A 72,089-nucleotide genomic window follows, 5' to 3' on the forward strand; every position below is an offset into this window, starting at 1 on the left:
CCGAATCAATATGCCTTGTCTTTCCGTGCTGGTGATGTTATCAAACATTATCGTATTCGTAAATTAGATTCTGGTGGCTATTATATCAGTCTGCAATCGCAATTTAAGACACTGATTGAATTAGTGGAGCACTATCGACAAGCTAAGAATGGTTTATACTGTCGATTAGGAAATCCTTGTCTGCGAGCAGTTGGCCCAACACCAGGAATAGCCTCGGATGTGTGGGAAGTACCGCGAAATTCTATCAAGTTAACTAAAAAATTAGGGGCTGGCAACTTCGGTGAAGTTTGGTCTGGTAAATGGAATGGTACTACGGATGTTGCAGTCAAACAAATGAAAGTGGGTGCAATGAAAAGGACTGCTTTTTTAGGTGAGGCAGCAGTGATGAAAAAGCTACGCCATGATCATCTTATCCAATTATTGGCCGTCTGCTCTGATGGCGAGCCTATACTAATCATTACAGAGTTAATGGAAAATGGTAACTTATTAAGCTTCCTTAACACAAAAGATGGACATGCATTGACCGAAGAGTCCTTAATTAACATGGCAGCACAAGTAGCTTCTGGTATGGAGTACTTAGAGAAAAAGAATTATATCCATCGTGATTTGGCTGCTCGTAATATTTTAGTCAATAAACATAATGTATGTAAAGTAGCAGATTTTGGTTTGGCACGTTTAGTGGATGAAGATATCTATAGTACTAAAGAAGAAACCAAAATTCCAATTCGATGGACTGCATTAGAAGCTATCCTTTATAACCGTTGTTCAATTAAATCGGATGTTTGGTCGTTTGGAGTACTGTTATTTGAAGTAATAACGAAAGGTAAAACACCATATGCTAACTTTAGCCATAAACAAGTGATTGATTATATACAACGAGGCGAAAGAATGGATAGACCTAATTGTTGTCCAGAAGCATTATATACATTAATGCTTGCTTGTTGGAAATACGAGCCAGAAGATCGACCAACATTTGAATTTTTACATAATGCGCTTGAAAATTTTAGTTCGATGGCAGAATCAAGTTATAATGAGACTGAATTACCTTAGCCTAAGTTATTGGATTATTTAGGATATAAATTCATATTGATAGAGAAAACGCTAGAACATGGGATACAATTTTCGTGCTATTACAAGAGTTAGTCTACTCCATTATTATACAGTAATTTACTATAACAGATTAATTTTTTGGACAATGATTAATCATACACATACAATGTAGCGCATAATAATACAATTGCAGCTAATATTCAGCAATTATTATTAGCTCAATACTGACTTTGAATTACATCAAACTACGTTATCTCATCTCCTAATAGGTCACTAACCAATTAATGCTCTAAATTTAGATAAATGCATAATGTGCCGGATTAAACAACATGAGAATACATGTTGTAGTTGTTGCCAGCTATATTCAATTTTATTCTATTCAATGAATGCTTCAATAATGAAGAGACATCATATATTACCATGATATTGCCTTGAGTTTTTAGTTTGGCTACTGTGTATATAAAAACCAACTTTGTGAGCACAGCTAAGCAATAATGAAATAATTGTAGCAAGGTAGATAACTTCAATAACAACTAAGATTATTGGATAATCAGTTTAATCAGATATTAAAATGGATAAAATAGAAGATAACTTTTCTCGATTAGATCAATAATTGAAAAATGAATTGAAATTTCGGTACCAAGTTTGAATCAAATTGCATTGTCTGTCATTGCTTGCGATTGAAATTAGAATAATCTTAATATTGTTGAAAAATTCGCTATTAATGAAATAGGCTTCGGATCAAAATTTACAGCGAAATGCTTGGTGTCAATAAGAAATAAATCTTTAATAGGTTAATACGTAATGTCATGTTTTGTCTCTGTGAAGAAGAATACGCTCGCAATGGAATCAACTTTGCGGCTGGATAGTATTAACGAAATGCTTAAGAAGAACACATAAATATTCAAAATATGGTCATGATATCATACGTTATTTCGAAAGAAGAATATACATTCAACAGATATTATTTTCTTTCGTAACTAAGCTTATGACTGAACTAACCTTACACATGTAAAAATTTTCTTTGAATCATAATCTACTAAATTCTGTAGGAAATCGATTATTTCGTCTTAAAGATGGCTGTAATCTGAAATGTTACTTTGTCAATTTGATACCGGATCGAAATTTTCTTACTTATCAATTCTTTATTTAAATTTAACGACGGTATTTTCTTCTTAGCTTCGGTTATAGCTATCCCACACTAGAGTATCTTTAGATTTGATCAAAGCTTTATCAAGTATTTAGGAAGCTTAAAGCTAACGATTCAATTCAATTTAACGACGGTATTTTCTTCTTAGCTTCGGTCATAGCTATCCCGCACTAGAACATCTTTAGGTTTGATCGAAGCTTTGTGAAATATTTCGGAAGCTAAAAGCTAAAGATCGAATTCAGTTGAACGACGGTATTTTCGTCTTAGCTTCGGATATTATCTTTAAATTTGATCCTTGGTTTTTATGAAATACGGTACTTAGGAACTTAAAAGCTAAAGATTGAATTCTATTTAACGACTGTATTTTCTCTTAGCTTCGGTCATATCTATCCCATACTACATTGTCTGTAGATTTGATCGAAGTTTTCCATGAAATATTCAGGAAGCTTAAAGCTAAACATCGAGTTCCATATGACGAACATTGAATTTTACGATTTACATTCTGTATTTTGGATATTTCCCATATCAGTTGATCAGTTGTTAAGATGACAAAATTGATTTTGCCTAATAGGCCGTATCAATATGGCGGATAACACTTTTTTAATGCCTTCAAAGCGATAGTATATTCATAATTTAGCTTCCCTTAATTCTAAATAAGCGTATCACAGGTTTAGGGTTATCCTATATAGCACAACCTTGCTTGTGTAGTAATCAGGAGTAATTCCAATAATCGTACGCACAGTTATGCCAAAAGGATTTTAAAAGTATATCCCTCTTCCAACAACGTTTACTCGTAAAGCAATCTTTGAAAACTATGATTATGCCTGACTCATGCAGCTATATCATCATAATTTTAAAGCATGTCTCTTCTATCAAAGCTTAATGAGATAACCACTATGATATCAGGTTCATGTATAGTTATAATATAAAAAAATTTAAAAAGCATGTCTCTTCCATCAAAGCTTAGTGCGATCGTCAATAACCATCATGATATCAGACCCATATACACTTTACAATCTATTGTACAGTTACATCATAAAGAATCTGAAAGCCCTTCTCTCTTCCATAAAAGCTTCAAAACAATCGTCGACAAACGTAATAATTAATCATATCAGATTCATGTACAGTTATATCATTGAAACTTGAAAGCATATCTCTCGTTTATTAAATCTTAAAACAACCGTAGACATACTTGTAATGACACAATTTCATCCAAATTTTTTCGACTGCCATAGGCATGAATTATACCTGCCCAAATAAGCATTCTAAGTTTTCATCGTGCTGACTTCTAATTTACTCCGCATTCCTAAATAGTAAGTCAATCGAAAGCGAATTTATCAGGCGAGTTCTACCTTCTCCAATAATGAACAAAAGTACTGTACTCTTCTATCTGGCTTAAACACTACAGTTAAATATTCCAGTAGATAGTCTGTAGTACTGAATAATAATTTTGACGTAATTGCAAACATATCGGCATACTTAAATATCATAGCAAGTTTTTTTACCGTGGCCGTAATTCTCATGTGGCTCATTCACTTCTCCTTTACGAGATAATATTGGCATATTGACAAGCACTTGGTAGTCTAGATCTCCGATAAAAGACTGTAAATAATACCGTAGAAGTAAAAGAAAAGAAAAAGCAACTTGGCAAATTTTTCGTTAAATTGGAGCATCTTGTGGCCTAATTGTCAGCTTAACTGCTAATACATGGGTGCATGTTCGTGCAAGAAAAAAAATTCTCCGATTTCGCTAAAGAGGTTGCGCTCGGCATCAGTTGAGGATGCAAAAGTAGCAGCGTCTATGCAGCGAACTATGCTATCCTCATTATCATCGGATATTTATAACGTCTTTGTTGGTTTGTATGATTATAAAGCATTATCCCCGCAAGATTTAAGCTTTCAAAAAGGCGAGCCACTTGAGATTTTAGAAAGCGATGGCCAATGGTGGAAAGCTCGATCGTTACATACTAAACATGAAGGATATATACCATTTAACTACGTTCAATCTTCTCGAAACGATCTAGCAAATCTGTAAGTTAACTGTGCTATTTTTAGATATATAGTAAACTATCCACTCACTTTTCCATCGGATAATTTATTCTACCTCAGTTTTGCATCTTTAACCACTTCTAATAATATCACTTTGCCATTTTAATGTGTTCATTCGAGTCAATAAGATGAAGATATCAACTGTAGTATCGGTATTAAATTCGATGATAAAGTAGAAGATGTTTTATAATTCTCACGTCAGGAGTATTTAGCATAGGGTGGGCGCAATGAATGTAATGACTTTTATCCATGAATGAAGTATACGAAGGTTATCATGCAATTATCTTTCTAAATGATTCGTAGCAAAATAGTTTTGCAGGGGATGAATTTCTACTTCTTAGTGATTGTTACGGTTAGATTAAAACTATCAGCGTCTGGAAACTATAACAGTAAGCAAATTGTGCATACGTATCTACTGTACATTGTTGTTGGGTAAATCCTGAATTATCTCTTGATCCTGTAGCTACACATACTATAGAAATAAAAATCGTCCAAAAACTAGCTATACTATCCACTCTTTGAATAAATGATTTATCCCTTAAGTTAATTAGATAGCTATTAATTTTATGGCTTAAGCTATTCACTGACCAATACTTAAATTAGTATTCTTGCCGAATACATTATACTTCGAAAGTTTAGCAAGGTAGAAAATGATGATATTGAAATAACATTAGAAATCGTCGATCCTTTTTAGAACATGCAATATAACCTAAAGACATAATATGCATATATGGAATCACTCAGTAGAGAAATTCTCTAAACAAAAGACAACTATTTCGCAGTAACATCCTGTACTTTTGCTATAGCTCAAAGGAAAATCTAGGATATTTTCATCTCTCATGAAGAAAATTTCGCTACTGATTTTTGGATAGACTGATAACTTCACTGTTACAGCAGAAATGATACAATTCGAGGAAAAGCATTTGCTTGACTAAAATGATTTCGTCATGTTCAATAGGATATGAACAACTGTCTTTATTTATATCATAAGTATGAATTCTTTTATATAGACTTTCCATTCAATCTTGTGGTAGAGCTAGTTTCGTTCTAATGGACTATGAACTGGCTATCCCTCTCTTATTTACTTTTATTAAGAATCATACATCCTTATACCAACATACGCACACGCCTATGGGCTCAGTTATTTTTACCCTAAATCTCTTTGCGATAGTATCCAATAATTCTAATTGATAGATCAACTGTCTATCCTCACGTATCACTAATTTGCATTGCAAAACATTAATTTTTCTATTGCTCTTAATCGATATTTCGTAAATACCATACCTTTCGTTCATCTTATTGACTAGACTATTTTTTATCTCTTCCTCTTAATCATCAATATAATCATGCAGCAAATGATTACGAATCTTGCATTACTGACGATGAAAGTATAACTTGCAATTTATTAATTTCAGTTGGTTCTTTCCTGAAATGAAACGCAATACTGCCGAAATTCGTTTAATGCAATGCGATGTTAAACGTGGAGGCTTCTTAATTCGCCCTTGTGAAAACCAACCAAATCAATACGCCTTATCTATCCGCGCTGGTAATGTTATCAAACATTATCGTATTCGTAAATTCGATTTTGGTGGTTATTATATCAGTTTGCAATTGCAGTTTAAGACGCTGATTGAATTAGTTGAATTCTATCAACGAGGTGCGAATGGATTATACTGTCGATTAGGAAATCCTTGTCTGCGAGCGGTTAATTCAACGCTGGAGCAAGCCTCGGATCATATCATAGAGTTAGATGCTACTCCCCAGACGTCTGAGCCGGATATTTGGGAAGTACCGCGAAATTCTATCAAGTTAACTAAAAAATTAGGGGCTGGCAACTTCGGTGAAGTTTGGTCTGGTAAATGGAATGGTACTACGGATGTTGCAGTCAAACAAATGAAAGTGGGTGCAATGAAAAGGACTGCTTTTTTACGTGAGGCAGCAGTGATGAAAAAGCTACGCCATGATCATCTTATCCAATTATTGGCCGTCTGCTCTGATGGCGAGCCTATACTAATCATTACAGAGTTAATGGAAAATGGTAACTTATTAAGCTTCCTTAACACAAAAGATGGACATGCATTGACCGAAGAGTCCTTAATTAACATGGCAGCACAAGTAGCTTCTGGTATGGAGTACTTAGAGAAAAAGAATTATATCCATCGTGATTTGGCTGCTCGTAATATTTTAGTCAATAAACATAATGTATGTAAAGTAGCAGATTTTGGTTTGGCACGTTTAGTGGATGAAGATATCTACAGTACTAAAGAAGAAACTAAAATTCCAATTCGATGGACTGCATTAGAAGCTATCCTTTATAACCGTTGTTCAATTAAATCGGATGTTTGGTCGTTTGGAGTACTGTTATTTGAAGTAATAACGAAAGGTAAAACACCATATGCTAACTTTAGCCATAAACAAGTGATTGATTATATACAACGAGGCGAAAGAATGGATAGACCTAATTGTTGTCCAGAAGCATTGTATACATTAATGCTTACTTGTTGGAAATACGAGCCCGAAGATCGACCAACATTTGAATTTTTACATAATGCGCTTGAAAATTTTAGTTCGATGGCAGAATCTAATTACGATGAGACTAATTTGCCTTAGTCCACTGCTATTATTTATGCAGGACGCGATTTACTATGACGGATTAATTTCTTTTACAAGAATTAATCATATAATTTACTGATAGACCTTTATACATTTGATACTCTAAACCTAGACACTTGTATAATATGTCCGATTAGCTATTCTTAAACAACACGAGTATGCATACATGTTGTAGCTATTGCCAACTATATTCCATTTATTCTATTCAATGGATGTTTCAACTTCAGCAAAGGTCACAGTATATTATTACATAGTCTGTTAAATCAATAGGCTAATAAAAGTGATAAAATACTCTGTTCAAGACAAAACTTCTCCGTTACTTTAAGGATTGAAAATTGACTTAAAATTTAAGTGCCAAGTTTAAATCAAATCGTATTGCCTATCACTGCTTATGATTGAAACTAGAGTAATCTTAGTTTAATTGAAAAATTCGTTATAAGTAAATGTTCTTACCATCTAATTTACATCCAAGTAATAAGGAAATGCTTGACATCGATAAGAATTCAAATGAATTGCTTAAAATATAAATAACGTAATGTTTTATTCTATAAATAGAAGTATATATTTAACGGATAATGATTCTTTTCCTAATAGTATCCACGACTGCAATAATATTATACCCATAGAGGTAAAGGCTTTTTCTTTTTACCGCTATGGTTGTACTGCTAAAAATTTCCTTGAAATCATTTCCGTACAAAAATACTTATGACATTGGATTGCTATTTTATTCTTAGTAGTAGCTATACATTTAGGACGTACCTTGTCATTTTCGTAACCGATTAAAGCTCTTTCTAAAAATATCATTCAGCAATATTGCTTAAGTCAAGCTTTTTTGACACAATGAAGGAATAAAACATTAGAGTATGCGGGTATTAATGATAACCGCAATGCTACTACACCTTTTGGCATATAGAATTCGTTTCATGATATCACCTACGATTATTCACTGGTAGTTTATCTAACAACTTACCCCATCGCAATTAAGATATTCACTATACAGAGATCGAACAGCAATAAGTCAAATTCTTTAAAGGTTCATTTTATTTTGGAATGATGTTGATTAACTTATAGTAAATTTAAATATGCTCTTTTTGCACGATATAAAATCTCCGTACAATTATCTTTATTACTTACAACTATCATCATAAACAATGATAGAATTAGGTTTTAGAGATAAGATATTATGATTTAAAGTTCAATGGAGTTGAAAGCACATATTGTAATTAATTTTCAACAAGTTCGTTTAACGAGAATAATATTACTATACATATTCTTGCATAAGGGTAACTTAATGCCAAGTTATAATTCTTAGAATAATATTAGCATCTTTCCCAATTGTATTTTATACCTATCTATACCATATAGTCATATGGTTCAGACAAAAATCGAATGATTGGTAATAAGATTAGAATTGATACAATATGTTAACCTTTGCTATCAGATAGCGTTAATAAGATGCCATGGGCAGTGGTACAATATAGGAACTTAGAGTGAAAAATCTTGATCGTAACAATTTAGTACGTACTATAAGGATCAACACCACCTGCAGACATCATGAGTAATTGCTTAGATGGCGATTGAGAACTGAACAAGTTCTTCATCTCCTTCTTCTGAAACCCATTACTACGATACGTTTCTCTATTAATTAATGCTTTACCAGGATTTAAATCCGGTACCTGATAAGAATTCATAGCCGATACCTTTGAAATCATATCAGCTTGCCTAAATGCTGCAGCCCTGGCTAATTTGATGTTAGTTACTGGAACAGGTACTGCACTATTTAAATATTCTGATGATATTAAGGCAAAATTTTGCTGGTGCGGTTGAGTTGGCTTTTTCTTTTTAGAAGTTTTATTGCTGTTGCTGCGGTTTTTTTTTAGTTGCATTTTGGTTAAGAATTCACGCGCAGTCTGATTTACTTCTTTACCATCAATGATTCCTAAAGAAATAAATTAGAATTATGATTTAATACTTGTAGCTACATTTTTGCTTCTTTAAGAATGATAATGGAAACTTATGCACAAATATACTACTAAATTACTTAAATATAACATTGAGTGGTAGAATAATTACTGAGATAATCACTTACCAACACTACTTGGACAAATAACTAGCATTTGATCTCTATATCTTGACTTTTCACAGATAGGATTACCGGTTAGGTCGATTGTTGTTGTCGAAAACCAGGAACTAAATGTTCTTTTTAAAGTCTCAAAATTACTGATGGTATTATTTTTAGCAGTGAAATAGATTAAATTTTCAAAGCCATAAAAATCTGCTAAATTGTCTAAACCATTTCCTGATATATCCAAGACTTGCACTGATCTCTATGTAAATTTAAACAAGTGAATGTGGTTATTTTGTTGTAAACGTACGCGTATTGCATTCACTTGGATTTAATATTGGCTGACTGATATAGGAAATATTGAAGGTCAAGTCCACCGAGTAGTTTATATTGAATGCTTACACGTATTGTTGCTAGGGATCTTGGATCAAATAAGAGTTTTTCGCCTGGTGGTAGGCGTTGATTTTCAATACGCAATTCAATTACGTTTGGAAGTTTCTCTAAGCCTTCTAGTACCGCAATTTCATTTCCACCAAGATAGCTGCAAGAAATTAAAATGATTAACATCACTTTCATGATAATCAAGAATTTTATCTACATGAAATACTGGTATTATAATACAGTACTTCAATAGAGGTTTTGATAATGACTTATATCGATTTGTTACATGCTATGCCTATAATGATCTGCTTTAAAACGCAAATAACTAACTGTGATTGAATAGATGATATTGTTATTCAATCTTTATATCATACAGTACTTATTTATTCGCTCATCTAATATAAGTCCATTATATAGTTTCGCTAAATGTTATTTTCGTATATTTTAAGATAAAGTACAATAAACTTACATTTTCGTTAGCTTCTTTAAAGAATGTAAGCTGGGCAATTTCGTAATGTTATTATTTTGCAAGTATAGATGAGTTAAGTTGAAGAGATTAATCAGCTTATTACAGTTCTTGATATGATTATCGTAAAGGTATAAGACTGATAAATTTCTACAGGCAGCAATATTTTCCTATAATCAAAATGAGATTGATTGAAGCACAAATGTTAATAAGAAATAATGTGATCTTCATCTTATATTCACAAGGACTGCAAAATATTATATTTAATAGCGTCTTATAGGGATCTGGGACTTGAAAGAGAGTTACGCAATCGATGAATTAAATGATATTAGAAATAAAGTCAAGCTAATTAGAAGTATTCTACATACGAGTGCTTTTAAAGTAGCATACGCCTAATTTACTGCATTTAACCGTAAATAACTGTATCGTAGGTATATGTAGTGATATCTCAGGTTAATACTATAACAATATCCTAATCATAAATGGCGATGGCGTATCCGCATAGACAGTTAAATTATACAGATTTATGGTGTGCTTTTGATCCTGTTTTAACATAATTATGACCAACCATTGGACATTTGTCATAATCCAAAACTTATAATTTGATCGGTTTCCTTCATACGAGTACTTTTGAAGAAGTATACACCTAATTTATTTTATTTAATCCTAAATAACTGTATCGTAGGTATACGTAGAATGCTACCGTCTGTTAATACTATAGATGTATCACCATCGTAAATGACGATCCTATATTCGTACGGACAGCTAAATCATACGGATTTGCAGTGTTTCTGATCTAGGTTCAACATAATTATGACCAACCATTTGACATTTTTTATAACCTAAAACTTACAATTTCGTCTATGTTTTTCTCATTGCAATAGGCATGTGTTATACGTCGCGTAAAATGTTGCAAGCTTTCATCACGTTGACGTCTAATTTGTCCCGTATTCTTTAAAATTAAATCAGTGGTTAATTTCACCATACTGGCTGACTTTTAGTACATCGAATTATTATGGTACTTTCTTTGAAAATTTAGGCAGACACTCTTAGCTTCGATATGAAATACTATCTGAGGAATCTATAGAAGTAATTTTATATAGGCAACTATGTCATACTGTATATCCTAGATATCACAACAAGTATACTGTTACCATGATGATGTGGATTCATCACCATAGCAACCGCTAACTTAGAGTAATCAGTATGGGCAGTGATTCAGCATACTAACGAGCGTGCGCTCTTACCAGCTATCGTCTACCAATCGCTAGTATTATTCCAATGACGTAGGTCTAAACTATTCGTTAGGATACCTGCTATATATATCCAGGCCGAGCAGCTAGTACTTTCCCTGAAGTAACATACAGTGGTATTCGCGCTAAAGTGCCTTTAACAGTAATATGGATCAGATTGAGAATTGTGATGAAGTTACAGTAAGTTACAGTAAGTTGCTAGATTTATTAGAATATTTACATATATTGCAGTTCATAGTTTACGTAGAAGTATATGACCCAGCTAAAACCTGATCCCGGCTATTATCCGAACTAAAGAGCAAAAATATTAGAACTTCGGGCTTTAGCCGGCTATGCCGGCGCTTTAAGTATAACGATAATCATATTAATAGAATTTATTGCTTTACTAAAGTCTTAAGTAAGATGCCGAAGGACTAAAGATAGTTTATTTTCTTTCTGTTTACTAAATAGTCGCTCTTTAACCATAGCACTATGTTTGCCCTAATTCGGACTAAAGCCGATTATTATGGATAATAGCCGGAATTTGGGTATACTGCAAGCCGTAAAATATAGATTGGCTAGAAGTAGAAATAAGTCAAGCTAAAAGTTCAGTATATAGATAGGAATTATTACAAATTACCTATTAATCATTGCGAACTTTTTAGAGAGTGCAGTTAGTCGATTAGAAACATACATATGTAGAGACGAGTGAGGCCTATATCTAACGAGCTTCTACGGTTCTAGTAGCAATAACATTCCCATATAAAAACTCATTATAACTAATGCTAATTGTATTTAGATTCTTGACGGTATGATAGTAATCTACATTCTCTACTAGAATGATTATACGATCTTCAATTAAATAGCAGCCCAGAAATACGTAGGTTTACTAGAGGTAAAATAAAGTAATTGTGCAATTAGCTGTAACAAAAATCTAGCCAAATAGTAAATAAAATTTTAAACAATAACGTGATTTTGATTCAATTATACAGCATATACTATAAGTAAAATAAAGCAATTATGCACTTAGCAGTAACAGAACTTTAGCTAAATAGTAAATAAATAAATTTAACAATAACTTAATTATAATTCACCTATATAGCCCCTACGAGTACGTCTATAGATAACGTATTGATTTAATATGCTATAATTAAGACATATTAATTGTTACCAATTATTTACACCAAATTGGGAAAAATAAATTATTAACAATTGTACGGTATTTGAAGGACAGTATTTGGTTATTGGCAAGTATATTAGACCGAAATGCTTACGTAGTTGCAAACTTAGCTAATATTAGCAATAGTATTCTCGAAATTTTCACCAAATGTCTCTTATTTCAGTAATCTTGACTGAATTCAGACTCATAATCATAATTGATATTTTGATTTGAATGTTTACACGCATTACGGTTTAATAGTAATCTATAATACAAGCAATTACTGTTCAATAGCAGGTTACATTACGTAGATATCCCAAGAGCAAATATAAGTCAATTATGCAAATGGTGGTAATGAAAATGATGTTTCAGCTAAATTATAAATAAGTTATTCAATAATAACTTCATTGTACTATGTAATTCGAGTAAATAGCATATAGTTATATCTATTCATTGCCTGATCTGTAACCATATACTGCTGCATGTGAACTATATAATAATTTAATAACTGCTGCAGGTTATACTTATCAAATCAAAAGAATTTGTTTATTAGCAATTGCATCATTTTTAAAAGATGTCATTTGTTTATCAACAGTACAATATCAGCTGAGAAGATCGGGATGTTTATGAATATAATGAACACAATTAATTCCGCTATTAACATAGCAATCGCCTAAAAGTCTTATGTAATACTTTTTAGTTACATTAAGATTCATAGATGTTATCATAATTTTAGTTCATTTAACGCCGTTCATGCTCATTCAGTTCGATATTACTCTAGAATCAATGAGTTTACTAAAAATGAAGTAGATTTGATAAGCAATTAGCAATAACGGAAATAGTTTAGTAAATGACAAACACACAAATAAAAATATTACCCTTATTTTACATTTGTAATTCAAATGCATATGATCATATACCTTAATTGCATTATCAAATGAATGTTGTGCGCATTAGTTGGCACAAGTAATCATAGGTAATACTTAAATGATTAATTTATTAATTTATTACATAATAATTATGCTAGTTATGATGGATGCCACTCGTTCACTACAAATATAAATAGAGCAAACTGAAATGTTGAATTGTAATGGACGCAATTAATGCTAGCAGTAATACAAGTAATTCTTACGTAAAAGTTCTTTATTGCAATAATGGTGTTGATTTTTCTTGAATAGACAATTTGAATGCATTCAAACTTTGATATTCGTATACTGGTTAAACATTCTGAGAGGAAAGAGAAATAATATTGATTAGCATCAGGCTACTGAAATGCCTCAAATCGATTCCAAATATCTATAATATAGTCGTAAAGTTGCTGGTGCTATTATTTTATTTGTTTTAAAATGTCCATGTTATACATGATAATTGTAATAAGTTGGCCAAACTATAGACACATCAATCGTCTATGCTATATTTATTAGGAACTCCACACTAAGATTTATCAACAATGTCCAAAATTTACGAATTCTGCAGAGCTGTAAATATATTTGAAAATGATCAGAATATACAATTTTATTGTAATAAGTTGGCCAAACTATAGGCTCATCAATGGTTTATATCATATTTATTAGCAATACTGCCCTAAGATTTTCACAGTATAACGCATTTGCTTGTTTCTATATATCCATACTCATAATAATGAAGCTACAAGATTAGATATCCTTGATCCTTAAATTATAAAAGGCATAAAAAATGATAATGTTATAGAAATGATACTTTTTCAAGTTATTAATGAATATTGAAGCGATAACAGTAGTAATCAGCCAAATTTAACGCTTAAAATTTGAACGCTACGAACATACAGATCATATCTATGGGTAATGTAAAGCAAATTGAACGAGTATTGTTGTAATGCTGCAAGTCTATTATGTTATAAATACTGTAACAAATGTTAACAGTAAATCACTTTAAGTAAAGCCAGTATAACTCGTTGATTTTTTTTCGTCTAACTACTAATCAATAACGAGGCGATGTAATAATACAATTAGCAAATAAAATGTAAGAATTTGTAAGTAATTGTAATTTGCCGGTATATTGATCGTTTACATGCTACGAAATGTTTTTGTCTGATAGTAAAAGAAAGAGCCCTTGTAGTATTCTCGGACAACATCAAGCCATTGATGATTTCTATACATCATGAATGAATCATAAACAATATATAAAGAATGACTAATTTGCCAGTTATCTTCCATTTAGCTCACATAAAAAATTGGAAAAGGAGCAGGGTAATAAATAATAATTTTTGGCTTACTGGCAATAACAAAGTAACTCTCGAATAATCTACGGCTTAGGAAAATATTATCTATGGAATAATGGGTAACAAATTTTCGTGGACACAGTTTATTTAAGATCCGATCTAGAGGTTTAATTATATCTAGCCCCTAGGATTATCAACGGTATCATACCGCTACCGTACCGTATATAACGGAACCATTTTCTAGATTGATACTTATATAGGATGTTTACCGCGATGATTACTGATGCGATAATTAAATTAGTCTAGAAAACAAATGATATCATCTACGCCTAAGTTTCGAAATGCTCATATTCCATATCAAAATGGATTAGTACGCAAACTAAGAGTTTAATTCATTTCTAAATTCTACTTACTGATCTTATACAAGATATAGTAAAATATTTTTTTTAATTGAAATTAAAATAACTGATCAAGTATACGGCTTAGGGATTTAAATTATTCAAAAATTCTTGATTATCAGATATTGTCACAGGTAATGGAAAATTTCCTTCGATTGAAATGAATATTAAGATAATCCGACCATTTTAAAAATGTAAGATACTTCTTTTCTTCTATAGTTATTAAAACGTAATACGACTATTTTTTTAGGCTGATATTCCAGCTAGTAGATCTGTTATGATTATTTTATAGTGACTGGCACCGTACTTAATTTAGATTTATGAGGTTAGCAATAGATTGCTTACGTTAGATTAAAATAATATATAATACAATGCACAAGAAGCGAGATTACTCTAGCATATGATCTCAATAGCAGTATTAATCTGGTTTATACTATCCCAAGATCACATTATTGAGTAATTCACCTTATAACATTTGAAATACTATTTATTTCTATTTTGTCATTATCGATATAAACTATAAACAGCGTATCTCAAACCTTTCTTATCGCTTGCAAGAGTAAATCAATTATTAATACTTGATTACAATTTATAATAGAACCTTGCTAAAAAGATTATCGCTAACTCATTATAGATAGTAATAGAACTAATTAATCGTTCTGCCGATTAGAATAAGGCTACAATAAGTACATTAAAAACAGAATGTTGGTAGCTAGCTATGTTCAATATGAATAAAATACTGGTACAATTATTTAACACTTGTTGTGATTTCTATGAAAGGGAACGTCAAAACAACAATATCGGCGCACCCTATTCCAATCGAAAGAGTTATATAATAATAATACGGCTGAGTAGAAAGGGCTCAACAATTGCCGAAGGAGAGAGTGCAATCGTAATAATATTTTCCATTCTATAGTATAATTAGTCATAAGATGAAGAAATATTGTCTGAATAATAATAGCTAACGTTCCTTTAATTATGATAAGATTTCTAAACATGTTTATAATTCATTCCAAGGAGTATAATGTAGAGGCAAGATATAAACTTTGTATCTTGATTTATAGACTAATTTCCTAGAAAGGCAGTGGGCAACTAAACTAGAAATCAAATACCGTCAAATAGGAAAGATGTTTTGCTTATAACTATCTTTAATAGTATACTGCTGCTAATTTTAGTTGTTATTTATTGGAATGATTCAAATTATACAAAAGCAAGGAAACAACTTTGCTATTTTATGTCCTGGTCGTGTTGTACTACTAATTTGGCCATTGTAATTTTAGATTGGTTATAATCCCTGAAGACAATATTAGTCATTTCCTGTTGATTAAATTTAATCTTCAAATTGGAATGGAATAATAAATCGTATTTACTAGAAGAATTTACATTTTTATCTAATATAATTTCGTAGTTTATGCTTTGATAGCGAGGGCTGATGGTCAAGATGGCAACAACCCGGTCAATCTTGAATTTATATAAGACATCATGGACGACAGAAATAAAATATAATACTATTTTACCCCGATTGGGATCGGAATGTTTGCATAATGTGACGTCAAAAAATTGTTAATTAAAATAAGAGTAACAGGGCTTTGTCGATAAAGAAAAGGGTAAAAGAATCGACTAGTTAACGGCAATAAAAGAGTTCTTTCGTAAATAATTCAACGATAATTATAAAGTACATGTAGTGTCTTTCTATTCATTGTACACCATCTTCTATAGCCAATCTCAGCGACGTGAAAATCATGTTTAGGAACAATAAAATAAATACTAATATAAAGCAATCTAATTATATGTCTGACTGTCTTACATTAGAGATTATAAGTTGGTAAACATCGGCTTAATATTTGAATTCATCGCTATCAATGGCGAGTATATTTTTATTCGTATCATATAAATAATATAGATAACAATGATTTAAGTACAAATTTAGATTTTTACTAGTAATTCAACCATGATAAATTCTTATTTGGTTAGATCTAAATCTACAACACCTTACATTAGTTAAATTAATAAGTTGAAATATCATAATTTAAAATTGAAATTATTAAAATTATTAGTTTATGTGCTTTCTCTATGGCAACCTATAATATTAACGTGATTTGTTTATGATTTACGTGATAGTAGTTAGGTGTTAGATCAAATTGGGATAGTAAAAATAGCCCACTCGCTCGCTTATAGATGATGACATAAATCATGACCGAGGTTGTGACAGGAAAAAAACATTGAGAATCTTCTAGCAGATGGATATGGTTATGATAGAATGGCGATGAAAGCGTGTCAAAAATACTCCATAAAATGACTAAAATCCATTTCTTACTGCTTCTTATATCAACGGAAATAAGAACCACTGAACTTAACAAACCCTACGTTCCTATCTCATGAAGTGATATAGTAGGATAGTCATTCATGGATAAATTGGAAGATGGCCGATCGACGACTAGATTGATATTGTGAATTTAGTGTAAAATAACAGCATATATTGTTTGTGATATTATCCATAATATAATTGGAAACAACTTTGAATTTATTGAAAGTCAACAAATATACTGTTTGTTGATAATATAATTTCAATAGCTTGATGGATGCATTGTGCAGATATTGTTCCAAGCTTGCTTCGCTACAGGCATATTTTGCATAGGAAGTAATAATGTGTATTCAAATGAAAGTCGCCCTAGGCGGTACAATATATAAGTCATGTAGTTTCGTTGATTATCAATCAATTTAATAATTATTGGCCAGCGAATTGTGACATTTAGCATTACTATCACGTTCAAAACGCATTGATTGAGAAGGAAATTTAATTTTATTAAGCCCATTATCCACTCTTTTTGGCATTCATTAGCAATGGATTCGTTATGTAGCGAATATGGAGTTGCAACAGCAGCCACTGGTATCGCAAATCGTAGAAATAAGAATGAAAATCAGATATTAGTTAGAAAGTTGCAACGTTTAGAGAAGGAAGTCTGCTTAGCATCCAAGAAAATGTTACGTGATCGCCAGGAGGTTCGTTTTCAGATGCTTAAATTAAAAGCTACAAATTCACCGGTTATGCAACGCCAGTCACCTCTACCTACAATTGATCCTTCTATGCCTCTTTTGCGACCAACAGTTCATAAAAATGATTATCGAGATGATCAAATCAATTCAGTACCTAAAATAGTCACTGAAAATTCATTATCATACACGTATAAGAAATCACCTGGTAGGAATCGATCAGAATCTGATGGTATCTTAGTCCAAAAGCAATCACATTGCATAGCTACCAATAATCAAAGTTCTGTACCAAGAAGGCGCCTAGAATCAGATACTAGATTAATACAGAAACCATCGAATAAGCTATCTTACAAAGGCAGCCCGCTAGCCAGAAGACGTTTATTATTATCACAACACCACAACTCTGAAAGTGATCTTCTTCAACGACTTTGTCAAAAGCCAGATAATATCCATCATTCATTCAATGATAATAGCAGCATAAACGATCAAAAACCAGATCATATCCATCATCCATTTAATGATAATAATAACACCTTAAATCATGAGAAAGTTCCTCAAGCAGAGGTTAAAACAAAAGTAGCCTTTACTGGGGATAACCTTATTTTTTCTTCCAAGAATGAGTTTCATTCAGAGCGGCTACGCCGACATAGACAACTATCAAAATTGGTCTTGCCTCATATTAATAGAAATCAAGGACATTTGTACCATGATGAAGAGGAAGATGAATACAGTGCAATGGCTAATCAACTTGGGCCCCTAACTAAAGCCTATTTAAGCTCACCATCACCAGTATCCTCAGCACGAAGGTGTAGTAGTGATACATTTAAAACCGATCAGTCTGACTGGCTTGATGAAACAAGCTCAGATGAAGAATCTAGCTAAAATTAAAACCTATTCTATTGGTATCTGTGGAGGTTAATGAAACGGATTTGGACAAGAAGAGGATTTTATTAATAGTCAAGCTAAAGCCTAATTATGATATAGATCACTTAATGAAATGAACTTGAAAGAGCAAATGATCCTAAAATAATCCTAATTGATATATGTCTATTTAATTATTAGATTTCGAATAATTCTACGGTCAAATCATTTTTATTTTAATAGAATATGATCTAATAGAAAAGTTTTTCTTTTCTATACAAGAATAACACTGAATCTTAATATTGCAAATGTGCCCAATGATATGTTTACTATTTTAATGGACAACTCAAGAAAATAGCAGTAACCATTGCAATTTTCATCCAGACTATTTGTTTATTTAATCTGTGCAGATATAAATAACTCGTACACTGCCTCTTAAGTATGACGTAAAATATAGTAGCCCAAATCTCATTATAATAACAATCGAAAGGATGGCATTCCATTGAATTGAACGAGATCTTATTTCTCTTCTCTCTCACATTAGTTAGATTTGAGGCTAGGTAACTTGAAATTATTTATGCAATTCAGCTAAATTAGAAATGGATAAATTCGTCTCTATCTTTAAAATCACACAAAAATTATCTAGAAATAAGAATATATTTTTTCTACTGCTACCTGTAAATGATTAGACAACATTGCAAGTGGCTACCTCTTTGCTGCTAAAATCAACTATTTTGCTGCGGATGTAAAGTGTAATACTCTTAATTAGAAGCTATGTACTGCCATCGGCTATACCAAGCAATATTATGATAATAATTTCTATTAATTGACTGCTTTATTGATGTTGCACTGTGATTAATATATATTATAAATCAACATATTGTACTATCAATACAATTGCTTATTATGCCAACGTTAATAATATTGATATTACTAGTAAACTAATTGAACTGATATGATCTACTCTTTGTAAATAATACGGTATAAAATTGCTGAATTGAATATATTAATCCTCCAACAAGCTGTGGTGTAATTTACTTTCGAAGATTTTTTAGCCTAATTCAACATGCTATTAATCCTTTTGTAATTTATATTCAACTTCGTTGCAGCCTTCTAATCTATGGATATTATTTCCACTTGGATCTTATGAGTGACTAAATTGTGAAGGAATATGGCTGGATTATATCTAAATACGTCTTGTATATGAGTACACCTATTATTATAATGGATTGCCGTAATTAACTTCAATAAATATCTTTCAATTTGTGCTAATTATTTCGACTACTGTGTTTTACTTTCTTGCATTATTAATATTTTCCATCATGGCAATTTACCGAGAATGTAGGCCGAAACGGAAATCTATTAGATAGTACTATAAAAACACTCTATAAGAGTTGGGCGGCTGATATATTATGCAGATGTTGAGTTAAAAAATAGTTAATTACCGACTTTCGGAGATAGAACTCGGTATAGCGTTTTCTGATGCATTATCACTCAAAGTGTAGTTATTCATTTGATTTCATGGTGTGGCATTTTTTAAGTTATAAATTAGCACCAGATCTACATGAACATATCTGATAAAATAACTCTTACTGAAGTTAATGGTGATACGGTATAGAGCAATGGGTGGAAATTTTAGAAACTACTGCAACTGCTTTACTTTGTTATAATCATTATTCATAATTATATTATTAAAGCTTACTGAAGAAAGTATCTTAGTGTTTATTTTCGTACTATACTATTACTATTTAGGATCTTGGGCGTAACATTCTTTTAGCGCTTCTATTTATTTTGCTATGTAATCCCAGAATAGAAGGAATATCAGTAACAATTGTTTGAAAAAGTTATAGGCAGCAGCAATCATTGATGATACTCTGCTACTCGTAATCCTTTCCTTGATTTATCAAATCAATATTTTGAAGGGGTGGCAGGATATAACATTTTACGGTATGCGATTAGAATGATTCTAACTTTAGAAAAGAAATCCATTCGGCTAGTTGATCTGTGTGGGGTATAAAAGCTACCCATCTGTTTGCCAGGTTAAGCCAGAAATTTCCTTTGAAATTGTAGACGTCCAGGATTATTTCTAATCTTGACCTAGTGACCGCTTCAACAAAGTAGGCGGAGCACTAATATGGTAAAGGTCAGCTAACTATATTAATCCCGGGCTCTGATGAAATATTACTACCCTTAAATTGTTGCTACTTACGTTACGAATTCTCTGCACTTAAAAGCGTAACTATTCTGATAGGAAATTTGGTTATGTTCGTTTGCTATTTGTGGAATACCAATATAATCTTATTGACAAAGTCGATTAAAAACTAGATTACCCATCTATAGAATCGCTATAATATATGCCAAAATAGAGAGACTTTTAAAGAGGATAACAGCAAGTTGCAGGATATTCATCTCTCACACTTTGGTAGCCTAGCTTATCTGATAGAAAATTCAGTTTTGGTATATCTTTATACTTGCATCAGCTGCTGTTTCTCACGTAATATCAACATAGACATCTTATGGTCAAGGTAGACTATAACTCGATAGAGGTAAACGAAAAGTTTTTACCTATATGGGCTATTCTTTGCAAAGCCAACATGCCACATGCCTTAATATAGATGCTCTTTAATTAAGAGAATAACAATAAATTAAGTCTCGTTTATGCTGTAGATTTCTCATACTTTTACTGACATTCGTCGCCTTTAAGATAGAAATTTGGGGATTATAGGGTGGGTAGATGGATAATCCCTTCTGCATTAGCACATCCTATTTGATTCAATGTACTTAAAGAGCCTACTTATAGAAGAACAGTAAATTAAGGCCTATTCTTGCTGTAGATATCGGAAAAATTGATACCTGTTATGTCGGAATCAGAATAATAATATGTGTATGTGCTAGCTTACAGTAGTAGTATACCAAAAATGTGTATTAGTCTACCTAAGCAATAAATTGTATTGTCTAGGTGGACTAACGAAGAGATTATAGGAACAACAAATTAATGCTTATTAATATTATAGATTTCCTACACTCGGTTGCGTGCCATGGACACCGCATTTTCCGCTTTTTTTAATGCTAGTTACTGCTCTCTTTTATGATATACTGCATGTGAAATTCACAAGTCTTATTGACAAGATCTACTAATAGATTGGATCACTTTTAGTGCACAATCACTAATATGTATGACTGAATGTGCTTATTTTGTAGAAGCCCTCTCAAAATATAAGGGCAATTTAAGGCTTATTGATGTTGTAAATTTCCTACACTTGGTAGCTTTCACGATAATATACAAATCTTCCTAACTATTTCCACTAATGGATACGTTTATACGTCAGGTAAAATCACTACATTATATTACTGAAGAAACTTGTGGAAATCTATAAGTGAACGACAGAAATGCTCACAGTTGGATATTTATTACTCGTACTCCAAATCTATCCGGATTCATATCTATCAACCGATGGAAAATCAATTATAGCTACCAATTAAGTCTGCTTAATTACTCTAGATCAGCATAAAAGTGATGGCATCAAGATAATAAACTCTTTATTACTGACAATAAAGTACTAGTGCTATATTGTAAATTGCATACCACATTGACAATTAACAAAATATTATTATTTTAGTAGTGTAGAAAGTGTGCCTAGTATAACTTTTAATATCGTCTTAAGAGAGCATAGCTGGATTTAACAATATGTTTAAACATACATCAAAACAATAACGGTTTGTTATTCTCTGCTTATATCTAAACCTATTGACAATAACAAAGATGCATTATCTTCTATACAGGAATATCTTGTTGTACAGCTGAATATATTGGTAAGAAAAAGTTCGAAATTTGTACCAAATATGATAAAATTTCCTAGTTTATATTGGAAATCTCTCATATACAGCATCCAACAGAGAAATTAATTGCGGTCTGCTTACAAATACGACGTGATGAATGGGAATTAATTGTGAGCTTAAAATGTTGTGCTTTCTATTCGTGTTCCATAGTGCTTTACTGCAGACAGGATAACAGTTTCTCTAGTATACGATGATCGAGCTAATATTTACAGTAGTTACGCGTGATAGATTCTTGCCAAAAAACTAGGCTGGAACGTTTCCTAATATTACCATTCTCTAGAATTTACCTTAGGCTTTTCATTTAAAATCTCCCAGGAAGCTCAAAAATGATTAGACCAAGCGTCCAGATCGGAAACTTATGAAACACTACGGCGTCTTTAATTTCGTTTAGATACTTTAACTGGGAAAAAATATAAGTAAAATTAACGTACGTATACAGTAGTTTCTACCAATTTTTACCAAAATATCTGATACGAAAATACTATACTTTTGCTTCTGTACCTTGTCTATCGGAGCCGACTTTACTGATGTCATGGATTACTCCTTATTGTGGAATCTGTTCGTTTAGAACAAGAGTTACAGCCCTGTGTTTTACTATTCAAATGCTATTATTTATTGTATTTATGGACAGTAAAATTACAGGACTTATAGCCTATACCTCTAGCTTTGTATCGCATGATGTTTATTCCACTATTTATTCTATTTCTATCACATGACATGATGTAGCAAAATGTTAAAATGGATACAGCTATAAAAGTGTGTTATCAACTGTCTTCCCTATAGCGTATCTACTTTTAATGACTCTCTATATGATTATTAATAGCCGAAAATATTTCACTTGGAGTGTTACAGTAATATGATACCCAGATCGCATGTTTTTATATGCTGATGTTGATCTATAGTACAATGCTACGATTAGATGGTATACCATTCCACCAGAGCCGCGTGCTTGCATAAGATAGCTGCAATTACTGGCACCTATACGGACGCAGTGGTTAGACAATCTTGTCTGCTGTCTAAAAAAATAAAGAGGGCGTCATAATGTTTACTTAATCCAGCCTAATACAGTATATAAATCGCTTACCAACGAATAGATGCCAAGGTCTATTAGAGTGTGAAGTAGAAGTTGTTCTAGTGGTTGGCTTCTCTTTTTCCTTTCTGCCATTGACTACGACGGAAAAAGGTAAACCTTGTAGCATTTGTTCTAGTTTCAGCTTGAAAGCTGTAATTTATTTTCCTTGCGATGTGGGTGGTAGAAATGTAAACAGTTGTATCTTGGAGGCGTCAAAGCGGCTTAAAAAGCTTTCAACTAAAATCATATGTCTCTTAAGCGAAGGCGTATTCTGATAAAATTGGAAAAAGGTCTTATTGGCAGTGCAAGCAAACCATCTAGTTAAAATATTGAATTGACAAAAACAGTCAGCTTATCTAATCTGTTTCAGTGAAGATAATATTCACACCAAGATAAATTTGAAATGCGCTTATTGAATATGCAAGTATGGAAGAAATTAAGATGTTGAAATCGCAAAAAATAATCGAATTCGTTTAGCCTGTTGAAAAAATAGTGTTAAGATTCAGATGAGTTTAAAAGCTCCAATGGATACCTACTTTGTAAGCAACAATGTTGTCAACATATTAAATTAGTTGGATGATAGCACTAAGGTATAGATGGAATTGAAGTCTCAGTCGTCACACTACAAACAATTCTACTGTAAAACACTGAAAGGTTTAAACTAACCAAGTAAATTATCTATAAAAACGATCGCATTAATTTAACAAGCTTTGAACTAAAATTGAACGATAAGGTAGTTTGGGCTAAGAGGTAACTAACGTAGTATTCGGTACAGTAACAAAGGATGGCATTTATAATGCAATGTGCATTTATTTGAATTTTAACCGTATTGATCATATCAGCTGGATAGTGAGGCAATTAAAGCCTATTAAATCATTCCTTGTGTGGGCAGTTACCGTGATCTAAGATTATTGACTTCCGATTGTTGTGTTACTTTATTGCGGTATATTAGAGCGGATTTCTGTTTTTTCCATACAGCAAGTAGACCAAAGTTAAAATTATATGCTTTGTTAAACGTATACATCCGCTCGTGATGTAGTATTATTTATTGTGGATTTACTTTCCTGCTACTCTAGTCAATTTTGTTTTTACGTACTTCTCCCAGTATAGCATTATTTATCTTATGCTTACTTAATCATATGCCAGCAAATTAGTCCGCTACCCAAGTCAATCTTACTTTTTTTATTTATCTCACATTTACTTACACATTTGCAAACGAATTAGTTCTTATTTTTCGGCTACTCTGGTTTATCTTATGTTGTGTATCTCCTCCATTTATCACGAAATTATCTTACACTTACTCATCAGTAAGTAATTAATTCTTAGGTAGTCGCCGTGATCTAATATTTTTGACTGCAGATTGTAGTGTTACTTTATGCTATTGCAGTATATTAGAGCAGATTTCTGCTTATTCATGCGGCAAGTACCTTAAGCAAAACCAGAGTTAAATTAATTGCTTTGTTTTATAATTCAATATATGATAAGTAACACTATAGCAAGAGCAGATGTACATAAAACAAAGCAAGCAATTTAACTCTGGTCTTACCATAGTGCTACTTATCATATATTTACGTTCTCGTATTATTCTTTACTTCCCAGCTGCCCTAGTTAATCTTATTTTTACGTATTTCTCCCAGCATAGCTTATTTATCTTACACTTACTTAATCATATGCTGGTAAATCAATCTTATTTTTTTTATTCATATCGCATTTACTTATTTACACATATGCAAACGAATTAATTTTTACTTTCCATCTACTCTAGTTTATCTTATTTCGTGTATTCTCCATGTCCCACCATAACTATCTTGCGCTTATTCATAGATAAGCGACTAAATTCTTTTCCATATCTCCATGCTATCTAGCCAGATGATAATAATATAAGGTAATTTTTTAAAGACATGCCACAATCCTTATTTTATTACAATAGGGACTGATATAGGAAGGTTTTCTATCAATTTACCTTACTGTCCTTTAGCTACTTTATAAACTATTTTCTTGTCAAGTGAGTTATAACTAGTTGGCCACTTTCTACGAAAATTTCGCCAGAGATTATAGGTTCAAAGTAGATACTATTATGTCGGTTTATGCAAATGTTTACCTACTTACAGTGTATGTGCATACATCGAGGCATGCTTAATGGATTAAATTCATTGGATTCTATCGCAAATTATCAAATGACAAGCTCTATCTACATTCATTCCTAAAATAAGAACAACCTATATCTAGTAATTAATCTCTCCGATTTATCCGCGATCACGAGCATAGGTTAAAGTAGAAACTTTATTAAACACAATTAACCGTCGTGCAACAGGTTGCTGCTATGGAGCCTTGGCTATATAGCCATTATTAATTAGTAGATCAAGTTGATACTATTAACATTAAATACAATTAGCAATCATGCAATAGGTTGCTACTATGTAGCATTGGCTATATTGGCATCATTAGTTGGTGGATTAAGTAAACGCTATTAGTAGACAATGTATTACTTAAGTAGGAGTATAATGATTGTAGTTACACCTCGCATTCTGTCCTTTATTATGACAATTGGAAGTAAATTATATTAAATGCTTAATGGACCCCATAAGGACGTAAGGATAATGATATTATGAACTACTCCCAGTTTTCATCATTAAATTGTTCATTCATGGGTATAAAAATTTTTCCAATTATAAACTCAGTTCTACATGGATACAAATATGAACTCGATAACCAATTAACTTTAAGGACTAGTAAAATTATTTTTCACTGTTTATATAATACACACAATTTAGACTTGTGCTATCCCAACTATGGTAAATGAATATTCTTTGTATTATCCTCATAACATTCTTTTAGCGAAAATTATTTACGCACTATGTAAAATATCTCATATAAAGAGAGTGGGTGTTTTAGGAATATTTTCTCTATATCTGACGGTATTAACTTAATAACATACATATCATCATAAGTGCAAAATTTTCCTATAAAAAACTTCAATAACAATATATAAATGACACTATCAAAGCTTTCCCGTAAAATAATTTTTACGAATAGTAAAGCTTTATTGGTCGCAATTGAACTAGCTTAGCATAATAACGGAGTAAAGTTAGAAAACGATAAGATTTGATAATGTTCTTTGATTTGTATATTCAACTACGATCGATTTGGGTATCAATTTGGTAGCAGAAGTGGTACAGAATACGTGAAAATGTCTGTTACTACTCATGCTATGTGATTCTTTACGCTACACAAATCTCTCTAGTAGCTATAAGCGTTGGAAGTAACGGGAAAAGTTGTCTTGGCAATTTTATTATACCTACTGTATACATAGTGTACATCGGTTGGATAACGAAGCTGTGGCAAAGCAGTCATACTTGTCATAGCCATACTAGATATTAGACTGTAATAACTGTGATTGAATTCTTCTATATAATACCGCAACTGGATTATGAATTCTAATTATCAAGAGCTATTGTATTAAACCATAATTTTATGTGCTCCTTCAGTTAAAATCATAATAAATTGAAGATCATCTTATTCAGTATTCAAATCACCTTGGTCGACAAGAAACGAACGTAAACAATTGTAAAATTTCCTACAATCTTATTCCTTTAATACAGTAACTAGTTTCCTATGTTAAGGGATCATAGTATGCTAGCGTTTGTAGTATTCACAGTATAGCGATCAAACGCTTAAGTTAATATCGTGGAAAATGAGTATTCATAATTAATTAGTAGGCGAAATGTTTGAATAGCATACTACTAATGAAAAAATTAAGAGTAGGATACTATTATTACCGAAGGATGTTCAGTATCCATTACATGGATATCAATATACTTTCCTATAAAGTACATTACTACTACCAATAATCGACGTAAATCACTTATCCTTATTTAATAGATTGATGTTATTGCAATAATTAGACATACTATTGATCATCATCTTTATTCTATTTTTAACAGCATTAAATATATGTACGTAGGATATTCTTGCATCCACCCACTTCTATATTATGATTTATGACTGATTCAAAATGTTGTGTAGCACTGCATATTATTGAAGCAATGTAAGAAAATAATATTTTCTAAAATGACAATGGGATAACATCATCGTTGATAGGGTAATAATGACGATAGAGTTCCAGAGAAATTGCTCTATTTCCATTGGGCGTAAAAGGTATACCCAATTTGTATCATTTATATTATTTTGAACCTGGACGACTTTGTATTGATGTAAAATGAAAATTTGGTTTGGTCCTATTTCTGTCTCGGTCAATATGTCAAACAGACAGTTGAGGGCATAAATAATTTAGGATGATGAAAGAATGCCTAAACTTTTATTAATTCTCTGTTTATTATTTCAAATTTCAAATTACTCTTTGTCAATCGCATTATTGATCATAAAAGGTTCAGGAGATAAATAATAATGTAACCGAAAAGAGCCATTCTATGCCATATTATTTGTTTTTACCTTATAAGATAGCTGAAGTTGATGTTGATGAGCAATTAATTGCCATTCTGTATCCTGAAATACATCTGATTAATTTCAATAATACAATTAGAGTATGCCATCCATTTTATTTGTCACAAGTAATCGAAAACATTTCGTACAAAGTTGATAACAAACTTGTAGTAATCTCAATATCAAAATGCCAATAGAAGGCTACTAATGCGTATATCATAGGAATAATGTCTATACCTCCTTTTTTTAGTAATTTAAGTTATAGCCAACTAAACATAAATTTACTCTCTATTTGACACTTACGAGTACTTACGTCATATGTACGAAACGCCACTTATTTTGAATCGAAAAGTTTTATAAATACATTATTGATCTAGGTGACAGTGCGTGAAGGTATTTTGAATAGTGAAGAAAAGATAAAACAGGAATCAAGATCGATATTATAATCAATAAAATGAAAGATAAACATATTCTAAAGTAAAGAGACACATTGGAACAATATTAGAAAGCAGTTATTCATATTGATATTTATTATAATAGGGGTCTAACGATCAATAAAACTTTGTTTTCCTTACATTCTTCTAGTACTATCTAAGATAGAATAGTTTCTATACTTCGATTTATGCAAATTTTACTCTAAAAATATCTTCAAAATATCCTTTATCCGATTGTTTGCGCTAAATTGGTGTTCTTTCCTCCATTTATTCATCTATGTAACCAAGAATAGGATATATTACAATTGTCTATCAGAACATATTAATATTACGTAAAGTTAGATCGCCTCTAGTGGTATTAAAGCCATCGTATTAGGCGAATACAATTCAGAAAGTGAAAAATTGATACCCCTATTATCACAAGTCCACTAGCCATTTTTCGACCATCAATTTGTCACTATTTCTCCGTAAGAAATTCCATACATCCAACCCAATATGGCTCTATCATCGATCGATATAGCACAGTGCAGGAATAAAGGTGAACATAAACAATTATGCAAGAAATTAAGTGATATTGAAAAGCAAGAGCATTTAAAATCTCGACAATTACTCAAGGATCATCAAGATTTGAAGTTCCAATTGATGAGGATGAAATCAAGCAGCTCCATCAGTAGAAGTGCAAGTGCAAATAATGTTCGCTTACCAAAATTACCTCATACATCAAGTAATGGCCAAATTAATTTAAGTAGTAAGGCAACACCAACATCATCCCCTCAACATAGTCCTATGCTTCGTAGGAAGAATATAATTGGCCAAGTCAATGAAGCTAGGAGGCCGGATGCTCCAGCTCCTAATCCAATGAGTCCGTCAGTAAGAAGACGTGTATTCTTATCCGAACAAAACCGGGCCAGCTCAGAAAGTGATTTATTCAACATGAAAAGGAAAAAAGATCCAGGATTGATTAGTATGAAAGAGTTAGCTATGAAATTGAATAAATCTTATAGCAAAGATAGTCGGTTATTAGATACGGATAAAGCCTATGAACAGTTAATAACTGATTTAGACAGATTACGAAACGATGATCGAGATGAAAAGTCAAAAGATTTGAATACGAGAGGATCAGCCTCAACGCTTTACAGCACGGATGACGATGATAATTCTTCCTATGGAGAAGGATTGAATGAGGTATTAGATCAACCGCGCAAGTTAGGTCCTCTGGCTAAAACTTACGTTAATTCGCCTATACTGCAAAGGAAACTGCACCTAGTAGCAGATTGCAAAACCTCATTAAATTCAGATGTTAGGTCAAGTTGAACAATTAAGGTTATTATATGAATGATTCGTTCGATAAAAACTTGTATTGTAGGTTAGGATAATGTTATCAATTGGGTGGGTATTAACAAATCAATATGATCAAATTTGGATAATTGGGTAACTTCATAGATAGCTGACTTTCTAATAATCATATCTCTCGACTAATTTAGTATGTATGAAAGGCTACTTGTCAATACGACAGATTTTCATTATCGTCATATCACAGTCTAATGGTTGCAATTGTTACCACAAAGTGTAATGTATACTATTCATACCGCTATTTGTAAACTAGGTGTCTACCCTTTAGTAGAGTAAAATTAATCACTAATCATTAAATCATTATCATGATTTCATTACTTGAAGCAACATTTGTTTATAAAATGTTCCTATAATATTAGTAACTGCTGAAATTTTAATTAAAGAAACCTTTCACATTGTTATTGAAAGTTGCGTGACACATTTTTGCAGAATAGAATTAACAACCAATCATTCATTCATTGATTAACCTAGTAACTAGTATATTTATTGGTTGATTATTCATCATTATAAGTAGGAAAATTATGAAGATTATTGTCGATATTCACTGCCTCTCTTGAAGATTGGCATAGCATCTTAAATTTATTTTCATTTTTCTTCTCACATACCTTATTACAAATTTATTATCAATGGCAAACACTACGATTATAACTAAATAATGTAATATTTGTACCTGTAGGTAATTTTAGAGTCCATTCTTTCCTTCAATATTAATTAACCTGTTATGATGTCATCATTTTCATATAAAAAATAGTGTAATACAGTATATTATCTTAAATAATCTGGATAAAAATAATATTATTTCGCTAAAGTTAGATAGCTGTTGTATCATCATCATTTAAGGTATCATTAAAGTCACGTAAGGATATTACGATATCCTGTATACTTTCTCAATGTCAGAATAAAAAAATTTTCAAAATTCTCGCCGTGTAGCATCAATCGTAACTGGACTAGTGGGAACTTCCTTAAAAGTAAAAAATAGTTGTAATGTAAATTATCCGTAGTTATGAAGCGTTATTAATAAGATAATCCCGAAATCCTTCCATATCAAGAGCTACTACCGTATTAACATTTACCCTGTTTCGCTTCAAATGTCTTCTTAAAGTACTCGTATAGTTATGGACTATCATGCTTGAAATCCTTTCTAAACGCTACTAAATATTCTTAGCTGCCACAATGGCTGCATATCGATACTTTAATGAACTTATAAATTAAAATTAAAAATATTGGCTTTGATACAGTAACTTATTACATATATATAAAGAGAGATATAGACAGTGATTAGCAATCTATAAAAATTAAAATAGAACTATAGCATAACACGCCACTTTTTATCTGAATGGCACAATTTTTAATAGTAATTGACTAAAGCTGGCTCCTTATTACAAAATTTTGTATCAATATTTCAAATAAATTGATGCAGTAACTTAAATTAAGACATTATTAGAGTTTCTGCTGCTAATCTTATTATCCATCGTCCTATCTTACAGATTGCTACTAGGTTCTATTTTGATGCTAAAATCGTCACAACAAACATCCCATAGAATAGATCAAGTTCAATAATTTACTACAATCTATTATCATATCATATTATCTAACGAAAGCGTTAAGAAAACAAGCACACATAGCTGAAGGGAATTAGCAACCCTTTCTATGACGCATCTACAGAAACTTAATTGAGCATCACTGTATTATGCTCCACTTTGAATAGTGTGTTATGAAATTTCAATGCAGTCAAATTTCAAGTCTAGTTTGCTCTATTTATACTTCCGAATGGTATGAGCATGAACTTAGATAGTCAAATATTATTCCGTCTTGCAACTTTGTTTTCATAAAATAATGGTACCTTTGTCTCTCTCTTTAATCGTCCGTAATGGTTTAAAATGATAATCCAGTCAATTGAGGATTATAAATAATAGGACATTATTGTAATCCTGTTCATTTAGTTATTAATGATAAACAATCAAGCATCCTACGTCAAAATGTAGCTAAGATACTTTCAATAGGGTGTTTCTAGAGAAGGAAATGGTATAAAAATATAATACAAGAGACTTTACGATTCTTTTTAAATGGAGTAAACATTCCTAATATAAAGATTACTAACAAATACTTTTCATTGCCTTAGAGTTGTATAATATTTGACATTTATTTCTGCTGCTGAGACAGTTCTGTGCAATATCTAAAAGTTTAGAAATCAATATACTTCAATAACAGCATATAATAGGGTACAGTCTATGATTCAAAGTTATTAGCGTTGAATATCACAACTGTTTTTCTAATATCGTTTTAGTAATGCTAGCAATACAGAAGTATAGCATAAATGACTTTATGATTATCTTATATAATAGGTAGTAAGCATTCTAACCAGATATCGTTGTGGTATATTTAGTATATTTAGTACTGTACCATCTTTAGTAAGTGTCATGATATTAAAAAGCAAAATTGACTATGCGATTAGTTTATGCTATCTAGGCGTTCCTTGTATGAAGCCAAATAACAAAAAAGTGAGTCAATAAATCAATCGTATTAATAAACGACAATATTTGATACTTTCATAATATCGTTTAAATATTTATGAAACTTGGATAAGCCTGGGACTAAGGATTACTTAAATAACGCGGTAAAATAAATGATTTTACAAGTCAATATTACTATGAAGTTCAGATAAATTTGAAAACATAGGTTACTAGGTAAAAATTGGATAGATATAATAGTTAGTACGAATATAGAAAAATTACCATTTATACCCATATTTAGATGAATCTGGGAAAAGGGGATTACTAAACTAATGCTTATAAAATATACTAACTTAATAGGATAAAATTATTAGTAATCTAATTATACAAATATGCTAATTAAAATTATTAATAGGCAATAAGGCTATATGTAGATGGAATTAATCCCGTTATAAAATTTGTGAATATATATCATTCAATATAAAGGCTTTAGTTATTATTAATACAAAGAGTTTTGTAGATTATATATACAGTGAAAGTCTATATCACAACTTATAAACTCTGCTAATGGTGATACGATATTTTCTCTCTATCAAATGAACGGCATTCTATAGTTGAAACTTGGTAAGATTTTTGATCTTATTTCTTTGGATATCAATATAATACTTATATTTACATTCGTTATTTCAAACAATTAAGAAAGTAATGGAAATTGGTATTTGATAATGATTATTTACAGTCACGATTTTGGATCTAAGTTCGATATAACTTGCTTTACTATTTCACGGTCTGCAAGCATATTCGTACCAGTAAATATGCGGCCAAATCCTGGAATTATAAATCCAGTAAGAACTTGCATAAATGCCTCTACAAAATCTAAGATAGCAAAAGATAGAAAGCTCTTTTGCTAGTATTTTTGTTCTATTACGAACAGTAATGCATAGTTATGGGATTATATTTCATTCCGCTTCGCTAGTTATAACTGTTAATTTACTGCTTTAATAATTTCATACTGCTAATATTAACAACTGCAAAGAGTCTCTATGGTAACAGTTTTCTTGAGTATTGATCTATCATTACTTTAAAGTATAAATGTATTGACTGCAAAATTTAAATAAACCATCAATAATGATACAAGACACGTATGGTATATAGCTTACGTCCCTAACTTAAGAAAAAGCCACTTGCTTTGCTTTTAGAGTCGTCGTCGTACATCTATTAGAATTGAAGCTGTATATTCATGCACAAAAAATTATGCAGTATCTATTATGGAATATCTTTGCTAGAAGGGATTATAGCAAATATATGCTATGGAATTGTAAACTATTTTTAAATTGTCAAGCGGAGTAGAAGTCGTCTCATTCATAATGCTAAAGGTACGACTCTACTTCTATTATACAGTATATTAGCATCATATAGATGATCATATAAAATCTCGTCGGGATACCATTCCTTAATATCTAATTACAATAATTAAAAAATATCTTTAAATAAATAAGTTACTTAAGACGGCTATAAGATGACGAAGCGAAGAGAAGTAATTGAGTAATTTAACAAATTTGTCGCACTTATTTTATTTTCAATAAAAATGTTAATGTAGTTAATGGTAATTCTGTATCTAATATCTTATCTAGAGCTTAGTTTCGTCAAGTGATTTATAAAAATATTTGATAAATATAATCTGAAAGAAAATACTATCCATATTACTAACAATCTGCGTCAACACATATACATAATTCCCTGGTTACCGTTATTTGCTATATAATTGTCAATCAGCGGCAATGAGCAAAATATTTATTAACAGAAAGCAATAATCTACTACGTTGATATAGCGTAAAAATTATTCCTCGTATTTTAATCAAATTTGTAGATAGTGAAGAAAGGGCATTTTGATGATTAGTCTCCTCATATTGTCTGATAGAACTCAACAATTGTAGTAACTTGGGTACTTAATACAATATACTGTACTAATACCTATCTCCCTATCTAAAATTTTTTTCTACTGCATCTTGTTAGAAAATTTCTGTATACAATATACCTAAGCGCCATACTCTAAGTGGACTTAGATATTGCGATATAAAGAGAACAGTTAACTATTTTATAGACATATACACTCATATAAATTGCTTTATTGCCACATTAGCTTCGCAAAATAGAAGAAAAATATCACAAAATTGATAAATGAAGCTTCTCTGACAATGTAATTATTGGTCAAATCAGAATGCTGATTAATTGACCTGAAGAAGTATGATGGTACGCAATATGGGTACCTATTTAACTCCAAGCTTGAAATGGCTTTCGAATATAAATACGATCTATTTCACATATTTAGTAGAATGTAAGTTCTTTAGCCTACTCAATATTGAAATTGTTTTAATTACCATATCGCACTGACTAATTAATTTATAATTATTCAGTGCTTTATTAATCGTCAACTTAGAGATTTTGAAGAAATTTAGTTCATATTCATGTATATTTCGTAGAAGAATGTGCTACTGATGACAGGACAACATTAGAATAAATCTAATTATTCTACAAAATTTATAAGATATTTCTTTCCACTTAATACCCTGGTAGACCTCATAGGAATAAATGGAGATAATTGACGTCAATGAAGCAGCGTAAAGCCATTTAAACACTATAGGGGGTCCGTTGATGATATTACTTGATAGTATTGATATCCTGTCAACAATTTTTTATGACATTACTGATTGTTGTTGATTGTAGGTTAACTATTGTATGTATATTATTGAACTATGGAGTACAGTATATAACAGAACCTTGTTTGTAGATTTTGTATGGATGCTACTATAATGAATAATTTATTGTTGATTACTTTGTAAAAGCTTACCAAGAAAATAATTAATGCTTCTAATCTTAATAAATTGACATTTATTGCAGGTTATTTGTTACCCTTATGTAATAATGTATCGTACTAACGAAAAAATTGTGAAATTATTCGTATACGATATATTCTAAGCAAAAAATAAATTCTTTATCTTAATTGATCGCGCATCATCTAGATTTGAGCCTTGCTGCTATCAAGTATGGCAAACTTCCTTTTATAATTCTAGAGTCGAATAGACTTTTAATTTTATAAAGATTTTACTATCATAATTGTTTCATTCTATTTCGAATAAGAGAATAGAATTTAAAGGTTCAAACTCATTCCATTAATAATCAATGTACGCTGTTCTTTATATAGTAGTTATAAAACTAAGTAAACTATAGGATGAAATTCTTCGTTATCGAGATCTGCAACATTCGGGGATTAAATCCGAGAAAATCGAGTAATTACACACAGAATCTGCCATATAGAGGATTACAGTTGAAAATCTTTCATTCATCCATTTCTAGAGCTTGGTCATGACAACAAAGGCGTATACAAAGTTATTTGTCATGATATAACAATACCAAAGTATTAACTTAGCTATCCATATTATGCTGATGGCTACCAGCGATGGATATTTAATGAAAGATATCTCTTCATTGATTGAAAGTTTCGACAAAAATAAGCCAGATTATAACTAATTCTAGAATAGCTAGTTATCCTCCTCTTCCTAATTGTACAGTATACGTGTACTATAAACTTTAGCCAAATATTCAAAGCTATACTTTTTTTTCTTCCATCCTGTACATTAATATCAGTTACTCTATACTATTATAAAATGCAGTAAAGGGTTGTCCAATAAAGGAATATATTCTGAGAAGCTTTGATATTATTAATAATTTAAAGTTCATTTAAAACCGAATGTTTATTAAAAGGAACGAATTAAAGTCTATTATGACCCCAGGATGTAAATAACTGTCATTCCATTCGTACTTGAAGTGGATCCGATCAGTATGACTATCTAGCCAATTCTTATCTTTGTTTATGAAGTAATCATTAAGAGGCCATACTGAGTTTTTAAGAATAGGAATAAGAATAATAAAAGTTACAAGGTTGTATTGTCTCCTTAAGAATTAATTGTTATTAATGAGCTAAGGGTGGCAAATAATTTACGTAAAAAATAAAATAAAGATAAAGAACGCACCAATTATGTCAATCTTGAGCTTAATTCAATAGCCTATATATTAAAGGCCGTGATTTGATTATTTCAGGAATGTCATAGAGTTCCATAGTTGCGTACTATTGATTTTAACATTAAGTTGACCTACGTTACTAAGTTACGAGGTCAACTAGGTGGATTTAGTTTAGTTTATAGGTAGTGTAAGAAGTATGAGTAGACGTTAGCAAGGTACTTTATCGTACATCATTGTCAATTGATATCGTCTATATTGGATATGATATCATTACTGGCTATTATGAATGAATTAACGAGATCTAGTATCTAGCTATAGTCAATAAGTATAGCTAGTTTAGGACATGATTTAGTCGTTAGCCAGTCTGAAAATATATAGTAATAATCTTATTATAGCCATAATTCACTGTAGTCGTATATACAGTATGTTACATTATATCGAACGTAGGTATTGTGATGTTCATTCATGACTAAAAATTATATTACACTGTACAGAGTAACAGAACAAATTATCACCAATTATGGGGAGTTTCATCGGCTTCGATCTTAGAATAATACTGTACGAGCTAGGAGAAATAACTCACCTACAACTATCCCATACTACACTATAACCTACAGAGTATTCTAAGAACCGCTAAGGAGCTGTTTAGATGGAAGCTAGGTTCTCCAACTATAGAACGAGAGACTGTAATATGTGCGTAAAACATATACAATTTATATGCGCACGTTAGTCATATATAGAAGCCTACCTACCTTCAACCACTTGTTGCTTGTTACTGTCGTTTCTAGTGACAACTACGTATACAATTTCCTCATATTTACTATTAAATTATTTCATTATTTTAAATAAAAATCAGCAAGAGACTTACTTCAAGCATAGTAATCAAGTTCATTAAAGCCCGTTGCTTTATCGTCTATGAAATGTAAGTATTAGACGTATTTTTGTCTGTAACACATTACTACACATATTGATTTGAATAAAGTTAACCATTTTTTTAACGGTATAATTCCATGACTACTTTGCTATTCCTTATCGCTACAAAGAATATCTTCAAGTGCAACTTAATTTCTACGAATATTGAAGTTGTACGTATCCTCAGTTACTGTAGTATTTCTGGTAACAAAATAGATATATGAATATTTGCTAACGCTAGTGTAGAAAAATTCATATATAGGAGGCGTATCTTACCAACTTTGACTATATTGACATTATTAAGTAAATGTTGTACGGCAACTTCTGACGACATTAGTAGTCGCTTTTTATAATTAAGAACCTACAAATATCCATTAGGTGATCGACGATAAATTTATATCCGTTCTATGTAAGTGTACGATGTTTTTGCAATCGTCGATTTTATCCTTTCTTGATTTTACACTTCTGAAAAATTTAATCGATAGGGAAGCCATCGTAGCTTATTAAAGTTTGATTGATAAGGTTTTATTATACTGTTACATCCATATTATAATTTAACGATCTGTATGAAATTACTTCACAAGTTCTATCCGTTAGAGATAGGATTCTTATTCACTTCAAGTTATTGTCTTTAGAAAGACTCTAAAATTATTATATGTTAGAATTAAAAAGTTAAAGCGTAATAATACTGACGAAATAATCCTGCGCTAATTTGATTGTCTCAAGCTGTAGCGATTAGCCGACTGGCGCTTTTAAATCTGACACTTTAGAGAAAATTTTTTTACTTTCCGCTATTTTTACTGTATAAATATAATTTTCATTTTCTCATATAATTCTTCTGTAATGTAGCGAACGGTATACTAAAATGAATCGTACTATAATTTGCTTACCCAAATTAAATTATATGGTACCGTACCTACTTATGAAGTCTATAATAAGTTTGTGTTAGATAGAAAACCTATGCAAAATTTTCTACGATATATAATTAATTCTGAATAAGTGATTTTACTATAATATTAAGTCAAATTTTATAATTTCTTACCGTTATATATACTATATGATACCGCGTATTAATCTTAATCTACAATTGCGTCAGATATAATCATCGGTATTCTATAATTAATTTTTTTAAAATTGTTAGTTGCTAAAATAAAATTCATACTACCAATCGAAATTTTTTGTCTTATATCTACGACTTGACATAGAATTGTTTGTTATATAGGGTTAAAGCACTTAATGTTAATTACTGAAAGTAAAACACTAGATCGCAGCTTCTAGCTCGGTTATTATACAGTTAAATCATTTTATGACGGTTCTTAGAGTCTTGTTTCTCCTAATTTAAGTCTATATGTCACAGAGACTACTTGATAGTGCGTAGAAGGCTGAGAATGATTGCAGTATCAAGTGTAGTGATCCTTAAAAAATAATTTTTAGGATCAAATCACGATATTGATGCTAAGATAGCCCTTATAATGAATTTCTTTTTCCTTTATATCACGTAGAACTGGCATTTTAAAATACATAAGCTTCTTGTCAGACTAGAACAGTCATTTTGGCGCCAGAGATAGAACCAAAAAGCAATTAAATTAATACGAAATAGATATTTGAACTGATAGGAAAACTTTAAAAGCAATATGGGAGGCCAACAAACTAAACCTAATCTAATGAAGAATGATGCTGTAAGCACGCTATATGAAGAACGATTCACCATCGAACGAGATTTAGCCAAATATGATTTAAGTCAATGCTTCGAAAATTTAGTATTCGAAGGTGGTGGTACCAAAGGAACAGCCCATGTTGGTGCATTAATGGTAAATTAATACTTGATTAAAGAATCAGTAACTGAGTATTCTTAAATCACACTATACACGTAGATAAATATCGTATTTCTTACGCTATCAAATAGATAAAAAAACACCCTTATCTAATTGTATCTAATCATTATATGGTATTAAGTTAGTCGTAATGATTACATGATTATTATGAAAACTAATCTTTTACCTATTAGCAGTAGTATTAAATTAGTAACGACTAGTATAACAATATGTACTTTCATTATGACTGTTATTGTACGCTAATATCAGCCAGCGCTTGGAATATAGATTAGGTTTCTAAGGCTATTAGTAACTGTACCATTGAGGATATTTACTATGTTAATCTCTGGACAGGCTAATTATCGTCTTAGTAGTTATATGAGTGATAGCATATAATTGAGCGTTTAATAGCATTACATAATTTAAGGTAATCTTTGCTAAGACAAAATTACTGTTAAAGTAATAGCAAGAAGGATGTTGATATTTCTAGCTTTTGCAATGGAATATTTAATTTCGAGAGGTAGTAGGATTCAGTTATATTACTGTATATTAGCCAGTTACCAGTAGTCATACAAGTTTAGCTATTACTGTATTAGTAGAAACAAAGTAAATACGTTTATACGGCGTCTAATATAGGAATACAGAATACTAGTTTAGAAAGAGCGATCTGTATTACAACAAATTGATTTATATTAAATATTTTTCTTAATTCTTAAATTTCTGTATTTTAGCGAAAATTTAAAAAATTCTTATTCACAGCATTAAATAATCTCTTTATATACTTTAAGAAGACTAAGTCAAAATCAAGTAACATAATATTTCGAACCTACATCTTACTAGATTGCAAGTCTATCATTAAAAAATTTTATTTTCTAATGAACTAATAGGTCTTAGAAGATCTTGGAATCCTCGACAACATGACTCGCTTTGGTGGCTCTAGTGCTGGTGCTATGTTAGCTGCTTTACTGGCTATTGGTTACTCAGCTGATGAGATTTTAACGTTTCTTTACAGTGATACTAAGAAAATTATAATGGGTAAGTTGGTTATAGTGATGCTGTATAATATTATTAAAATATAGCGATATTAGGCTTGCTATGGCTACAATACATCGTTTATATGAACTATAGAGATGATCAGTGTTGCCGCTTGAATAACAACGACATTTAATTTTATCAATAGTGAATAATAATTCTCATAGTCACAAAGTTATCATTGCGTAAAATATAAATACTAATATAAAAATATTTTTCAATTTTAAAATACGGTAAAGATTCGAAATGCGGCTACTTAAGCTTGCTACCAAGTTTATTCCGTCACTATGGTTGGATTCCTGGACGTCGCTTAGAAATATGGTTTAAAATGGTTCTTGCATCCGGTCCACGAAACACCTTATGCCCCAAAACTAAAGACAAGGGGGCTATTACATTTATGGAGGTAATCAATAAATTACATAAAATAATTTAAAAATAGATTAATTAGAAGCTAGCTATCGAATTTTGCTACTATTGTGTCAAAATTACTGAAAGTCTGCGTTTAATGCCGTGAATATCATCAAGTATGTGATATGATATGATTAATACAGTACATACCGTAGGGTGTTACATTACGTATGCTGTACACGCGTACAAAGTAATAGCGATAGGACAGCTAATCAAATTCACATCAGCATTATATGGACTAAATAGACTAGTAAATACTGCAATATTCTTTCTAGTCAGTTTATATTGTCATAGGCAAGATTTCTGCCTCTGCTTGCTATTGAAGTCTTGATTAGATTGTAAAATATATTCCTTTGAGAATGAGATTTTGACAGAATTATATAAAAATGCATCTGGTTAATACCGAAATGCGATTCACTACATTACTTATAATGAAACATTTGTATATAAAACAAAAGCTTAGTCCTTAACTGTTCTAATGCATTTACTCTTAATTTTAAGATATATTATGCATTGGATATTAATTATTTTATTTCTATGTATTCAGCTATATAAGGCCACTGGAATTGAACTGTGTATAACTGCAACAAACGTTAATTACTTGACGGTGGATTATTTTCATCCCAAAACGACGCCTGATACGCCAATTTATAAGGCTGTTAGGATGTCAATGGCCTTACCAGGTCATTAAAAGATATATATCAATATTATATACGATAAAAGTTTACAGTAGTGGACTTCTACTAATAAAACTATAGCACACCAGCCATTGTATGCACTGCCATATTTATTTAGCTTTCTATTGCTTTTATGATGCAATAGGATTTTATCGCAGTGTTAAAGTGGAGAGAAGTATTTATTTGGGGCCAGATCATATAGAAAAAGCCAATGACTTATTCGTAGATGGTGGTCTAATATGCAACTATCCGATTTATGTGTTTGATGGTGCGCACCTACAGTATATAACAAAATATCTAAATATCTCATTTTTTATTTTAGAAGCATTACGACAGTTTTATAAGTTATTCGATAAGATACTTTGTGCAGTATCGAGCGTGGTAGCATCAGTCAGAATAATATCTAGGTATAATATTTGAATGATAAATACTTTCTATCCATTTAATCTAGGCTGGTGGCTTTCCTTAACACCAGAAAATCAATTTCTTCGACGAATGCGACCATTATCTCAGCTACATAAATTTTATGATTTCAAAGAACGATTTGGGACAGTAAATAAAAAAACTTTAGGCATTATGCTTGTAAGTTGAACACAGAATCACAATAAAGTTAATTACGCAGTAGATGGGTATATAGATCGCAAAATTACTTATCAAAACAGTATCTAGCCATACTGTACCTATATTAAACCATTGGCGATTATAATTTAGGACTACGTGTATTCTATGTTATTAATACCAAAATTTTAACTGTTCTAGTACTCAGCGGGAGAAACTGAAGCGGTCAAAGAAGCATTAGATACACGCGAAAATAGTGGACCTGCACAAAGGCCAAATACAAAATTAGCTAGGTACTATGCATGACCAATCGGAGTTTAATTAAAGTTATAATTGTAAGCGGATTTGTTATTTGTTAATAATTACGGGTATCATTATTTAGAGTGAGGACTGAAGCAATGATAAAAAAGCGCAGAGCTACAGAAATTTATGATCAAGTTCTTAAGCTCATGGATCGATTTTTACAGGTATTAGATTGTTATATTTTTAAGCAATTTTGAAAAGATAACCTAAAGTAGAAAAGATCTTAGCCGATTGCTAAATGAGAATTGCTACCTGAAACTTAATACAAATCATTACGGATAAACTTATCAATCCTATTCCTCTCTCTTAGTGTTTAGATGCAATCCAGCCGATGATTTTAGATGTTCAGTATGATGTAAAGACGGTCAAAGATATTTTATCTACGGTAAGCAACAACCGTTTTATTACTAGAAACAGTTCTACTTTACCGTGTAATTACACTATTAAAGTATCTGGGTCATTTCTTGGTACGATTCTAATGATATTAAAGAAGAAATTATCTTTTGCGTTCTGGTAGTTTTTTTTACACGACGTGATTAAGCGCCTGAATAATTTTTATTGCAATAATCTTATTAAAGGAATAATCATTTCTCGTATTCTTATAACATTTTTGACGCTTATAAATGAAAGGCATACTAAATTATATTAATAATGCTTCATTTTTATGTGTATATAGAAATTTAGCTGTGATGAATTATCCTTTATGTTTCCTGGTCATAAAGGTGATTTGGATAAGATCATTGCTGAATTAGATGAAAACAGTGATGGAAAGGTGGAAGTTCTTTGATTTCATCGCTAGTAATATAACTACAGCATATTACTGTCCTAGGCAAAATATTAATATTTCAATCGTTTATATATAATTTTGCAGCTAAGCTTGCCTGAAGTGATTTCTTTCATTGAACATCATGGAATTGATTTACAAAAAGGGTTTTTAGGCTACGGCCGACGTGATATCGAAAATTTAGGTGATTTTATCCATTCTTTACAGGTAAATTCGCAGAACCACTAAGTTAGATATTCCTAATTTTTACAAAGTTCATGATTACTGTATAGAATAAGTATTATACAATATTTATACAGGTCGTAATTATTACTGAAATACGATCAAGTCCGATATAGCATCGTTTCGTTTACAATTTGTGTAGCTAATTAAATATTTTTCTGTTTTTCTTTTATAGCAAACTCTATCTGTGAACATCAAGAAAATGACAGTAAAGGTAATCACGATAAGTGTAGCTATTTTATTTAAGTTATAAAGTCAAAGTGAGGAATGCGATAAGACTAGGATAGATTATTATAACGTAAATATTATTATTTATATCATAAAAATTGAGGTTATAGTATAACTCCTTCTAATTCAAGTAATAAATAAAGAAATTGTACTACTGAACAAAAAAATAAAGGCTGCATATCTTAGTAACTGAATGCTTAAGTAATAACTGTTAATTTCAATTATAGCCTGAAGATGTTGAAAGAACTATTGGCATAAATACTGACTATATTGAAACCACTGATTGGAAAATGGAATTCGAAGATAAACGATTTTTAATCAATGTAAGTACGAGTTAGCGTATATAAAACTATCTTACAGTACATATGTGCTATGCATATGTCGTTACTTGTTATCCTCGCGTCGCTTCGATGCTAGGATACAATCCTTCTTTAATTTTAAATAAATAGAGTTAAGAAAAGTAATATTGCACTTCGATATCAAGTTTCGGCATACAATCTTTTCACCATGCACTAATTATCATATTTCGTTACTATCAAGTGTGGTGTCAATGGTGCCTTGTCATTCCTTTTAGAGTTTATCGATAAGAATAAGGACCATCTACCTTTGAAGAAAGATGTCTATCGATCGCAAAGACAACAAATAGTTGATGAAACACAACAACCTAATCAAGTGTGTACAAAATGAAACCCTCAAGTAGTTTAAATTTGCAACCGAGTAAAAAGTGTTCATGCACCAGCTCTTAAAGTCTATATTAAGTAAAGGCAGCAATAGAGTATTATCATTATCTTGGATTGTTATATAGTATTTACTAGCATTACGCACACTTTATATCAATGCACCATATGTTCATTTGCAATGTAAAATAGTCTCGGCATTAATATAGAGACCACTAGTTATAGTAAATGTCAAGCACTATTATTTTGATTCGCAATGATTAAATTTATTTAAAATTAATATCTACGAAATAGCCGCTGTGTTAAATCAGTATCTTTACTTTTTATTTAACAAATAGAAAGTAGACGCGATAGTAAATACCGACAAGGCTTTACTAGATAAGTACTAGAATATTCAGTTTAGGAATTATTGACATATCAAGCTAATACAAGTGCATATATGCTAATAATTAATTGATTAATAGTAATTGATTAAAATACGGACGAAAGGAAAAAGACAATTAGAGGGTCATTACAGTTTTGCATGGTTTACAACAAATACGAGACAGAAATAAATTAAATCTACATTTGGTATGTATGAGAATTAGTCATTTGTCTATTAATAGGTGAAATTTCGTATCACGAATCATAAAAGAACTTCTACCTGTACATACTAGTATTACATATACATTTCGTAACATAGCATAAGTTGCGTAATTACTCATGCAACTCAAATATAGTTTCACATTGAAATGCAGTATACAGCCATGAATATACATATAACACTCAATTAATCTGAACGGAAAGCAAAACAGAATTGAGGAATAGCACAATCATGATGATACCATACGCTAAAATTATACGTATTATGATACAAGGCTTTCCCTATGTAACAAGAAGACAATTGTAGCTACATATTTATATTACCCGGCTTAGTGTTGCATTGGTTCAGGAGATGCCTCTTTACGTTCAGTTTGGTCAAGTTGTGTCTTTCCATCATTATTCTTAACTTCAACAGTATCTTTGTTGGTACTACAAATTATACGCAAAATTATTAGAGTTCTATAGTAACGAGATATTATAAAATTTTGTATGAGTTAGGAAACTGTGAAAATATTAGTACCTGTTTTCCTCTGGTACTTGAGACTTTATCTCAGATTCCTCAATCTTAACTTCTGACAAATCTGCAGCTTTAGCAGAAGATTCTTCCTTATTACCACCTTCATTATTTGATATCTCCTGCTCCTTAACTTTTTGAGCGTCCCTATTAAATTGATGACATTGTGAAGAATTTATTGAGAAAGCTCCTCAGATTGCATTGATGAAGTGAAATCTAGACTATCATTAACATCCTTACTCAATCTCCATTTGTTGGGATGAGTTGTCATGAGCGGCAGGTTCACGAGCCGTTGATTCTTTATCCATAGGCTGCACGTCTCTCTGACCTTGTAGTGTTTCAGTTGTAGCTGAGACTTGAGTGTTCTCTTCAATTTTTGGTACAGGAGGTTTTGCAACTGTTGTTCGAATAATTATACAACTTGAATATTTTACATTTCTACTAATCAACTACGGTATACGAAAATTAGATCATTAGTGAGACTGAAAAGTATAACTGCATCTACCTTCTCCAACAGGTTTTGAACCGTTCATTTTAGCTACTTCATTTTCGCTAAATGTTTTTATGCGTTTTTGTAAATGTCGATGGTATTCCTGACGATTACGACGGCCACCTTCATTTTCATCTTCCGAATCGGAATATTCCTCATCGCAAGCAATGCGCTTATCTTTATCATGCACTAGTTTTTATACAAAAAATTTCCGTTTCGTTGACATTATTACAATGGATACTGTAAACAGGTTATAATTCAGAAGTTCCGATTCGTACAAAATTTTACAACTAACTTGATATTCGAGTATCAGGGTCATTTTCTTCTTCATCAGATTCATATTGCACATCAGAAGGAATGGCTGTGGACAAAAAATTGAAAACATACATAAATTTTAAGTTTTGACTGTTTAATTGAGTTATGATCACTCTATGTTTAGAAGAATAAAATAGTTACGTTGCATTTGAACACCAGGAGCATGCGGCAACATTCTAAGATTCTCAAATAGGCGCGTCCTGAAAAGTAGGCCAACGTTACGATAGATAAACTTTCATTGGGCATTTTATTAAGCAAACTTACTTAATCCGATCAATATAATCTGGTGTATTTTGATTTGTCATGTTGGTTGGACTGATGTTGAGTTTAAAATCAGGCCCAAAGTATTCAAAGTAATCATTATATGGCAGTTCTGAAATGAAATCATAAATGTCGATTACCATCACATATCCCGTATAATGTGGTATCATATTCATTCGTTGACTATACTAACCATTAGGAATTTCAACTCCTAGTGCAGCAGAAGTTTCTTGAGCCCAACATCTTGCAACATTTCTAATTGTGTAACCACCTCCACCAAGTAACACAATTGGAAGATTGAATTTCTTCATAAATTCAACACATGCGGAATGACCTTTTAGGGATAAGTTGAAGCATCCTAAACGATCACCGGCTAAAGAGTCTGCTCCACATTGAAGTACAATGACGCTGGGTTGATACATTTCCATAACTTTCGAAATAACCTAAGTTCGAATTAAAATGATAGTTACAGCAGTGAAGATATTTGACCATATTCGTACTATTGCCAGCTAAATTTATTTTGCGTGAATTGAAAAATAAATCGGACTAGACGTTATCATTGCTTACAGGAGAAAATATTTGATCGTAGCATTCATCATCTACGCCATCACGTAATGGAAAATTTACAGCATAATACTTGCCCTTGCTAGCTCCAATATCCTACAATCAGGTAAAGGAAATAGATGTAAGCAAAAAAAAGGCACCAACATTACACACTAAATGGAATTGAAACATATAAATTTTGACTAAGGCAAGTTACGTATACGAATAACTGTCACAGTGAGACAATTCATTCTCAAATAAGATACTGATCATTTAAGTTAACAAACAACATGTACGTTATTTCTGACTGTAACAAAATGAAAGCCCAAAAGTATATAATCTAGAAATAATATCGCCAATACGCTAGACTTACTCTAATATCTCCTGTCCCGGGAAAATATTCACCGTACTTGTGAAAAGAAACAGTCATTACACGATCAGTTGTGTAAAATGCTTCTTCAACGCCATCGCCATGGTGAATGTCGATATCGATATATAAGACACGTTGATGATATCTATAGTACAAATGAAAATATTCGAGTAATTTTAAAAATAGATTGAAAAGTAATAATAATAATAATAATAATAAAATAATTCAACTTCATATTCTTCAAAAGATACTAAATGTTTAATATAGTAGCTACACATATCGTGGTTTCCCTTACTTTAGCAACTCCAATATAGCTAGCACGATATCATTGACATAACAAAATCCAGATGCTTCAGATTTTTTAGCATGATGCAATCCACCGGCCCAGTTCACGGCAATATCTGTCTGCTGCTTATTGACTTTGACGGCCGCGGCTACCAGGTTGCGAATGCGAACATGATATCAAAATTTGGATATGAACGTTACTCAGTCAGTACTCGCTATTGACCAAATATCATGAAGATGAACATAACCGAACTACTTAATTGAATGACATTTTAGCTAATCCAATCTTACCGATAGATCCACCACCCGATAATTGGCAAAATTCGTAAAGGCCGTCAAACACCGGACAATCTTCACCTACGTTAACTTTTATGTCAAGACATTCACAATGTTTATTAGACTGAATTTACATTGAAGTGATTAAGTAAATACATCATTGTATTCAAAATTCATTAGTTTATAATTAGCTATATACAAGGTACAGAAGGTTACAGTTTTATACAGTGTACTACCTTTAAATAAGATACAAATACGCAAGCAACTTTCGATGATAGCGTCTTCGTATATTATATCAATATGGTATTCATGTATCTTAACTGAGTAAATAAAGCACTTGCTACCAATAGTATACCCGCAATTGCATGAAAAATTCTAGCGGACTTTGGTACCACCGCAGAGTCTCGAATCAGACAAATCTATTTACATACTGGTACAACGTCACAAAGTCCGTCTGTACTGTGGTTGTGTTCGTACGCTACTGGGCTCTTTTTTTCGAGTGTTGCAGTAATTCCTGATCGTGGTCATGGTACTAATGTTACACTCAACTGTACAGACAGTGACTGCTATATCAGATCTGTCGTAGAAAACGACCGGGTTCTCTTTCCAGTACTGTCAGTGGAGTGAATGATTTACAGTATTTCGCACTATACTGTACAGTATATAATACAGCGTCTCTCTCTCTCTCTTTCCAAGGTCTCTAGAGTACACTACAGCACAGTAATGGCTAAAAAGTTTTTCACTTGCGGTAGCTTACAGTACAGTATGAAATCAGTATGCAGATCTATTGCACATAGTCTATGTATATCACCACTTCATTCTTGCCTTTTTAACATAAAATGTAGTTCAGTTTTCTCCAAATAAATATGGATGAAATATACTGTATGTTAATAAATAGCTAAAGAATTCAAAATTTGATTAACATTGACATTTTGCCGTTTATGTATTTAATTTCTGAGTGAAGTTTTGAAAATTTTGTCGCTAGAATCGAGTAGTTGAGACTTTTCTCGACAATTTGATATGTAATTTTGCAATAATATTCTCTATATTCACTTATTTTTATTACTACATGGCTCGCAACGGCAAAATGCAATGAATCACACTCACTGTGGCTTACAGTACAGAATGCAAAGTACTGTACTGTACTTCCACACTGTACACTGTATAGTCCAGTACTGCATCTCATTCAATTTTACGGGTAAATCGACTTCAGCACTGCATTTTATTCACTTTTCTCTTAATTTATTCATAGCCATTTGGGAGCTACGGCCTACGGTAGTCTGAATGTCTGAATAGGCTTACACAGATCAAAGGCATTCTGTAAAATTTCAACTCTATTCAAGACGTATCATATTTATATTCAATACTGTACAATACAAAGACCTAGAAAAATCGTTAATCGTACGCATACGTAAAATTGGATGCCACAAGTGAATCATTCATTGTAGGCGCACGGTACTATTGAGATGACACACTGAATTTTAGTCGTTACAAGATTGGATTGCAAATTCGGATGCAATCCCCAATTACCGTAATCTGCTCTCTACTGCATAGTTGACAAAAATTTTACTAAACAAAAATAGTAGAATGGACAGTACTAAGTGAAAAATGAGCCAGTAATGTTGTAAAAAGTGCTGTACTACTCATGTTCGCCATCGTCTACTTTACTCGTATATCCGAAGGCTATCCCAACTAGATCCTGTACTTAAATGCGTCCTTTATAAGAATTTTCCCATTTTACATGCAACCATAGGATTATAATCACCCATTTACCCCTTTCGATTTAATAATTTATCCCATAATGATGTAGTAGGCAGGAGTAGAATTAAGCAAGTTAAATGTATCAAGATATGATGAGGGCTCTAAATAGATTAATCTCAAGGTACAGGCGTAGTATAAGGTCAATGTACAAATCATCTCCTTATCAGGCGACGCATATTTTATATCGATATCGAAGAAATTGAAATGAAACTTTAAACTTCAATTTTGGTATAACAGGAAAAGCTATCAAAGCAGATAGATTTCGTTTCAGTCATGATCTACAATAACTAAAGCGCAATGGATATCATTTCGCTTGGCCTATTCAGTATATGGAGGGACTTAGCAGAACATATAAGCTATTGATAAATATTTTGGAATTATATTTGCAGAAGTAAAAACAGGGCCCGTCATAGGCAGTAAAAATCCAAGCTGAAAACTGGAAACTATTAATTTTACCAATCGCTTACAGTATCGTTGGCTGATATTAGAAGCAATAATTTATCATCGTTATAGTTAGTCCAAATACTCTTAAAAATTAGTTTAGGATAAACTTACATCGCTGCATCTGCTTGGTGTAATCATTCATGTTGTCCGGTCTGATACTGCGCAAAAACTTGATATAGTCATCAGAATGATATTTCGTCATTTCATCCTGCGTTGCTTTGTGGGGTCTCTGCAAAAAATAGTAATCGGTCAACAAATTTGACTCTGTTATGATAAAAAATACATAAGTAACATAAAAGCAAAATAGTTCTTCATTAAGTAAAGGATTAAATAACTGAAGGCTATTAATACAACACAACTTAAAGGTACAGCAGTTCTGTATCTTTAAAACTATATCTATATAAGTACACAAGAACGTGATAAAGGGTATTGATCTTACGACAGGTACAGTAAGTACATCAGGAGGCGGAGGAAGGAATTTATCGAGAATTTAACTTGTTTCGATCATTAAGTAATTTGTTTTTACTTTATTGATGTAATTGATTAACCACTTGTTTTTTACTATAATTTTATATCTGAGGCAATATATGCGTATATTCAGCAAAATGTGGTAATTTTACTGATAGATAAAATGTGTACTTCTAGTTCTGTATTTGCGGTAAAAGGTTATCTAGAAAGTGTCCTGCAATTTCACGCAGGGATTGATAGCAGTAAAAAGGTAAAGGCAACATTGCTTAAAATAAAATCAAGTTACTAATACTTGATTACAATGTCAGTGTAATAAGGTATATATTTCGATTAAATCGGGCAGCGCATTCTATGTATGTACAAACTGTAACATTCTAAATTCAGCATGCAACAAGAAGTTGGCAACTACCGAGAGTTGGTCGATGCAAAAAAATATATTTGTAAAACTTACAAAAATTTCCATTTTTCTGTACAATCCGTAATTCAAGACCAAGTTATGTGTCATTCGAATACGATGAGGTTTCATTGGATGTCCTTGGCCGTAATAATAATTGCCAATATCGCCTAAATAGCAAAAAATTGAAATTAAATTAATAAGTGTACCCGCACTTTCATAAATTGGACGCCATCAGTAAAAAATCTTTGGAAGAGAGTTTGTAAATCAATGGCGTAAACATACGGTAATGTATCAAAAAAATGGCAAAAAGCTATGCAAGATTCTTCAAAAGTTATTTTAATGATAGTACCGTTATCGTAGATTTGTAGTAAATTTTAAAAATTGAATTATGTCATAAATGTGAAAAAAATTCATATAAATTATTGCAGCGGCAACTCGAATATCTGAATAGGATCGGGTACAGCATTTGTATGAATAACTGCAAAATTTTATCTGTAGCATTTCACTCTCGCATTCATATCTAGCAACGCGATATATTTGAATCAATGGCATGCAAAATTGTAAAAAGCTAGCAAAACCAAGCTGAGATATAGCTACAGTATATACAGGAAGGATAGCAATAAATCTTTATCACTTCTTACCGTCATAATAGTAACAAACTTTTCTCTTGCGTTCCAGGTAAGCCATTTCGTATTTTCCACACGCGCTTTCACAACAAAGGATTGAAGCAAATTTCAAGTCGTGCACTTTCCAGGTACAGCAAATGCACTTCTAAATTGATCATGCGCCAACGTCAAGTTATAAAGTAGCTGGTATCTGCTGGTGATATACTGTACAGTACCGTACGGTACGATACAGAGTAGTGCCGGATTTACAGTACTTTTGACGTGCTTTACAGTGAATAGTACTGTGTTTTACAGTACGTGTACAGTATTACTGGTATCTGCTAGTGGTGTATCCTACCGTACAGTACAGTATACCGTCCAGACTACAGTACAGAGTAGTACTGGATTTACAGTACTTTTTACCTAGTGTGCTCTTTGTCTTAGTGTGAACCTGTAATTTATACAGTACTTGGCACAGGACCGTACAGTACAAAAGGGATCGGTTATTTTCGAAGTACAGTATGTACTGTCAATACAAACGGATCGGTTATTTGTATAGTACTGTACTGTATAGGGTTAGGGTTAGGGTTAGTACAGTACAGTACTGTCAGGGATTTCTCTGTGTTGAAGCCCGTGCGAACGGAACTGTCAGTTTTTGCCGGTACAAATTTTGGAGAGCACTAGACTACGGGATTGTGGGTACACTCTTGTCGAAAATTTTTGTTAGGATTAGCGCATGCCGCGAAATTCCACAGTACAGTACTGTACATTATACTCAATTGCATTACCGGCGTACAATATATACAGTATAATATGCAGTACCGTATCCTATATTTCTTATATTTATTGCATAATAATGATTTATTATTATTATTAGATTATGATTATAATATCGTTCGTGACGCTTCGCGCACTGTCATGTTGTACAGTACTGTAGTTGACTCCGTGTACTGCATTGGGGCCCATACTGTACAGTTGTACTATTTTCTGAATTATAATTAATTCATTACAATTTAAGTTATCGCTGATATGACTGTAGTCTCTGCATAAGATTATAAAACATGTACTGTACACACAAGCAAACTATGAATTGCTGTTATGCTTAGGCTGAATTGAAAGTTTGATGATACTGTACTTCTTTATACGTACATCGTATTTGATTTACACGACGTGATCCAAACAGTATCAATCTAGTCTGTCTATGGCTTTGACGGCAAAATCGCGCTCACAATCGACTTTGGTGCTTGTACGGAACGATATCATTTCTCGCTTATGCAGTAATAATTCTAATTGTAATTTACAGTGAATATACCGATGTATTAATTTCCCCTTGGTGTATATAGTACAGTATTTGGACATTTTGATAGTTTGCAACTTTTCGTTGATTGGAAATACATGGCCATGACAGCTAGCGCTATTGCTGTTCAAGAAGTGCAGCTTTGCCATTGATCCGTTTAAAATTTAGAATCCGTATACGCGTATTTTAATTTCAAGCGAAGTGTTGCCATAGTACATAACAGTATTATTGTTAACTTGGCGCAGAATTATAATTTCAACATCAATGATGCCACTTTGAAGTTGAATTATTTGATAACTCAAAGAATAACTTGTAATAGCTCGATAAGAAGGCTAGCAACTTGAAATAGACGAAAAATTTGCCTATTATTATTATTATAATTAATTAATAATAATTATGGCATAAAATTATAACTTCAACACCAAAGATGCCTTTTTGAAGTTGAATTATTTGATAATTTAAAGAATAAGCTTGTAACAGGTTGATAAGAAGGCTAGCAACTTGAAAGAGACGAAAAATTTGCCTATTATTATTATAATAATTAATTAAGAACAATTATGGCACAAAATTATAACTTCAACACCAAAGATGCCTTTTTGAAGTTGAATTATTTAATAATTCAACTAATAAGCTTGTAACAGCTTGATAAGAAGGCTAGCAACTTGAAATAGACGAAAAATTTGCCTATTATTATAATAATGATGACTACAGTAATGTGTATATCAAAGCATTGCAATGAAAGTAGCCGTAAGCACTTCTTACGAATGACTCAGACTGACGTACTCTTCGTACTCATACTGTAGTCTACGTTGCCTAGAAGGGGACATGGCGTTACGTATAAAACTCGATATTGTACTGTGTAAAACTGCTATGCCGCACTCTACAGTGTACAGTACTTTCTGGGCCACCGTATTACTGTGCTATACAGTGTACTGTACACTCGGCGTACTGGGCCTGCGTACCCATGTGTGCTGCTATCGACTCAGTACGGCCCAGTATTGGACACTGAGCGTGTAGTACTGCCCTGTACTGGCCAACCCGGTGAAGATACTGTATGACTATTTCCATCCATAATCGTGTTGCATCAAGCTGTTGGCTGTTAATATAAATTTCATTTTTTTTCTTAGCTTACTGTACTATTATTATGCACAACGATAATGAAACAGAGAATAAAGTCTATTGGTAATGGCAATATTGCCGTGCATTATCGCTTTCAATTTCAAAGAAGATTAAAATTAAGTATAGAGCAAGTTATACGCAAGGTAAGCAACAATGAATTCTAACCACGACCAACTACAGTATCGCCATGGCTGGAGATGATTGTTGGCTGCACAGTGTACTGCCTTGTACAGTACAACATTATGCTTGAGTCAACCAATCTCCATCGATGTCATACACTGGTGTAAAATATACCCTTTGCAGTAGTGTCAAGAACAAGATCGTCAACCACTGTAACCCGCGAAAAATATTTAAGGCGGTAAAGAATACAACTAACTCAACTAGTTACTATCAAGGACAGGAGAGCATCTTGGTTACTGTACATTAGAATAAAATATCCATAATGTAAGGGATATTTAAATGCTGGATATTTCATCCATTATAGTATGATTTAATGTAGTTCCATCTATACAAATTAACAGTAGACAGTTTGTAATGATTAACTTTCCACCAAAATCACAAGATCGATGGTTCATTCATAACATCATAGTTACAGTGCGTTAGCAAGAGTATAAGTTAAAGTCTATAATTTACAAAAATGATCAAACTGTTGATGATATCCTTGCTAATTCCATCAGGAAATTGCAATATTATGATATAGACAGGTCATCGATATTGCTAGTAAGCATTGCTGACTGTATAAGAATACATCAGTTTTTCCATAGTTGGTAATTAAAAGAGTATCATGACAAGTGTCTTTCTGTAAGAGGTAGAACGCGCTGTGGGCAGTAGAATACGTATGACAATAGTAAAGTTATTTCGATTTTTGCAAGAGATCACAATTATTGACGTACGTTGATATGCTTGAGATGGAGAACTTCTAGTCTTTATTCACTGTAAATGAAGAATACACTATTGCATTTTTAAATAGTACCACCGATCGCAGAGTATCGGAAATCCTGTTATTAGTTAGATCCATGCAGAAGCTTGACTACAATAATGAATTATAATTAATTATTATTATCTGTACTTGCACAGTATGTACTCTACTGTATCTATAGTTCGGCCTCATTGAACTTACATTGACTCTGCACATAGCGTACATTTACAGTATATAAATATCTTTAAATAATTATATAATCAGTTCCAAAGAAATGAAGGACTGAATTTTGTTATAGTTAGGATAGTGTGTGCAAAAGGTAGAGTAGTAGCATTCAAATTGAGCACAAGCTGGTGGACATGTACTGGACGAAAACTTCATTTCAATTACCACTTGTTATGCATCGCGTATTTTATCGCAATTAATTCAATAATAAACTTTCTTATCTTAAAATGCTTAACAATATCTCTTAGTTTATACTAATCTGGCCACTATACCATTTATAGTATGACAAACCATTCGAAAACTCCGACGTTGTTGAATTATCAAATATGACCATTATTAAAAAAGGAGGTACTCATCAGTATACGTTCGTACATAACGTATTTGATTGTAATGCTATAGAAGTAAATACAAGATTAATAAATACTGGTTGCTGGTTGAATTTCATTTCAACTTGATTACTAATGGACCCAATTTGTTCATTATACCCAATGTCAACCCGTTTATAGACACATTGACTAAGCTACCGAAAAGGCTGGATTTCGGATCACTCTTTACCGGAATTAAAACTAAGGGTAAATTTCTGGAAGATGTACTTTAATTTCTCCTTTATGGAATTATAAAAAGACGTAGCATTTCTGGTGACTAATACAATCTGTTAAGATATCAGAATTAAAAAAATTTTCGAAAGTTGGTATTTATGATTCAATACTATCTCTACAATATTGGAATTAATTTTCCATCTTTATATCATTTATTATCATTATTCATAGTTATTTTAATACTAACATGAAGTTTTTATTCAATTAAAAGGTGTGTCTACACATGAATGTCTCCATGAATCAGCAACAAGCAGCGGATATCATACAAGTCTGCAAGCTGAAGAAGATCATTACACAAAAGATAAAGTAGATGTAGCACTAGATAATCAGACTGCGAAATCAACCCTTTTTATTGATGTTTTTACTGCTGAGCAACTACTTAAACGTGTTGTAGATAATTTCTTATGTCAAATGCAACGTAAAGCGGTAAAACTAAATTATAATTTTAATAGCTATGATTATAAACGGCAAAGTCGTGGTTACTTAAAAAAGACATTTTTACGGTTCACAGACGATGATATTAATCATAACGCATTAACTCAATATCAACATTTATCATATACACAAAATACTATGCATAAAAGGCAACAACTTCACCTAAACCAAGCAAGAGCAATTGATTGGCCTCATAAAACTGATGATAACAAAAGTTGTGCTAGAACTATGCCTTTTACGAATTGCAATGTATCATGCGCTAGATGCAGACCATTTAAGTCAAAGGAGAAATTTTTACATTCACATAATGACAGTGCCATAAAATGTTCAGTAAATGATCTTTCACGTAGGAGTATAAAAGACGATGATACTGAAAGCTTAGAACTTGTTGAATTTCTTAATGGCGATGTACACAATATAACTAGTAGACAGGTTGATAATTTAGAAGTTTCTTGTGCCAGAACTCGGCCTTGTCTAATAAGTGCAAATAATAGTTTGCAGCGTTTAGAAAAGCGTAAACTATCTAAGGTAGATGTTATTGAAAATGATTCAGAAACTGTAATTTCATGTGCAAGATGTAGAGATTTTAATTTTTGTAAAATAACAAATCGTTAAATAAAAACATCGTTACCATTGCAAGCATTGTTTGCTTTCTAAACGGAAAGTTGGTTAATATTGTAATGGTGCTTCGTTTGATGAAGACTACTAAACTCGTTTACGGACGTAATTAACTCCAAATTATATCTGGAGTTGCGTATGATACTGTAAAATTGCAAACAAAAGCTGTTTTTATTACCTGTGGTACGGAGGATCGTTCCGTGTATGCTTCTTAGACACTATAAGCTACCTAGAGATTGGAATTGGCTGTATAAGCTACGACTATATTCCTCTTTGTGGATTTGTAGCGGCGCTACAGTAGCGCAATCTCGAATTTGTAATGATACCCGTAATACATCAATCTCTTGACGAAAAGTGACTTAAACAGTAGCGTAGTTAATACATAGTACAGTATGCTTGCCATGGTCCTTTCATAATATATGGGACCGTCTACTGTTAGTGTTTACTGCATAAATTTTATATTCAAATAACCAATAGCCAGGTTATTAATCCTCACGAATACAATATATGCTGTAAAGGAATAGACACCGTATATCTATTAACTTGCAGTTTATATATGGTAGGACTATGACGATGTCGCACTCTGATTTTCATGACGCTGTCTCAGCCGGAGAGTATTCGCAATAATATACTGTACAACTAGCAAAGTAATGGTGCAGTAATAGGATTTAATAAGTCATTAGTTTACAGCTAGATAACTAGCGTATGGATATATTTTCGCACCTACAGTACAGTGTCGACACTTGTGACAGTAATGTAGTACAACTGTATCTTACAAGTGTTACGGCAGTCAATTTTTTCACAATGTATATCCAATTTTACAATTTTATTACTTTATAAAACACTGTTAGGTGTCTAGATGACGGCAGTTCGCAATATTATTAAAATGTTTCAAAATTTACCATCTTTCAAACAGTTTCAAATTGATATCAAATCAACAACGTATTCCAAATAAAATTCGAAGTTTAATTACAGTAATGTTAAGAGAAATTGGTGTATGATTAACAACGTACAATCAAATACATTTAAATAACACATGTTATGATAGTAGCATTATAGGAAATTAATCTTCAATCGATTAAAAATACTGAATAACATCCCTGTGAATCGGCTTATAGTAAGTGAGAACGTTAGTATGACAGTAACTAAGATAAAATTTGCTTTTTTCGCACCATAACAACACTTAATCAGCCTAAGATTATTGATTAAATATCGGTATCTATCCTAACGTATTAATTTTTTAAAACACATCTACTATACTATGCACTATAAGTACCGTAAGATATTGTTGCTGTTTGAGTTTACAGACGTGATTAACGGCTAATATAGCATCATTGCACCATAAAATTGATTGGATATCAGGACTATACAACAATGAATATACTATACCATGCTAGATAATCTGTTTACTTAAGTGGATTATTAACAAATTAATAATAGTCTTATATAATGAACATACATGATCTTTGAGATGTACTTAGAAACACACGTAATAACTTTTTATCGAGCTGATGCAGTCTTGCTTCATGCCATACATAAAAATTAAGGTTATTATCAAATGCCTGTGACAGGATATTAAGAAATGCATCTTGCATGATATTAGTAAAACTTAGCAACTTACAACAAATTCATTTTATAATGACATGATATTCGTGTTCATAATAATTATATAATTCCTCCTTAACGAGAATAAATGTGGTTAAGAATTTTGTTATTATTTTAAAGCGTTTAAAATCAATGATTTTAGTAAAATTATTATTATTTTAATTTTGAAATGAAATTTAGAACAGGCTTGAAGCTTAATCAGTATATTTGAAATTAATTTGCTTAAAAATTGAACAAAAATTACCATTTACATAACTGATAATAGTTTTACTGGATAATAATAATAAGAAGAAGGCAGCATGACTATTTACTTAATCCAATTTATAGATAGCTTCAGCTTAATAAAAATAGCACATCAAACTTAAGGGAGATGTAAAATTTGAGGTTCATTTCTAATAGTTGCAATTACTGCACTTAAATGATTGCAATCTGAATAATAATGCAGTTCCATAGTACCTTATTTTTAGTCAGGTGATCAGGTGTTGCTGTTACCAATACCAAAACTAGTCGGTGACATTTTTACGTTATCGGATACCAAGAGATTCTGTATAATCCGACGTTCCAGTGTGGAAGAAATCTTCTAACTGCCATCGTAAGGTTTCGAAGGTAGGTCTTTCGTCGGCACTCTCTTTCCAACAGTTTGTCATAATATTGTATAATGCATCCGGTGCACCAGGAGGTTTTGGCATACGATAGCCTTTTTCAACTTGTTGTAGTACTTCAGCGTTAGTCTGTCCAGGATAAGGCATTCGTCCGTAGGTAACCAATTCAGTAAGTAATATGCCAAATGACCAAACATCAGATTTAACACTAAAACGATTGTATAATATAGCTTCCGGTGCTGTCCATTTAACAGGTAATTTAGAACTTCCACTCTGGGCTTTGGCATACAAATCATCTCTAGCTAGGCCAAAATCAGCAATTTTGCAATCCATATTTTCACCAACTAAAACATTTTGGGCCCTTAAATCTCGATGAATGTAGTTTTGTGATTCCAAATATGACATTCCATGTGCAATTTGAGCACTCATATCGATTAATGAAGGCAATTTTAATTCACGGCCATCCTTTTGTAAGTAATCTGATAGGCTGCCATGTTTCATTAACTCTGTAACGATATATATTGGCTCTTCCATACTACAGACAGCGTACAATTGCACTAACTTAGGATGACTTAATTTTTTCATTATTGCAGCTTCTTCTAGGAAGGCAGCTTTCGACATCGTGCCTTCTTTCATCGATTTAATAGCAACAGACACACTGTTGTTCCATATGCCTTCCCATACTTCACCAAATGCTCCACGACCCAAAAGACGTATCTTTTTCAATGATTCGCGTGGTATCTCCCATTGGTCAGCATATTGAGATGACAGGTCAGGTATGGATGGTAATTCGTGCTGGAACATAATAAATACGATATTTGAGCGAATGTTATCTTACAAAGGAAGTGAGATTCAGCTAAAGTTTTTACAATTATCAGATAGTCAAGAAAAGACAAGGTAAAGTGTTTGACTATGCAGTAATTGCAACGTCCTCTTAGCGTTAAAGTTATAATTTGAGAGTAATACAATTTGCAAGATCATTTCTTATAATTAATACAATAAATGACTTTTACTTTCTAACTTCAATTTCGATATCGCTATAAAGTACTTTAGGCTATTTAGATATCTTTGTGTAACTTTGATTTTTGGCTTTGCATTTGTATAGTAACTTTCATAAATCTGTTTATGAATTCTCTGTCACTGGATTGAATGAAAGTTCCTACCTTAAAACATGGTTTTCTCAAGTTGGTACATAATCCATCACCATCTCGAGAGTAGTGTTCTACCAATGCTTGAAGATTAGGAAATTCCGCTCTTCTTGTAATAAAGTAACCACCATTATCCAACTTTCGGACACGGTAATGTTTTATAGAATTCTCATTATCACGAACGGATAGTGAAAAATCACCGCGCCGAGTTTCACTTTTTCGAACTAAGTAGGCCCCGGTTTCATTTTCATGAGCAGATAATTTCTTTTCTGCTTCTATTCGCTTAATATTTCCAAAGTACCACCTGTGTTACGTATAATAATGAGAACTAAATTACTAAAAATAAATGACTGAGTAGGACTTTTCATCGATATCAAATAATTATCGACCACTGTATGCACTGATTTCAGTATCACATTACAAGAAAATTGTACGGAGTGCATCATTTAAACGGATCATCTTGTCTGGTTTAATTGAATAAAGCGAGCAAACACTCTATACATACTCGATACTGTTTCCGGTAGTAGATTGTATACATCACCTACGTGTATGTACAATATAAAGTACGCGAATCGCTTATTACAGTGACTATGAAAGTTCTTTCAAATTCAATCTGTATGACTTCCACTGATTAGAAAGAAACTGAATTTTTACGTTGCCAAATGGCAATAAAATATATAATGTACGTGTATATGTCACGTATATATAATTAATGTTTCGATGGATAACATGATGATTGACATCATCAATGATATACATTAGTGAAAACGATAGATGAGTGCATTCTAGGAACAGTAAGTAATCAATCTAGCCAAAAAAGGGTCATTGTATTAATCCAGCATAGTACCACAGCAGGTACTTTTATTTCATTCTTTCATTTATTCATGAATGTGATTGAGCACGAAAATATTTGGCGGCGGCATCATTTACCACACTTGATAGTTAAGTTGCAACGTCTTGTGTCTATTCTGATATACGCTTGCAGCGTATATCAGAATCTGCGGTAACTACACTATCCCATCATGTTGCACTAGTACTGTATATCCTGTATAGCAGTCAAGTAGAATAGGGAGTATTTTATGCGCATGGCTTGTTTATTATGTTCATACTATCGGCAAAGGTGTTTCATTTGGTGACGTTGACAAGGTGCGAACTGAGAAGCTTGCCAACGACGATCCAATAAACGTCCATGGTTGTAGTTTAAGCAGTCTTTTGGCAAGTTGGCACCAATGAAAAATCCTCCACGGACAACGATTGCCCATTAATCATGGGTACATTACACTAGTACTATTCTACAAGTTGATCCATTTGATGCTGATCAACATTGAATGATGCTGTCATGAAGAATTTGTTGTTTATCTATCAACGAAAGGGTAGTTATTACCACACGATACTAATATTTTTGAACTTGTTAAACAAGACGGGGTCGATCTTCTCTCATGTCTCGCCGTGAGTGCTCATTAGCCCTAACTATTGAAAGTAATTTATGCAAACTGGTTGGGGCTAGTGGTCATTCTTTCTTTCTTTCTTTTGACTTAGTCGCCGCACCATGATGATTACCGTCCACTTTGGTAGAGATTGACGGAATACCATAGTAACATGCTAGTGTCCAGTACTCCTCTACAGTACAGTATGATCCTACTGTAAGCACAGTGGTATCTGCAGTACATTCTACTGTACAGCAGGGGATAGGTCGCGCACGCGCTGTCTCCAATGATACAACACTACAATCCGATACTGTCATCTTTCACATCTTACCGCGGCCGCAAGACGTACAGTATAGTGACAGTAAAATACAGAATACGACTGTACCGTCTTTTACGTACTGTACAGTACTACTAGACTGTATACGATCGTTAGACGTAGTGACTCATCTTCTTTAGTACTGTTGATCCAATAAAGAAGCACGTACATTACTGGCAATGATACAACTTAGACTAGTATAACTTACTCTGCAAATTGATCATCAAACTTGATCAATGATTTTAACATTTACCGCTTTTCGTTGGGACTAATTACGAATTGATTTGTGCAAGTCTATCGTTTAAACTGTTGCTATACAAATGGAATCAAAGTAGAGAAAGAGTTATAGACATGGGCTGCAAACTCTAGACGTATATCCCATCACACTCTCATTGGACCAACCTTCAAATTCGATGGTAGTTTTGTCCTTTATAAAAACTAAAGCTATTGTGCTGTTCAGTTTACACAACAAAATTGCCAATAGTGGAGAAAGTAATGCATTCAAAAAGTTGTCTATACTTTCAGTACTAATATCATCTGCAGGTAGTGTACTGTATATTTGAATTCATACTACCCACCATACCCATCGCAGTACATTATAGTGGCAACATACCGCATGTACAACATCAATGTGCAAATACTGGATGTTGTAGAGTAAATCAATGTTGGAAATGGAAGATGCATTCCACTTTAATTTGTGGCCTTTCTAGTGACTGTAGAAGGCGTACAAGAGCTACACGTTTACTCGATCCGCTACATGAACAACTCTGAGAATATGCAATGCTGAAATTATTGATATGAACTAATACTCTATTCCTGGTGTGTTGGTTGAGACAGACACATTCATATGCTTATCATGTATGGTAGGTTTTGGCCGAAATGGGCCATTTAGCCGACAGTACAGTATAGTAGTATGACAATGTTGATAAAACTTACGGTTCGGCTTCTAACGAGCTGATCTCAGCAACATAATTGCAGGGAATATAACCACGTAAGCCGCTACGTCTAGATAGGGCTAACCACCATCGATCACCAGAATTGATAACGTCCGGTTGTACCTCCAACTCGTCCCCAGCTTTGAAGCTCAAGTCTTCTTCTGTACGCGCTTGATAGTCGTATAAGGCAACTACGACAGCGGTATTCTGTGGCGCAGGTTGTTGTTGCTGCTTCGGAGGATCAGCGCGTTGGTTTGCTGGTGGATCACTTACGTTACTTTGCCGACCGTTGGTTGGCGGATTTTGACGCCTATTGGACGGATTGGTTGTACCCGATGAGCCTTTAGTATAATCGTTACTGACTTGAGGGCTCTTGGTATTTTCCACATTTTTGGGTTGTAAATCATCAAACTGAACGTCTTTTTCACTTTTCTTTGCTGAATCTTTACCACAGATGTTTCCCATCTTCTTTTTTTTACTTCTCTTACACGCGAATAAAAGAGAGCGATAGATCCTGGTGTACTTTTGAATTGATTACTAAGATTAAATTATCGTCAATTCGATTGGATGACTACCGAAAAATGGAGAAAGTGGTTGAAGTGAACTTAGTCACTTGGGTGTCGTTGTTTTTTTTTTGATTGATTAACGCTCCACCTAGTACAGTACGTACATGCTGTACACTGTGCAGTACAGTGTACAGTACTGTAGGGCACAGACGTCTACAGTACTGTACTGTACAATACTGAAAAACAGGCGTGACACAGGCAACTTGGCAGCCTGTCTCTTGACATGAAAATATTGTAGTACTGTGTACTGTACTTGTACGTTACCTTATTAGTGAAGATGGTTTGGTTGAAACTTCCTGTAAAAGTCCTGTACTGTCGTGTTTTGCATGGTACAGTAGTGAGAAGTCCAAGCTGCGAATCCGACTGAGTACTGCAGCTTTGATCGGTATTTTACTTGGTTGTAGAGTGTAGACCATGGTAGTCCTACAGTACTGTGATAATACTACTGTAGTTAGCGCCAAGATTACTTGGAAGTAAAGTACAGTATAGCACAGTACTGCTGTAAATGATACCTAGTAAATGATATCAATGACGTACAACACAGTATACTGTACTGACCACTACGTCAGCAACAGTACCATCACTGGGCTTCTCTCTTTACCATTACTATACTGTACAGTGTACAGTATACAGTACACAGTCTACAGTATGCTTCTACTACAGTATAGTACTGTACACTGTACACTGTACAGTACAGTACTGTAGTAGAGACCCTAGAGATACTGACACTAACTCAATTCTAAGTCAGGTCTACAGTACTGTACTGTACAGTACGTATATCGATCCCTCGCTCGTGATGCTTCGCTTACAGTACTGTACACTGTGTACAGTACAGTACAGTATACTGTACGTACAGTGTACAGTACAGTCAGTACAGTACTGCTGCTTCTGAACTAGTTCTGTAATCCATGTCGATCTCTCGCTAGTGATGCTTCGCTTACATTAGAGTACGGCGTCTGGAATTTCGTTAGACATACTTTAACTGGAAAAAATGGAACTAAAACGAACGTACGAATACACTAGTTCTACCGATATCGAGCAATCAATTTCATTTCAATTTTGACTAAAATATCGCATACCAAAATAACATTGCTCTATACACTACAGTGTACACTATTTGTCTCCTTACTTTACATTATGTACAGTAATTAACTGTACAAAAATCATCCAAATTAGCCCGTCCACCCTGTACAGTGTACACTCTACACTACACGCTTGTACTGTCACTCCCAGTCGAACTACATGATTACACTATTCTCAATTCATTGACAACTGGGAAGACAGCATAGAAAATCGGAAAATCTTTTTCAGTTGCGTAAAAAGGATCGACGCTTGACACTTCTAATTGAAATCAGAGACAGTACAGAGGGACGATTCTGATGCTGTATTACCTGAAATTCAAGCCAACAACAGTGATCAATTGACCAAAGATAACGCTTTAGGATTGATGACGATAGTTTAATTGGCATGCTGTATGCACAGACACAGTTCCATTATTTTAGATGCTATATTGTCAGGTATCAATGGCTAAAGAGACGACATACTGGTCGATCGTCTTATGCTTTAGCCGAGAATGTCCACAAATTTTTTGACGGTTTAGCATTGCATATACCGCAATGACGCAAAAGAAAACTGTAATGTGCTATGAAAGGAATGATAATTAAAAGATCTCGTTTTAATACCCATAAATATGAAAGTGTACAGTACTTTTCTCGATCACTTAGCTTTTTTTATCTAGTTAACGCGATTGATTGATAAGCATATCTGAATTGCCAAAGGTTTGGCAAAAATGATACATAACATGAAACTGAAGTATAGTAGTGTAGCAATATACCCATATTTGATGATACAGATAGCTATATTTGATAGAGTTAGGTTACTTTCAATAGATACTGAAATAGGTTATCGTCAAGCTAATATGAGATGATTGCTAACGACTACATTACAAATTGTTGATGACTAATAGTGGCCAGTGGACTAATTATGGTACAAGATTGATGTAGCTAGAAACATTGTAGTTGTTCAGATGGCCTTCGGAGAAAGGGGCTAGACGCTAATAGAAGAGTAGTAACATCTTAAGTAGAATGATTTAGATTGTAGAAAATAATGATGTACCATTAAAGAAAAGAAATTTGTTAGATGACTCATGTCTGATTGTAGATTAATTAAGTTGTCATAAGGAGAAGGGACTTCACTTCGCTTTGAGCTCGGAATACTTTCGATTTTAGACCAGATTCTTGTAGTAATTCATTATTGCTCTACTATTCCTAATAAAACCTCGTAATAAAAGCCTTTTAGAAAATACCATCTGACTAAGATAGTTATTGTGAGACGCATTTATTACAAGTAGTAATACGCGTAAGTAATTAAAATACCTCCTGCGTGACTTAATATTGAAGACATTTATGTGAATTTCTTTAGACATCTTTCAAAGAGTTTAATTCAATCGGCTTACAGAATGCACGCGCTCCCAAACAATCACACGATAGAAGAAAAGATAAGATCTTATTTATATATGTATAATTATTGAATATGTAAGTAACATATATATACATCAATCAGAACCTAATACTTACATATTCAATAATTGACTCCAAGTAAAACATCCTCATTTTAATAATGTCCATTGAATACCCATTTATATTTTATTTCGTCATTACGAAGATCTTAACTTATTAGCAGATAATAAATCTGGTAACAAAACTAATCGCTAATAAATACTCTATAACGATCAGCTAAAAAGGCAGAATCTATTTTTTTGTGATTACGTTTAAGCTTGGCACCCAATTATATTGACGTAACGTCGCAATAGTAAATCCCAGTAATATGTGATAACTTCGTACTTTACCACATCAAATGACCAAACATCAGACTTACTACTAAACTAATCCAATAGTAGTGCTTCAGGTGCTGTCCATTTAATAGGTAATCTGATATTTCTATCTGATCGTGCCACATAAAATTATCACGAACTATACCAAAATCCGCTACTTTACAATCTAGGTTTTCCCCCACTAGTGCATTGCGAGCTGCTAAATCACGATGGATGTAGTTTTAAGATTCTAAATATGCTACACTACATGCAATCTATGCTGCTATATCGATTAACTGAGAGAGACATAATCTATGTCCCCTGTCTCTATCATGCAAATAGCCTAGTATGCTACCATTTTCCATTAATTCTGTTATGATATAAATGGCTTCGCATTTACATATTGCATACAACTGAGTAAACTGGGGATATCTAAGCTCCTTCATAATGGCAGCCTCTTTAGGGAATTCCCTCTTTGACATCATACTTTGTTCCATTGTTTTTACAGCGACACGTATCGTCCCATTCCAAATGCTCCTTGGCCAAGTTTTTCAACTAGCTTAATAGATTTGTGAGAGATTTCCCAAGATTTAAAGTTAGGATTCTCAGGAATAGGAGGTAGAATAAGGATTTTCCTTCTCTGTAAAGTAAATATTGCATGGCATGATCTTATTGCTTTTTATATAACCCTATCAAGTAAGAAATGTTAGCAGTACATTTATCGGTGATATGTGTTACGGATTTATGTTACGTCTTTACTAGCGCGTTCTATTATCTTATTGTATGATTCTTTGCATTTATTCTATTGGTGACTGTACGGTAAGAGTTTGGTTAGGTATCAGATAAGCATAGGTATAAGAGGTTGAAAGAATCAATAAAGGGAGAGATTCACGTGAAAATATAATTGCTAGTCTCGCTCCAGTTATCTCAGAGTTTAGAAGTATTTGCACGCTACGATCTAACAATATGTATGGCAGTATTTTCTTTCTGCAGATAGCTTATGTAGTATTTGGTTGCAATATTTCGTACATAATCGAAGCATGCTCATTTACTGCGATATATTTACCTACCTACCTTCGCGCGTGAAATGATGGATGATTATTAAAGTTTAATAAGATTGATATAATGAAATTGTGCAATAGATTATCAATATTGTCACTGGATAATGTTATAAGATATTATGCAGGAGAATCAACGAAGTATAACGACATAGAGAATTTAATAATTACTGGGAGTTAGTTACCTTAGTTTACGCATATATGAATTATGTAATGGAATATATTAATAAATTATAATTTTGACATCTATCCTATTTATCTTAAGTGTTTCACTTTTAAAATAAACTCACCGACCCACAAGATCGACTTAATGTTGTACATAAACTGCCATATTCAACTGAGTGATGTTTGACCAACTCATGTAGCGACGGAAAGAGTTTGGTACTGCTGATGTAGTATTTTTCATTCGCCTTTTTAATTCTATAATGCCTGACAGAATTTTCAAAGTATACAGCAAGGTTATAGTTTAGCGGTCTTGCTTCACTCAGATGAATAAGAAATGTCCCGTTAACATCTGGTCCTTCAGTTCAATATATTTGACTTGCTCTCGTTTGATACTGCCAAAATACCATCTAGCAATATATTTACGAAAGAAAAGAATCTCAAATTATATCGGATAATATAATCTTACATCAAAATGAAAATTTGCCTATCATCATATATAAAGGTAGATCATTATACACGTATAAGAAATTTCTAGTAGTCCACGAATTAAATCATTTTAGTAATTGAGAAGTAAAGGACAAAATTTTAAATTGGTATTAGTGAATATTAACTTTCAATAAGTGATTTGCCAACCCTTTATTTGTTGATCGCTAAATGACATCTAAATTCCTATTTCATAAACTACGCCGGAAATCTCCTTTTGTACGTAATAACAGAACTTTGTTACTACAATTCCAGTTTATGATTTTTTTATGTACTATACTAGATAGGTGGATTAGTTTAATGTGGGCATTCTAAGTTATATCCCCAAATTTCATACGTTACAAGTAAATAAAATATAATCTAATCTATGGATTAAAAACACGATTCTTTTCTCTTTGTCTATAACTGATTATACCCGTATCGTGATACGTCATACCAGTATATAGTTATCTTCGTAAGTGAACCTTTAATAAAATCATTAATTTGATTGCTTGTTATACGCGTAATATCTTCGACTTTTAATGCAAGCAATCCGCATAATAATGATAATTTAAAAGACGCGTCTTCTCTATTTATCAAAGTCACTAAGCAGACCAATAAAATAAATTGATTTATGGTGTTGATTATGGTATCGCTGCGTATACTTTTTATAAGGATGTTCCACGAGATTGTAACGTATAACCACAAATGATGCTCATAAATAAGAACAAGTATTTATTTTTCACGCAGGAACTACATGAGCGAAATCAGTGCTCTTTCAGACACTGCTGACGCCTTTAGGCTTTGTCCAACTAACTTGTAGTTCATCTAATGATCAGACTGTCAATAGGAATAACTATCACTTGAAATGGTGGAATAAAAAAATAATTTAATTCACTCATGACAAAATTACGGACCTTATTATTGTGTGTACCTCTAACAAAAATGACAATAGCATATCTAAAACCCAAGTTTCTAATAAGAATATATATATATTTATAATTAATCCGCGTTAATTTGCCTTGTTCTTACCTGATTTGTGTTACAGACTTAGATTGAGACATCAATATCAAGTAACGTGGACGGCGAAAACATTAACTTTAATAAAATAGTACGTAATATAATATTGAAAGTAATTTAGTTTAGCATTATTTGTTTGTTTATTTTAAGGCCGATTGACTTTAAGTCACCGATTAAAAGGGTGAATTCTGCTTTTAAATATTAATTTTTCATGTAAATTTAAATAAACTTTGCCGGCACTTGGTGAATCTTAACGTAGGCTTAAGCTTAACGGCCTAGCAAATAAAGTGGTTGACCCTCCCAGCTTTGCTTACTAAATAGCCGTACCCCCTAGTAATAGCCATTATTGCGAAATTACTGTATTTCAGTTAATCGTGTATGTACAATACAGAACAGTGAATAGTTTATGAAATTCATCTCGATTTTACATCACAACATAGAACTGAATGAAGTATAGTTCATAATTTTGGCAAATTTACACCAAGTGCGCATAAGATTTACAGTAAAGAATTTGCAATCGAGAAAATTTCGTCGTAAGAGTAGAATTCTTTACATACAAATGGCACGACATGGGTTGGCCGATGAGTCATTCGACCCGAACGCACAATGCTGCGGTTTTAAGTAATTGTCAGAATATTGCGGAGGATCAAGTCATAGCATCTATATTACAAGATCACCCGTTCGGTATACGCGTTTGAAATTTACGTGGTAGGGTAATTTACTCTTGATTCAGTATATTACACAAATCGATAATCACGATTTTATAATCTGTTCGAGGTAAATTCTATTCCTTTGAAAACGTGGTGAATAAACTGCAGTTTACTGTATACATTCAAAATTAGTAATAATTTCATCTCGCAGCAATCATAACTTTCCAATATTTAACGTTTTGCTTCTTGCAAAAGTAACCAGTACAATTTCAATAACATGAGTAGCAATTTTGCCATGGTAATGTGATTACATATGGTAGGATCTAAGAGCTTTAAAGGTACGGTGATATTATTATACAGATACATATGCATCCATTTGTATCACTTCCTTCTCCATATGTTATCTAAGACCAGGGACTTTTCTCTTAGAAATCCTTGCTAAGATATATAACTATGTGCTATCCTAGCGTCGAGAGATCGGTACCTTTCGAATCCAATATTTGTAGCGAGGAAAGTGACAAAATAAGTATACGCACTGTATTGATCTCAGGTAAACGATCATTGTCGTAATACAGTGTATACCGTAGTTTAGGGGAATTCGCTAGCGAAGTTGCTAAAATTAAATTATAGGTGGTACTTTCTAGGAACTTAATGCTCTGTAGAGTTTTTAAGTTTGGGTTATATTTACGGACATGGAAATTATTCATCAACATCGTATTAGAATACGCCGGGACTGGTGTTGTTTCCGTACGATTCTTTTCCAAGATCTATGCAAATCTTGTACTCTCGTATAGTAAATACAGAGTAGTCATGTAATTTATAATTTCCATCTACATGTTAAAAAGTAAATTACACTTTCTTATAAATCCCCTGAGCGAAAAAGAACTTATTCGTAGTTTATTATTCGGACCATTAAAATTATTATATTCACACAATTTTCTTAGATAGGTTATCACAAATTCTTTTTTGAAACATGATTTGCTTATGTATTATACAGTAGCCTGTTAAGGTACGTTAATCTTTGTTACAGATATGTGAACCTTAAGCTTTAGGATAAGCACATTTTATCAAGAAAGATTCTAGAGAATTATAATTAATTAGTATAAAGTTGGCATTAATAGACTGTCGCAAGTTAAATAGCCAGACAAGGTCAAGAAAGAGTTTCAAGCAGTATCGGTGCTACCTCAGACAGTAGCAAATTAATAATAATAACGTATTAATGGCTATAATGCTATAAACAGAAGCAATATCTTATGTCTTATACTACAACATCTTCTGTAGCCTTCTACGGATATGTAATTTAGGATTTAAAATATCGCATCAACCCAAAATTTTGTTACGGTAAGAGGAATTACATTGGATCTAATGAAACATATTGAAATCTGATGATGAAAGATGTTACATACTAAATGAAAGCAAATGAAATGTCTCATCAGCAGTAAATTGTTACGATTAAATCACTAGAAGAGTATATAGTACACGAATATAGATATCTTTCGAAACCAAAAAACCTATCCTACTGTCGGATTGGTCATTATTACTGAATATTCATAAACCTATGAAAGTAGCTGCTATAATACATCAGAACAAATTGTACATTTTAAAACAAATCAAGTAAGTAACAGTCACAATGAATGATGATTACTTGCATTATCACACATACCCGTACATTCAGAAAGATTCTTAAAGAAACACCTGTTACGCGTTAAAAATAATAAATACAATAACTGTAACAGTTTATCAATGCTATCAAATTAAGCAGGCGAAATGTAGTCAAACAATATTATCAATTAAATGTTGCCCATTTTTGATCAGCAGAAATATTGGACCTAGCTATATCAACATCAATTTCATAATCTTATTAAAACATTTTAGCATAATGGCTACAGTATCGTACAGTAAGGCAAGTTTTATTAAAAATTTTTCAAGTTATACAGTGGAAACTTCTTTAGTACAATAAAAAATTGATTTGAAATCTTACTGGACAGCTTCGAATTTCTTTTAAAGTTACATCAAGAAAAATTAGATACTTTATATCGTCATATAAATTTCTAGATTACTGATCCTCCAAGTAACTATCTTTATCTTCGAAAAAATGCTCTAAACTTGATTGCAATGCCTGAAATGTTAACCGCTGTTCTGGATCTTTTTGCCAGCATTCCAACATTAAATTATAATAATGCTCAGGACAATTGCTAGGACATTCCAACCTGTAACCACACTGTATTTTACTGATTACCTCTTGACCTTTCATACCGATATACGGTTGGCCACCATATGTGATAACTTCGTACATTAGTATACCAAATGACCACACGTCAGACTTGATACTAAATTTACTGTATATTAAGGCTTCAGGAGCCGTCCACTTGATGGGTAGTTTCGTGCTCGCTTCCGGTTTGCTAGCATATAAGTCGTCACGAGCTAAACCAAAGTCGGCTACTTTGCATTCCAAATTTTCTCCTACTAATACATTACGAGCAGCCAAATCACGGTGTATATATTTTTGAGTTTCTAAATATGCCATACCGTACGCAACTTGCGCTGTTATATTGATCAATTGAGGGAGCTGTAGTTTATGTCCTCTATCTTTATCACGCAAATAGTCTAATAAGCTGCCATTTTCCATTAATTCTGTAATGATATAGATAGGTTCGCTTTTACATATTGCATATAATTGAATTAGTTTAGGGTGCCTTAACTTCTTCATAATAGCAGCTTCTTTGAGAAATTCTATTCCTGACATGGTACCCTGTTTCATTGTTTTGACAGCGACGGGTGTTGTATTATTCCAAAGGCCGCGGTATACCTCACCAAATGCTCCTTGACCAAGCTTCTCAATTAATTTAATAGATGTACGCGAAATTTCCCAGTCTTGATCCGTAATATATGATAATCCCTCTGTTGATGGTTGCCCAATCTATAAGAAAGATATGGAAAACATGACGTA

At 32.4% G+C, this 72,089-nt stretch overlaps 9 protein-coding genes across 9 annotated transcripts; 4 read left to right on the top strand and 5 right to left on the bottom strand.

The window, feature by feature from the left end:
* Positions 1–8,942: 8,942 nt before the first annotated feature.
* On the bottom strand, positions 8,943–10,758 carry TRIADDRAFT_27741 (uncharacterized protein; the record flags this gene model as incomplete). Its single annotated transcript, XM_002114273.1, has 4 exons — positions 8,943–9,188; positions 9,329–9,467; positions 9,777–9,943; positions 10,627–10,758. 4 exons carry the CDS (start codon positions 10,756–10,758, stop codon positions 8,943–8,945), a joined length of 684 nt encoding a protein of 227 aa, XP_002114309.1.
* Positions 10,759–17,606: 6,848 nt separating this feature from the next.
* On the top strand, positions 17,607–18,638 carry TRIADDRAFT_57989 (uncharacterized protein; the record flags this gene model as incomplete). Its single annotated transcript, XM_002113955.1, has 1 exon — positions 17,607–18,638. The coding sequence occupies one exon, from the start codon at positions 17,607–17,609 to the stop codon at positions 18,636–18,638; it is 1,032 nt and encodes a 343-aa protein (XP_002113991.1).
* A 10,263-nt stretch (positions 18,639–28,901) lies between these two features.
* Positions 28,902–29,720, top strand: TRIADDRAFT_57990 (uncharacterized protein; the record flags this gene model as incomplete). The annotated part of the gene is made up of 1 exon (XM_002113956.1): positions 28,902–29,720. One exon carries the CDS (start codon positions 28,902–28,904, stop codon positions 29,718–29,720), a length of 819 nt encoding a protein of 272 aa, XP_002113992.1.
* Positions 29,721–38,781: 9,061 nt separating this feature from the next.
* Positions 38,782–44,239, top strand: TRIADDRAFT_57991 (uncharacterized protein; the record flags this gene model as incomplete). Its single annotated transcript, XM_002113957.1, has 15 exons — positions 38,782–38,958; positions 39,849–39,996; positions 40,233–40,396; positions 40,949–41,084; positions 41,224–41,346; positions 41,530–41,660; positions 41,838–41,929; positions 42,019–42,103; positions 42,250–42,324; positions 42,616–42,711; positions 42,811–42,930; positions 43,121–43,159; positions 43,401–43,496; positions 43,714–43,845; positions 44,189–44,239. The coding sequence occupies 15 exons, from the start codon at positions 38,782–38,784 to the stop codon at positions 44,237–44,239; spliced, it is 1,665 nt and encodes a 554-aa protein (XP_002113993.1).
* A 390-nt stretch (positions 44,240–44,629) lies between these two features.
* On the bottom strand, positions 44,630–51,243 carry TRIADDRAFT_64072 (uncharacterized protein; the record flags this gene model as incomplete). The annotated part of the gene is made up of 14 exons (XM_002114274.1): positions 44,630–44,861; positions 44,953–45,093; positions 45,187–45,343; positions 45,452–45,625; positions 45,732–45,797; positions 45,893–45,951; positions 46,016–46,124; positions 46,206–46,455; positions 46,580–46,672; positions 46,929–47,070; positions 47,221–47,359; positions 47,502–47,610; positions 50,611–50,723; positions 51,198–51,243. The coding sequence occupies 14 exons, from the start codon at positions 51,241–51,243 to the stop codon at positions 44,762–44,764; spliced, it is 1,698 nt and encodes a 565-aa protein (XP_002114310.1). The 3' UTR covers positions 44,630–44,761.
* A 3,804-nt stretch (positions 51,244–55,047) lies between these two features.
* On the top strand, positions 55,048–56,370 carry TRIADDRAFT_57993 (uncharacterized protein; the record flags this gene model as incomplete). Its single annotated transcript, XM_002113958.1, has 3 exons — positions 55,048–55,069; positions 55,228–55,293; positions 55,532–56,370. The coding sequence occupies 3 exons, from the start codon at positions 55,048–55,050 to the stop codon at positions 56,368–56,370; spliced, it is 927 nt and encodes a 308-aa protein (XP_002113994.1).
* A 2,132-nt stretch (positions 56,371–58,502) lies between these two features.
* On the bottom strand, positions 58,503–59,384 carry TRIADDRAFT_50482 (uncharacterized protein; the record flags this gene model as incomplete). The annotated part of the gene is made up of 1 exon (XM_002114275.1): positions 58,503–59,384. One exon carries the CDS (start codon positions 59,382–59,384, stop codon positions 58,503–58,505), a length of 882 nt encoding a protein of 293 aa, XP_002114311.1.
* Positions 59,385–66,286: 6,902 nt separating this feature from the next.
* On the bottom strand, positions 66,287–68,533 carry TRIADDRAFT_57995 (uncharacterized protein; the record flags this gene model as incomplete). Its single annotated transcript, XM_002114276.1, has 3 exons — positions 66,287–66,424; positions 67,133–67,271; positions 68,502–68,533. The coding sequence occupies 3 exons, from the start codon at positions 68,531–68,533 to the stop codon at positions 66,287–66,289; spliced, it is 309 nt and encodes a 102-aa protein (XP_002114312.1).
* A 2,662-nt stretch (positions 68,534–71,195) lies between these two features.
* On the bottom strand, positions 71,196–72,011 carry TRIADDRAFT_28106 (uncharacterized protein; the record flags this gene model as incomplete). Its single annotated transcript, XM_002114277.1, has 1 exon — positions 71,196–72,011. A coding segment is annotated over one exon (816 nt), but the record flags the coding sequence as incomplete, so codon positions are not given.
* Between the last annotated feature and the right edge of the window lie 78 nt (positions 72,012–72,089).

Source organism: Trichoplax adhaerens, genomic scaffold (assembly GCF_000150275.1).
Source record: "Trichoplax adhaerens TRIADscaffold_7 genomic scaffold, whole genome shotgun sequence".
NCBI lineage: Eukaryota > Metazoa > Placozoa > Uniplacotomia > Trichoplacea > Trichoplacidae > Trichoplax > Trichoplax adhaerens.